This window comes from Apium graveolens, chromosome 6, assembly GCF_009905375.1.
Source record: "Apium graveolens cultivar Ventura chromosome 6, ASM990537v1, whole genome shotgun sequence".
Lineage (NCBI taxonomy): Eukaryota > Viridiplantae > Streptophyta > Magnoliopsida > Apiales > Apiaceae > Apium > Apium graveolens.
Window position 1 is genome coordinate 94,625,274 of NC_133652.1, and position 72,089 is coordinate 94,697,362.

General features: G+C 34.3%; 2 protein-coding genes, 1 long non-coding RNA gene and 1 other non-coding gene across 5 annotated transcripts; 3 read left to right on the forward strand and 1 right to left on the reverse strand.

Annotated features, from left to right (window-relative positions):
* Nucleotides 1-19,291: 19,291 nt before the first annotated feature.
* Nucleotides 19,292-19,398, forward strand: LOC141669895 (small nucleolar RNA R71). Its single transcript, XR_012554141.1, has one exon. It is a non-coding gene; the product is annotated as a small nucleolar RNA R71 (small nucleolar RNA).
* Nucleotides 19,399-29,979: 10,581 nt separating this feature from the next.
* On the forward strand, nucleotides 29,980-32,307 carry LOC141664145 (cytochrome P450 704C1-like). Its single transcript, XM_074470038.1, has 5 exons — nucleotides 29,980-30,591; nucleotides 30,752-31,033; nucleotides 31,128-31,454; nucleotides 31,576-31,776; nucleotides 31,870-32,307. Exons 1-5 carry the CDS (start codon nucleotides 30,070-30,072, stop codon nucleotides 32,053-32,055), a joined length of 1,518 nt encoding a protein of 505 aa, XP_074326139.1. The 5' UTR covers nucleotides 29,980-30,069; the 3' UTR covers nucleotides 32,056-32,307.
* A 91-nt stretch (nucleotides 32,308-32,398) lies between these two features.
* Nucleotides 32,399-35,626, reverse strand: LOC141664146 (uncharacterized). 2 transcript variants are annotated; one of them, XM_074470041.1, is made up of 4 exons: nucleotides 35,377-35,626; nucleotides 34,935-35,142; nucleotides 33,091-33,220; nucleotides 32,399-32,906 (listed from the first exon to the last, which is right to left on the reverse strand). In XM_074470041.1, exons 1-4 carry the CDS (start codon nucleotides 35,543-35,545, stop codon nucleotides 32,775-32,777), a joined length of 639 nt encoding a protein of 212 aa, XP_074326142.1. In that variant the 5' UTR covers nucleotides 35,546-35,626; the 3' UTR covers nucleotides 32,399-32,774. The 2 variants fall into 2 exon arrangements, with proteins under 2 accessions (XP_074326142.1, XP_074326140.1); XM_074470039.1 differs by having other exon boundaries at nucleotides 34,935-35,160; nucleotides 35,377-35,624.
* Nucleotides 35,627-38,986: 3,360 nt separating this feature from the next.
* Nucleotides 38,987-41,867, forward strand: LOC141664313 (uncharacterized). The gene is made up of 4 exons (XR_012551957.1): nucleotides 38,987-39,372; nucleotides 39,683-39,792; nucleotides 39,981-40,066; nucleotides 41,813-41,867. It is a non-coding gene; the product is annotated as an uncharacterized LOC141664313 (long non-coding RNA).
* Nucleotides 41,868-72,089: the final 30,222 nt, after the last annotated feature.

Sequence of the window (72,089 nt, forward strand, 5' to 3'; positions counted from 1 at the left end):
GAAAGATGGAACATTCGTTTTGATGAGACAATCAAAGAGTTTGATTTTATCAAAAACGAAGATGAACCATGCGTCTACAAAAGGGTTAGTGGGAGCGTGGTAACATTTCTTGTATTGTATTGAAATAGAGTTGACACACATAACAACATAGCAGACCCACTCACCAAGCTACTTTATGAAAGTCACTTTGATCGTCATAAAGACAAGATGGGTATTAGATACCGGAGTGATTGGCTTTAGTACAAGTGGGAGATTAAAAGGAATATGTCCTAAGTCCAATCATGTATTAGGATTTAGGAATAACTTTTATATAATCTGTTTTGATTTCATTGATATTAATAAAAGACTTGTTTTGTTTTTATTACGGGCTCTATCTATTTAAGTGTTTAAATAAGATATACCATAGTTTAGAGTAAAGCTTTTTATGGATTATGATGAGATCATAATAGTGAGACCTAAAAAGATGATAACTCTAAACTTAAATAGTTCCTGGTCATAGGATTACTAACTGGTAATTAATAATCCGTAAAGATCGGTACATACTATGCTTGCTTCATTATGAAGGATGTCTGTTCTCATAGACATTTGTGTGGTGACACTATAGCTAGTATGTAGGTGCTTATTATGGAATAAGTTCACTGAACATGACTCGCACAGCTGAACAAATGATGGAGTTCACTCACGTGTCAGCAGTTGTTCACATAGTGATAGTTGTACAAGTATCCTTAAACTTGAGGTCATCATAGTCATCTTGTGTACACTGAACTATGCTTTGGTTTAGTTCTTAGTCTCCAGGGACAATTATTAGGGCTCTACTGGGTATAGGAATTTGTACACGAAGATAGTGTATGATCAATATAGGATCTACCCCTTCCAGTGAAGGAAGCGAATGTTCAAGGCTGATCCACTTATGCTAGTTCAGAAATCTCTGGCCAGAGTGAATGAAATTAGAAAGGAGTTTCTAATTTGCATAGAACTACGCATAGTAAATGGTAAGTAAGTGATTAAATTACATAGGCTTGACACGAGATCCATGCCTTGTATTTAATCGGGACATTGTAGGGTAGAAGGAATTTATTGTACGGTAACTATTCACTGAATAGGTTCTTGGTATTCTAAGCAGTGAATTCATATTATCCGGATAGTCGCGATATGCTGAGAAGTATCCCTCACGATGTAGAATAAATGTGATTAATTAATTAATCATATTTAATAAATTAGAGAATTTATATAAATAATGATAAAATAGTTTTATTATTATTTATTTCTACTACCGGCTTAATATTGAACCTACAGGGTCACACCATAAAAAGAGAATGATTTAATGGTGGAGGAATTAATTAATAATGGCTAATAATTATTTATTTGTGAAATAAATAATTAATTGGCAAATTTAATAATTGATTAAATGAGATTTAATTGATTATAAATTAATTAAGAAAAGTTCTTAATATTATTAATTAAGGATTTAATTTTTGGAAATTAAATCAAGAGAGAGAATTATTTCTAAAGTGTTTAGAAAAAGGATTAATAATTAAAAGGTGTTTTAATTATTAATGAGAATAATAAATGGGATAATAATAATAATATTTATGGAAAAATTTCAGCTGAAAATTTTTCCTATAAATACACTATTATAGACCCTATTATTATTTGAACCATATAAACCGAAAAAGTTTGGAAAACCCAATTCTCTCCACCTCCTTCCTCCTCCTTAACATCGTTTTCTTGGTGGATACCGGTGGAGTGCTTCACACTTGAGGAGCAACTGCTAAGGATCTCTGATCGTTGTCTCCGAATTATTTTAAAGGTTAGATTCGATCCCTCGAATTTTTATTCATGATCTGTATGCTTTTATTTGGATTTTATATGTGTAAAAGTGTTTTGCCATGCCCCCGCTGCGTTTAAAATCCAACACTTAGCCGGTAACGGAATCTTTTTGATAAGTTTCCGATCTCTCTCATTACATATATCCAAAAGTATATCATCATCCCATTTCTTTTTTTTCAATTTGTATCAAACCATCTACTTTGCTTCCTTCCAACTGGGCCGGCATTGTCGTAGTCATAAAACCATTTCACCACATGGAAGTCATGGAACCTTCCATATCTCAGTTTGCTTCCCATCGCCAATTCTCATTCTACAGCCTCGTTTCACAACCTCTTGTGCAGCTAAGATACTGCGCCACATATAGCTCGGGTTCGCCCCCAGTTTTGCTGTAAGAAAGTCACCTTCTGGAAAATATTTAGCCTGCATACATCTTGTGACTAGAGGATTTTCATTGTTTATTAATCGCCATCCTTGTTTCACAAGCATGAAGATATTGAATGTTAGATATATTTGATAATGTCATGGCTAATATGTTTATTGTTTAGCTTTCAGATCTTACTTGAACAGGATAAATCAGTACTTAATTGTTGATCAGTACTTATACTGGAAGTCAGGACTTAAGGATATCAGTACTTATGTTATCAGGAGATAATCATCAGAAGATAGATATCAGGACTTAAGTGTTGAAGGACGATCAGATAAGGACAGTAGCTGATTAAAGGAAAGAAGATCAAGATAAACATAAGAAGAGATATGCATGAAGAAGGAATTCTGTAAAGAATGGAATACTTGGAAGAAAAGATATCTGATTGATATATTTTAGGAAGCAGAATTATATTCCATATCAATTAGCGATTATCTTGTAACTGTGTAGTATATAAACACAGACATAGGGTTTACACTATAAGTGTTATCATTATTAGAGAAGATTATTCATTGTAACCCTAGCAGCTCTCGTGATATTTGTTCATCACTGAGAGGTAACAGTTTCATACTGTAACAGAGTTTATTGTTTCAATAAAGTTTGTTTTCTGTTACTTAAGTTCTTAAAGTTTGATTTGAGTGTACTATACACTGTATTCACCCTGTCTACAGTGTGTGTGTGACCTAACAATTGGTATCAGAGCCTAACTGTTAACATACATACAGTTAAAGATCCAAACACAATCATGTCGGACACAGAAACTCCAACTAAGCCTACCAAAACTGAGGAACCACCAAAGACACAAATTCAGAGTCGGTATGAGACCATCAGAGTTCCCATACTGAGACCATCTGAATATCCCATATTGATAATGTAATGTCAAACAGGGTAATCAACTGCAAGACTGCTAAGGAGATATGGGATGCTCTGGAAACAAGGTGTCAGGGAACTGACACAATTAAGAAGAACAGGAAGACAATACTCACTCAAGAGTATGAACACTTTGACTCAAAGACTAATGAGTCATTGAATGATTTATATGATAGATTTGTCAAACTTTTGAATGATTTGTCATTGGTTGATAAAGAGTATGATCTTGAAGATTCAAACCTTAAGTTCCCGTTAGCTCTTCCTGAATGCTGGGATTTGAAGGCAACGATAATAAGAGACAACTATAATCTTGATGAAACAACTCTTGACGAAATCTATGGAATGCTCAAGACTCATGAGCTGGAGATGGAACAAAGAAGCAAGAGGAAAGGAGGAAAGTCAAGGACAGTTGCTCTTAAGGCTGAAGAAGAATTCCCCAAAGCAGCTTCCTCAAAGAAAGACAAGGGTAAAGCTCTTTTCATAAAGTCTGATACTGAGTCATCAAGTTCTGAGAGTGATGATGACTCAGATTCTGAAAGCTTTCCTGAGACTGATGCTGATGAGGAGATGATGAAGCTGTGTGCTCTTATGGTGAAAAGAATCACAAAGATTGCATACAGGAAGTTCAGGAAGCGAAAGAAGTTTTCCAGGAAAGGCATAAGTTCTGATAAGAAGAATTTCAGAAGATCTGAAGGCAGAGGAGGAAAGTCTGACAGAGGAGATTACACCAATGTTAAATGCTATAACTGTGGTGAGAAAGGCCACATATCTCCTGATTGCAAGAAGGTAAAGGGTGACAAAGGCAAGGCTCTTATCACAAAGCAGAAAAGCTGGACAGACACCGCAGACTCTGAAAGTGAGGAAAACTATGCATTGATGGCAAATGCTGATAAAGAAAGTGTTGAGAGCAGTTCTGAAGCTGCTGAAACAAAGGTACCTCAGACTACTTATGCTTTTCATACTGATGATATTAATGAGTTGAGAAGATATCTTAAAACCATGTTTGTTAGTTATAGAGATCAAACTTTAACATGTGAAAGATTAACTTCTGAAAATCTTGCATTTAAGAAAAGAAATGATTTATTAGAAAAAGAGTTAGTCATGTTCCATCAAACTCAGAAGGATAGAGATGATGCTTTTTATGTTAGGAATGAAGTGCTAAAAATAAATGAATCTCTAAAAACTGAGTTAGAAAAGGAAAGAGAGATTATCAGGACTTGGACTAACTCTGGCAAAACAACTCAAAATTATGGCGAAGATAAGAATGATAAAGGAACTGAAGAAATTAAGTCTGTTGATAAGCAAAAGCCAAAGTTAAAACCTGTTAAGCTTGTAACTGTAAAGTCTGAAAATGAAAAATCAGAAGTTACAAAGAAATTAACTTCTGACAAACTAAAACAGGAAAAGACAGCTGAAGTGAACATAGGCTTAATGAAAAAGAAGCAGCTTAAGCATAAGCTGAAAGATGTTAAGAATGCAAACAAGGTAAAATCACCTAGGAAAAATAGGAATGGAAAGGAATGTGTGAATAAAAGCAATAATTATAAACCTGTTCCTGATGCTTCTAGGAAAACATGTCATAACTGTGGAATTTCTAACCATCTGGCTTCTTTTTGCAGGAAGAATAAGAATATTAACTCCTTACCTTCAAAGTCAGGAGTTAAGAGTCAGTCTGTTATATACAAACCACAAAATCCTTGTTTTCATTGTGGTAGTTTATGGCATTCCATTTATACTTGTAAGGAATATCATAGCTTGTACTATGATTATTATCAAATAAAACCTTCTTTGAAGAAAGTTTCCATTGTTCCTTCTAGTGTAAATTCTGATTCAAAGTCTGATAGTGTAAGTTCTGATAAGAAAAATGTTAACATAAACTCTGATGCTAAATCCGCTGCAAATGTTAACAAACTTAATAAGGCCAAAGGATCCAAGCAAGTCTGGGTCCTTAAAATTAATAATTAGTGGTCTTTGTGATTGCAGGGCAACAGGAAAAATATTCTAGTTCTGGACAGTGGATGTTCAGGACATATGACTGGAAATAAGGCCCTGCTATCAGACTTTGTGGAGAAGCTGGCCCAAGTGTTTCTTACGGAGATGGCAACATTGGAAAAACATTAGGATATGGCAATATCAATCTTGGAAATGTCATAATTAAACAAGTAGCTCTGGTCTCAGGACTTAAACACAACCTACTGAGTATAAGTCAAATCTGTGATAGAGGTTATCATGTTGATTTCTTTGAAGAACACTGTGAAATTGTGAGTAAATCTAAAGGCAAAGTTGTTCTGAAAGGATACAGGCGTGGTAACATTTATGAAGCTAAGCTTTCAACAAGTACTGATGGTTCTGCAATCTGTCTGATGAGTAGAGCATCAATTGAAGAAAGCTGGAATTGGCATAAGAAACTCTTTCATTTAAATTTCAACAATATAAATGAACTGGTCAAGAAAGATCTTGTGAGAGGATTGTCAAACACAGTATTTGCTCCTGATGGTCTTTGTGATTCATGTCAGAAAGCCAAACAAAGAAAATCTTCATTCAAGAGCAAGACTGAATCATCAATTTTTGAGCCTTATCATCTACTACATGTTTATCTATTTGGTCCAGTAAATGTCATGTCTATTGCAAAGAAGAAGTATACGTTGGTCATAGTGGATGAGTTCACCAGATACACATGGGTGTATTTCTTGCATACAAAAAGTGAAACTGCATCAATCTTGATTGATCATGTCAAACATCTGGATAAAATGGTCAAAGATTCAGTGAAAGTTTTAAGGAGTGATAATGGCACTGAGTTCAAGAATTTGATAATGGAAGAGTTCTGCAAAAGCCATGGAATAAAGCAGGAATTTTCTGCTCCTGGAACTCCACAGCAAAATGGAGTTGTTGAAAGGAAGAATAGAACTCTCATTGAAGCTGCACGTACAATGCTTGAAGAAGCAAATCTTCCAACCTATTTCTGGGCCGAAGCTGTGCAGACTGCTTGTTTTACTCAAAATGTAACACTCATTAACAAGCATGGAAAAACACCATATGAGATGGTGAAGAAAAAGAAGCCAAATCTGAAATACCTTCATGTATTTGGATGCAAGTGTTTTGTTCTCAAGACTCATCCTGAACAGCTATCTAAATTTGATCTAAAAGCTGATGAAGAAATCTTTGTTGGATATCCACTTTCCACAAAAGCCTTCAGAGTCTATAATTTGAGAATAAAAGTAGTCATGGAATCTATCAATGTCTCTTTTGATGACAAGAAGATTACTGGTCTTGAAGATTTCATTGACCATGATCAGCTGAGATTTGAAAATGAAGACTCAAATTCTGATACTGAAAATCCTGAAAGTCTAAGTCCTGATACTGTAAACTCTGATGGAATAAACTCTGATGTTATTGAAACTGTGGTGGCTACGCCAAGGGAAGATGCACCGATGCAGGGGGAGCATACTCAAGATCCTACCACAGCTCAAGAAACATCAGAACATACATCTGGCTCTTCAAATTCTGATTCGTCAAGTTCTGATAAACCAAGTTCTGATAGTGCTGAAAATTTAAATACTGAAGACTCCAATTCAGAGAGCATAGTTTCAGGGGGAGCATCAGAAAATAAAAATGAAGATAGCATGGATCATGGGGGAGCATCCAGTTCTAGAGAAAACCTTCCATCTGCAAGGAAGTGGACAAAATCACATACACCTGATTTGATAATTGGAAATCCTGATGCAGGTGTCAGAACTAGAACAGGTACTTCAAATGAATGTCTTTTCAATTCTTTTCTCTCTCAGATTGAGCCAAAGAAAGTGGAAGAAGCTCTTCAAGATGCTGATTGGGTGCAAGCAATGCAGGAAGAGTTGAATGAATTTGAAAGAAACAACGTCTGGACCCTAGTGCCAAGACCAAAGAATAGATCTGTTGTTGGTACAAAGTGGGTATTCAAGGACAAAACTGACAGTGATGGCATAATTACAAGGAATAAGGCAAGGCTGGTTGCAAAAGGATATTCTCAACAGGAGGGAATTGATTATGATGAAACATTTGCACCAGTTGCTAGGTTAGAAGCCATAAGGATATTCTTGGCTTATGCTGCTCACAAAAAGTTTACTGTCTTTCAAATGGATGTGAAAAGTGCTTTTCTCAATGGAGAATTGGAGGAGGAGGTATATGTTGAACAACCTCCAGGTTTTGTAGATACCAAACATCCAGATTATGTCTACAGGCTTGATAAAGCACTTTATGGACTTAAGCAAGCTCCTAGAGCATGGTATGAGACTTTAGCTCAGTTTCTTCTGGAAAGTGGATTCAACAGAGGGACAATAGATAAAATACTGTTCTACTTCAACCATGGAAAGGACTTACTTCTGGTCCAGATTTATGTTGATGATATCATTTTTGGATCTACAAATGACAAAATTTGCAAGAAGTTTGCCAAACTAATGCAGTCAAGATATCAGATGAGTATGATGGGGGAACTTAGCTATTTTCTGGGCCTTCAAGTCAAGCAGAATGAGGAAGGCACTTTTATTTGTCAAACCAAGTACACCAGAAACTTGCTGAAAAAATTTGGAATGCAAGATTGTTCAAGTGCATCCACTCCAATGGCCACTGTAACAAAACTGGATAAGGATACCGGTAAATCAGTAGATATTACTGACTACAGAGGTATGATTGGCTCTCTACTCTATCTAACTGCTTGTAGACCTGATATCATGTATGCTACCTATCTTTGTGCAAGATTTCAAGCAGATCCAAGAGAACCTCACTTAACAGCTGTAAAAAGAATCTTTAAGTATCTTAAAGGAACAACTGCTCTGGGATTATGGTATCCTAGAGAATCAGATTTTAAACTAATAGGTTACTCAGATGCAGATTTTGCAGGTTGTAAAATTGACAGGAAAAGCACAAGTGGAAGCTGTCAATTTCTTGGAGGCAGATTGGTTTCTTGGTACAGCAAGAAACAAAAGTCAATTTCCACATCAACTGCAGAAGCAGAGTATATTGCTGCAGGAAGCTGTTGTGCACAGATTCTTTGGATGAAGAATCAGTTACTGGATTATGGGTTAACATATTTCAAAATCCCTATTTACTGTGATAATCAAAGTGCTATTGCTATGACAGGTAATCCAGTTCAACACTCTATGACAAAGCACATCAGCATCAGGTACCACTTCATCAGGGAACATGTGGATGAAGGTACAGTGGAATTGCATTTTGTTCCCACAGATCAACAACTAGCAGATATCTTCACAAAACCACTGTGTGAAGCTACTTTTACAAGATTGGTAAATGAACTTGGAATGGTTTCAGGTTCTTTCTCTAAAGCTGCTTAGTCTTGTTCTGTGTTATCAGACTTTATGCTCAGTATTTACAGAATTAATCTCATTGTGTATTCTGTGCTTAATTGATAAATGTCTTTAAGTACTGACTGATTGTCTGATATATGTTTCTAAACTCTAATAAGTGATATGTCTGTTTAAGTACCTATTCAATCCTATGAGGATAACTGTGCTAGATACTGACCTAGTAGTCTTCAATAAACAAATGATTCCATGTAAGAAGTAATTATTTCAGTGGAAATCTTATGACACTAGCAAATTCTGATAATTGAGCTTAGTTAAGTTTACTTTGTATATCTTATTACTAAGTCACAAATTAGAATAATGCTACTCATCTGTTAAGTTCTGATACTAGTAAAACTGCTGAATGTACTAAGTGCTGATAAACCTCACTTATCAAAAGAAAAAGCAAAAGCAAAAAGATCAAAGAATAAAATCAGGTACTCCTTTGAGATCTAGAGTAAAAATGTGGAAGGGACGACCCAAGTGCATTGCTGGTATTAAGTAAATATGCATTAGAAAAGCAAAATATTTTCTTGGTGACTTTTCACACTCTATGATTACTGGAGAAATACTCTGATAATAGCATAAATTCTGATAAACAGTCGTGACTCACTTACACTGAGAAGCCACTGTAAAATAGAATTTCAAAAGATGCATAAAATTAGCACAAAACAGTTGAGGTGAACTCAAGCATGAACTCATTCATCAGTAGGTTTCAGGACAATGACAGCTCTTTAGCAAAATTTTAGTTATGCCTTATTTCTAAGATGTATTGAAGTGACTCAGACTTTACTCTTTGTCTGTTATTTAGCTTAATACACACACTAATCACTCCATATGAATGATGAAAATTACTGTTGTGGTCTATGTTATTTTAGATAAACAGTCACTGTGTCCCTTTGCACAAATTCTGAGGACAAGTTCTAGTTACACGTTCTAATGATTAAGTTCTGAAGTCTATAACTCAGAACTTGTATGAGGATTTACTAAGATGGGCATTCCTTTTTCGAGTTAAGAAATTATGTTCTGATGACTGTTAAGTTCTGATATAAGTCTAAGTTCTGATATTACAGTCTAATGTTTTACTTGACTTATCTGTGAATAAAATTTGATAACAGACTCAGTTAATAATTGAATATATTGAAGTGGAAGATTAATAGTCAATATGGTTAGGGTTAATGGTATTTGTACCTGAACAGTCCAATGTTACTTGTTTCTTGTGCGCTTTAAACCATGTTTCCTCTTTCCAATGAATGTTATTCTTTTTTAAAGTCTAGGGAGACGAGGTAGAATTAATTCTACCTGTCAGCATTCAATTTCTTTGCGTCTTCTGGCATTCTCTTGCCTATATAAGCAGCCACTTCACATCAGCCTTTCCATCAAATTCTTCTCACACACTTATCTTCATACTTCTTCTTTCAAAAACACAATGGTCAGATACAACATGTTTTTGAACTACCAAAACTTCAATATGGAGCTAAGCTATGCCGATTGGCAGCAGGAATGGCATGTCACAGCCATTCCTGAGGAGATATGGGACTCTGTCCCACAGGAGGTACTGACACACCTCCTATTCTTCTATATGGACTACCATCGCCATCTGGAGCGATTGGAGGAGGAAAGGCTGGAAGCTCTCCGCCAGCAAGAGCGAATCATCAGACTCGCCATTCTGTTTGTCGAGAGTAGGAAGAAGAAGAAATGATTTAATCTTGTCTTCTTCCTGTTTTTCTTCATCATCAGCTTTGTCAGGCTTCTTAGCTAGGACTAAGGCTGTTGATGTTCGGTTTAGAAGCTTAGGGAAAATCTTGTATAAGTATTGATGTAATTTCCATTTCATAAATGTATTGTCTTGATATATTAATGAAAGTTGTTTTTACTTCAAGGTTTTGTCTCTGAGTTATTTTATCTTGTGTTGATAAATCCTGATTGATATTCTGATGACCATATAAATTTTGTTTTATATTAAGTTCTGATTCGTTTTCAGCACTTACTTATCTAATTTATCTTGGTCATTTTCATGTGATGTATTTTCAGAATATTAATGATGCAGTGAAAAATAATTCCATCAGTGATAACGGTTTAAATTTTGAATTAAAACTGTTTCTCTTGATAAATGGAACGGTTTTTCCTTGAAACTAGGCAAATGGATAAGTAATGATTCATGTTTTCTCGAGCCCAGTAACTGTCCGTTATTACTGCATGTCTGACAGGTGTCCAACGGTAACATTTTTGTTCAGAGTATAAGTACAACAGAGAGAAGATTTCTTTAATCTTTTATTTTCTTCATATTTTATCTCTCTCCTTACTTTTATTCTCTTTCTCTTTATTTCTCACGTTGGTTTTTCATACAGACATTATATCAAACACCAAACAGGCATACTTGAATCTCAATTTTTTTTTCACATGGCACCAAAGGATTTAATCATTGATGGAGCTAAGTTTGTCCCCAACAACTATGCTGCAGTTCTTGATCACACTGAAGCTCCATCTGAATTGCACTTTGTGCAAGATCTTCTTGCACATAGTGAGGTTGGGTATGCATTAACACAGCCTGAATTCTTTTCAAGCCAACAAGTTCTGAGGTTTTGGAGGACTGGACTTTTTGATGATGGTGGTCAACGTGGAACTCCCAGTATTATCTTCCAAGTGGGTGATTCATCCTTTGTAGTCACTCCTGGTACAGTACGCAGGGCTTTACATCTTCCAGAAGATTGTACTTTCTCAATTCCAGAGGACTCAGCCCTTCGGGAGTTAATGGCTGAATTGGGATATGAAAAGAGTCTGACGAAACTTGGACAGTTGAAACGGGCTAATATCAGAAGAGAATGGAGTTTCTTCTTTGATTGCATCACCAAAGCTTTTGGGAACAAATGTTCGAATTTTGATGCTATTCCAATTATGAGTCAGCACATCGGGTATGCAATTATCAATCAAACTCATTTTGATTTTGCAACTGCTTTAATTGGTTTTATTGGGGATAGGATGACAGAGGATCGAGATGTTGTTTATTTTGCTAGATTCTGTCAACTTATTTACACTTATTGTACTGATGAACCTCATTTAGTCAGCACCCAAACCCCACCTTTTAAGGTTGCAAAACGATACTTTAATGACCTGGTAAATGTTGATACTAAGAAAAAAGTGGTTAGACCATTACAGATTCCTCAGTCTGTAAAACAGATCCTAGTAAATGCTGATCCTGATACTTATAGATCTGTTTACTCTGATGTCCAACCAACTCCAAACACTCAAAATCCATCAACCTCAGTTGCTACCTCTCATTCTACTCAACCTACCCTCAGAACATATCTCAAATCCTATCTCTCCACTTCACAGACTGCTCAACCTTCATCTTCAGCACCTACTGTGAAATCTTCATCTTCCAAGCCAAAGAGGACAAAGAATGTTCCTCAAACACCTCAAAAGAGAAGGAGGATTGCATTGAGAGATGAATCTGATTCTGAGGAACCGGTTCCTGCTAGAGAACCTGTTGTAACTGAAACTGAGAAAGAGATTTCTCAGAAGGATTCTGAAATTGGGGGTTCTAGGCTTCTCAAGAGGCTTAGACAAATGACAGTTCCTGAAACTCCCAAGGAATCCAAATCAACAAGGAAGTACAAGAAACAAAGGGCACAAAGGCCAGTTTCAGATGATGAAGAGGAAGCAGCTAAGGAAGGGGATCAGGAATCTCTGATCTCACAAGACAAGGAATTTGCTCCAGTCACTTCTTCTCCATCAACTCCATCTCAGGAAGCTGTATCTGACAAGGCTAACTCACCATCTGTGTCTCTTGTTGATCCAGGCACAAGTGCTGATATTGATGTTCAACACTTGGTTGTGTCTGAAGTATTTCTCTTAGAAGCTCCAATAGCAAATAATCCTTCCACAACACCTGTTACTGATGTTGTTCAAACTCCAGAGTTATCAACAACACCTTCTCTGCATCAAGATGCTGATGATCAGACTTTAGGTGAGCATCAGGATATGGCTGTTGATCAGAACTTAGTATCAGATCAGCAATTAGAGGATGATGAAGCCTCCATTGCTACTCACACTGTTGTCTTATCAGAAGATACTGATTCTTTATGTTCTGATGCTGCAAATGCTGGAGATACTGGTGATGCTGCTCCAACTGTAGATGCTGATGAAGCAGGTCCTTCAGGACATACTCCTCAACAGACTCTTCCTAAGTCTGAACTGGTAAAGAAGTTTGTTACCGGGGAAGCACCAGTACCTTGGAGTGAAACTCCTGCAGGTCAGGAGTGGACTAAGGAATGGAACTCAGTTTCATGTGTTCTAACTGAAAAACATCTTGCTGAGCACTTGACTAAAGCTGATGAAATGTTAAATTCTGATGATTTTAAAACCCAGCTTAGAGTCACTGCATTGAGTACTAAACATCTACAAGGTCTTCATTCAACTACTCATGCAGAGCTACACAAGATTCAGGAGAACTTTATCAAACAGGAACAAGTTTGGAAAATTGATAAGAAAAAGTTCTTTCAACCTACCATTGACAGGATTGCTTATATTGAGAAAACTTAAGAGAAATAACAAGCTCAGATTGATGAAATTCTGACAAATCAAGCTTCTCAGCAATCGCAACTTACTGAAATCCAATCCTCAGTGGAATTACTTATCTCTCTTTTACTACTTGCTGATGCCAAAAAGGGGGAGAAGGTAATTAAGTCCAAATGCAAAACTAACAAGACACTGCAAGGAAAGGATGATGGAAATGATGATCAATGATACTCTGGAATGGGTAGCGGTCATAGTCAAGGTAGAAGGTTTACATCAAGACAAGCTAGTCACAGGACAAGTTCTGATACTGGGAAAAGAATAAGTTCTACTGCTGGTAAAAGGATAAGTTCTGATGAACTTCTAGATCTTGATGAGGAAATGTCAAGACAGTTATTTCTTCAAGAAAATCCAGGAATGGACTTGGAAAGTTTAAAGGAAGAAGAAGCCAGACTTAAATCAGAGAAAGTCACATCTAAATCTGAAGCTTCTGGTAAAAAATCACTTCCAAAACTCAAAGGCATTGTGATCAAAGAAAAGACACATACTGAAGCAACATTGGCTAGATCACAACCACAGATAGATCCAAGATCCAAGGGTAAAGAAAAGGTTGGTGAACCTATCAAAGTTTATGTACCTCCTGAGGAAGAAGAAATTACTGATGAAAAGGATGATCTTGCTCTGACTTCAAGAAAAGTTCTTAAAACAACCTCTAACATGGCTCAAGTTGTTCAGAGTCAAGAAATTGTAAGTTCTGATATTCAGAAGAAGCAAGTAACCTCTGACATAGCTCAAGTTAACTTGATATCAGAAAATAGATCAAAGACACTCCTACCAGGATTCACTAAAGCAAAACAGACTCAATCTTTGAAGACTACTGCAAGTGGTTTTGAAGCAAGAGTATTTACTGGAAAGGAAGCTAGAGATAAAACTGGATTGGGAAGTGCTGATGAAAGAAGAGTACACAACACTACCAATGATCCAACTTCCTTGAGTGAACCAGGTATTGGAGCAACTCCTGATAGATTGAATCAACTGGAATCTGTACAGATGGTTTACCATACCTACTTGAAAGAATACATCATGTTGTATTTCATGACAGATGGTAGGGTTTATCATATAAGACAAAATGCCATTCCATTGAAGTATTTTGAAGAATTAGAGCATGTACTTTTCTTACTTCAAGTGGATGACAGAATAACAGGGACTGCTGCAAACTACTTAAAAGAACAGATTCAGAGACAGAAAAGGCTTTATTCTGTTAAGTCTGACAGCATATATGTTCCAAAGTACAGAGATCACAATGGTGATATTGTTGATATGAAGCCTAATACTGCACAGATCAGAACATATCTTGGTATTAAGGGACTTGAATTCAATCTAGAGTCTGACAAAGCTTATGTCATAAGACTAGATCAGGAGTTGAGAAAAGCAAAGATCAATGATTTCAGAGCTGCAATCTTTCAAACTGGTGAAGATACTGCAGAGCTTAAAGATGTCAAAAGGAGAATGATTGATGAACTCAGATATGTTGAGAAATGTTTGTTGAAGAACTATCTCAGAACAAATCCTGACATCAGAGAGATCAGAAAATGATGAAGTGTTAGGGCGAAAACACGCGCTAATATTCACGCAAGTATACGCGTTCGCAAGTAGTATAAGATATAAATCAGATTCATTCCCACAGAGACTGGTTTAGGTTAAGTTCAATTAATGCACCTATGCAACAATGTAAGGTTATCGATCAATGCTAAGACAAATAACAAATTGGGTTTTTATTAAACTAAGAGATTATATTAAATAACATTAACTAAGAGAATTGAAGTTGAATTAATATATATGATAAACATGGGATTCTATCTTCATTAAATACTTCATTCAATAGCCTTATTGTTCTTAACCTTAGCATGTGATGGTGATGACACTAATCAGATAACACGAAACTGATAAACGCCAACTTTCGTTGCACGAATACCATTCTACCAGACATCCACAAAAGAGATAGAAGCTGAATAGGCACCAATTATATTGAGACCCTATATGTCTATAGAATTTGACAACATTACGGTTTAAGAACAAGTTATCTATCTTGATTACATAGGGCAAGTAAAACGGTTAGAGTTACCTACGAATCATGCATAACAAATACATGAACCTATGCTAGCATGGCAAGTTCTAAACCTCTATATTCACTGTCGCTTCAATAGAGATTAACACGCTATCTTATATGTTAGCTACGCACATAAGATGAATAAGCACAACCAATACTAGGATATCAATCAATCACCACACACCAAGATATCGAAACAATTAATTATTGAAATCCATAAGTAAATCCGCTAGAATCCCATGACAACGATTAGCCCATAATCGAACTCATCGTCACCATGGGTTCCAATGAAAGCATGGTATAAACAAGGTCTTAATAAACTAAATAATAATCAAAGTACGAATAAACGAGATCTAGGTTCAACAAGAACGAAAACGAGCATCCAAAGTTACAACTAATTCAAAGAATCACAAGTTGAAAACAAGATCTTCTTTTTCGGAGTTGTTCTGTGCTTCTAGGTCTTCTCCTTGGTATCCCAATCTTCCCTTCTTGCGCAAAACACAATCTTCTTCTTCTTAAATCCCCCTGTAAAAACGTCTCAAATCTACTTATATAATAGTCCCATAAAACTCAGATTACATAGAAGTTGGAAGCCAAACAGAAGTAGAAGTCTAAAATAATTCAGCAAAATTCCCGACCCTGCGCGGCCGCTCAGTATAGCTGCGCGGGCGCGCAGGTTGCTGCGCGGCCGCTCAGCATAGCTGCGCGGGCGCGCAGGCCTCCACTGGAAAAAATCCAAGTTTGCTCCGTTTCTTCGCCGTAATCTGCCCGTTCCTTTCCTCTCGTAATGGTGAACACATGCCAAGGCTTATTCTTGATGATTCCTCCCCCGAAATGCAACTAATACCCTGAAATACATGAACACTAGAAAAACGCATCAAATACACAAAATACTTGATTTCAAGACACCAATTTAAGCCATTTTAAGACGTTCTAAGTGGTATAAAATGCCACTTATCACACCCCCAAACTTAAATCGATGCTTGCCCTCAAGCGTCACAGACTCAAAAACAAATAAAAATATGAAGAATACAATCTATATGAAAATGCAGCGATCCCCCTTACTACAATTAATCAACCAAATTGCCACATCTCAACGAATGCAGTTAGACAACTAAAGATCAATAAACTCATGCAAACGGACATACAGCCAGAAACGTGGTGTGTGCAAATGCTTAACAGATATGCTTCGGAACTAGACCAATTACTATGACTGGACTATCCTCAAGGAAATCCTACGATTATACAAAGAATAAAAATTCCAGGCACAAAGTGATATACAGCACTACAAGAACTCTGGAGCATACTACGGAATCGTGCTTTTTATTTACAACTCAAATGCTTATTTGACCGTGCAATGAGTGAGGTCCACAAAAGACTTATATAATGATATCCATGTAACGAGCGTTAGGTTAGCGGATCCCAGACTCTAAAAGCCTTAGGTCGCTAGGCACAAAGTCCCCTAAGAACTTAATAACTCGAATACCAAAGAGCCCACTCTTGATCAATTATGCCAATTTTTTTTTTTGTTTTAAACTCTGAGCAAGTGCGTTTCGCTCCATCTTGCTCAACCCTAGACTACTCGCAACATACGCGAGCCGGCTACTAGCCATTTGACGCCTAGCCACAACTAGCAACAACTTCCATATTTTTTTCTCCAAAATTTTTCTTTTTCATGTCTTTATCACTAAGAACCTATAATCGAATTCTAAGCATAATAAGTAGATTGACCTTGAAAACAACCAAATCATAACACAATCTAGCCCTTTCGCATTCTCTAAGACTTAGTGGACTTACAATTGTTTCTAGCATGCATATCAACCTACACAACTTAATATCACTTTAATGCTATCACTACACTCACATCAATATCACAATTCAGTCGATAAATCATTGCAAAAGGGATCATGGTAAATGCATGAGCTACATGACATTCATAAAAAAAAACTATATGGCATAAATTATGCAACTATATGAACTAAACTATCATGAATATGCAACTAAATGACACACACACAATATTCCTTAACTACCACCCCCATACTTAAAATTTTCAATGTCCTCATTGAAGGCAATAATAAGGATTTCAGGCATACCTAATTAGCGGGAGATTCACCCTCGTCGGGTGGAGGATCAGGTGGCCAATCAACCTCGCCACCAGTGTCTCGAACAACAGTACCGAAAGCATGTGTCAAATCTGCAGCAAAATGACGGTGAATATCGTGCATGGCCTCCATACGCCTAGTTACTCGCCTGTACTGCTCATCACCAACACCAGTCCTATCAACTATCTGCTGCACATGAGAAGAACCCTCTATAGGCACTGGAGGATCCGTTCGGCTACCCTCTACATCATCAAAGATATATCCCAACCCCTTGTCAGGGGGTGCACCTAAGAATGAATAACTCAAGTGATTTGGCAGTGGGTTGAGCTCAAGTGTAGGAGCATCTTCAATAGACGACTCGAGACGATCCTGAGAAATTTTCAGCTCTGCTAACCCAAAAGAATCGAATGGCACATCCAACTTCCTCTTCCACAGAGGTGCATTCAAAACCTGAATTTGCTCTACTTTAAAGCACTCCTCTTTAGCTGTGGGTAATTTTATTTCCTTGAACACATTGAAAGTGACCTTTTGATCATGAACCTTCATCGTAAGCTCTCCTTTTTGCACATCGATCATAGTTCGGCCTGTAGCCAAGAATGGTCTTCCCAAGATAATGGGAATCTTCTTATCTTCCTCGAAATCAAGAATTACAAAGTCAGCAGGGAAGAAGAGTTTATCCACCTTGACCAAGACATCCTCCACTATACCTCGTGGATAAGCGATGGAACGGTCAGCTAGTTGCAATGACATGTATGTTGGTTTCGGCTCAGGCAGACCAAGCTTCTTGAAGATAGATAAGGGCATCAGATTGATGCTAGCTCCTAAATCACATAAACACTTGTCGAATGACAAGTTTCCGATGGTGCAAGGAATAGTGAAGCTTCCAGGATCTTTAAACTTCGGAGGCAACTTCTGTTGCAGCACAGCACTGCATTCCTCCGTTAGAGCAACGGTCTCTAAGTCATCGAGCTTCACTTTCCGAGAGACAATACCTTTCATAAACCTCGCATAGCTAGGCATCTGTTCAAGAGCTTCAGCGAAAGGTATGTTGATATGAAGTTTCTTGAACACCTCCAGAAACTTCTCAAACTGCTTATCCAGCTTTTTCTTCTGCAGCCTTTTAGGAAAAGGAGGTGGAGGATAGATCTGCTTCTCCCCTGTATTACCCTCAGGAGGAGTGTGTTCCACAGTAGTCTTCCTTGGTTCCACCTCTACTCCCTTCTGCACATCTTCTTCAGCCACAACTGCATTTTCTGAATCTTGAGATTTTTCAGGCTCTTCGTCTTGCTGAATTTGGGGGCTTGCGACCTTTCCAGACCTTAAGGTGATGGCGTTCACATGTTCTTCAACTTCCCTCTTTCCTGGATTGGCTTCTGTATCACTAGGAAGCGTTCCTGGTGGTCGATTCAATAAGGCATTAGCAATTTGCCCTATTTGGTTCTCCAGATTCTGGATAGAAACAGCCTGGCTTTGGCATATAAGAGCCTGGTTTTTGCACATAAGCCTCAACTCCTCCAATTCAGATTTTTCATTCGAAGATAGACCTGCATCATTAGTTTGTTGTTGAAGTTGGAGTTGTTGCTGAAAACCAAGAGAGTTGAACAGCTTATTTCCAAACGGCTGGAATGGCTGTTGCATCACATTCTGATTGTTGCTCCCGCTGAAGTTAGGATGATTCCAGTTGTCAGGATGATAAGTGTCTGGAACTGGTTGTTGCGATCTCTGAAAGTTGCTCACAAGCTGAGCTGAGTCGCTAGATATAGCGCATTGTTCTGTCGCAAGCGGACCTGCACACAGCTCACAAACACTAATTATCTGCTTAACACCATAGTTAGCCAGAGAATCGATCTTCATAGACAACGCCTTTAGTTGAGCAGTGATAGCCGTAGCTGTATCCACTTCAAGAACTCCTGCTACCTTGCCCTGTGGATATCTCTGGGTTGGATACTGATATTCATTAGCAGCCATCAGTTCAATTAGATCATAAGCTTCCTTATAGCTCTTTGCCCATAATGCTCCGCCTGATGCTGCATCGAGCATGGGTCTGGACTGTGCTCCCAACCCATTGTAAAAACAAGTGATGATCATCCAATCAGGAATTCCATGATGAGGACACTTCCTAAGCATCTCCTTGTAACGCTCCCAAGCTTCACTTAGCGATTCTCCCGTTTGCTGCGCAAATTGAGTAATAGCATTCCTGAGTGCAGCTGTCTTCGCCATAGGGAAGAATTTAGTAAGAAACGTCTGAGCAAGATCTTCCCAAGTAGTAATCGAACCAGCTGGTAGAGAGTGTAACCAGCTCTTAGCCTTGTCCTTCAGAGAGAATGGGAACAGTCTTAGCTTCACAGCATCTTCAGAAACACCGTTGAACTTGAAGGTGTCGCATATTTCAATGAAATCCCTAATGTGTGTATTGGGATCTTCCGTTGGAGAACCCCCAAACTGGACTGAAGTCTGTACCCATTGAATTATGCTAGGCTTGATCTCAAAGGTATTAGCTGTTATAGCTGGCCGGACAATACTAGATTGAATGTCATTGATCTTGGGTTGAGAAAAATCCATCAAGGCTTTCGTTCGTGCTGCTGGATCTCCCATTGTAATGAGTACCTGAAACACAAACAAATAAACTGTGAAAGTAAAAGAATCCGAGTTAGTGAACTTTAACGACCACTGATGACAAGCACATAAACTAAAAATTAACACCGAGTCCCCGGCAGCGGCGCCAAAAACTTGTTAGGGCGAAAACACGCGCTAATATTCACGCAAGTATACGCGTTCGCAAGTAGTATAAGATATAAATCAGATTCGTTCCCACAGAGACTGGTTTAGGTTAAGTTCAATTTATGCACCTATGCAACAATGTAAGGTTATCGATCAATGCTAAGACAAATAACAAATTGGGTTTTTATTAAACTAAGAGATTATATTAAATAACATTAACTAAGAGAATTGAAGTTGAATTAATATATATGATAAACATGGGATTCTATCTTCATTAAATACTTCATTCAATAGCCTTATTATTCTTAACCTTAGCATGTGATGGTGATGACACTAATCAGATAACATGAAACTGATAAACGCCAACTTTCGTTGCACGAATACCATTCTACCAGACATCCACAAAAGAGATAGAAGCTGAATAGGCACCAATTATATTGAGACCCTATATGTCTATAGAATTTGACAACATTACGGTTTAAGAACAAGTTATCTATCTTGATTACATAGGGCAAGTAAAACGGTTAGAGTTACCTACGAATCATGCATAACAAATACATGAACCTATGCTAGCATGGCAAGTTCTAAACCTCTATATTCACTGTCGCTTCAATAGAGATTAACACGCTATCTTATATGTTAGCTACGCACATAAGATGAATAAGCACAACCAATACTAGGATATCAATCAATCACCACACACCAAGATATCGAAACAATTAATTATTGAAATCCATAAGTAAATCCGCTAGAATCCCATGACAACGATTAGCCCATAATCGAACTCATCGTCACCATGGGTTCCAATGAAAGCATGGTATAAACAAGGTCTTAATAAACTAAATAATAATCAAAGTACGAATAAACGAGATCTAGGTTCAACAAGAACGAAAACGAGCATCCAAAGTTACAACTAATTCAAAGAATCACAAGTTGAAAACAAGATCTTCTTTTTCGGAGTTGTTCTGTGCTTCTAGGTCTTCTCCTTGGTATCCCAATCTTCCCTTCTTACGCAAAACACAATCTTCTTCTTCTTAAATCCCCCTGTGAAAACATCTCAAATCTACTTATATAATAGTCCCATAAAACTCAGATTACATAGAAGTTGGAAGCCAAACAGAAGTAGAAGTCTAAAATAATTCAGCAAAATTCCCGACCCTGCGCGGCCGCTCAGCATAGCTGCGCGGGCGCGCAGGTTGCTGCGCGGCCGCTCGGCATAGCTGCGCGGGCGCGCAGGACTCCACTGGAAAAAATCCAAGTTTGCTCCGTTTCTTTGCCGTAATCTGCCCGTTCCTTTCCTCTCGCAATGGTGAACACATGCCAAGGCTTATTCTTGATGATTCCTCCCCCGAAATGCAACTAATACCCTGAAATACATGAACACTAGAAAAACGCATCAAATACACAAAATACTTGATTTCAAGACACCAATTTAAGCCATTTTAAGACGTTCTAAGTGGTATAAAATGCCACTTATCATGAAGCCAAGTCGAAGATCTACAACTGCTTAAATTCTGATATTTATACAGACTGAAGTTGTTATCAGAAGTTGAAATTGGTAAAAGCTTTAAGGACTGTAAGTTGTAGTTATCTAGTCTAATTCTCATGCATTTGTACTTAATGTTTTTGACATCATCAAATATCTGTTAAACTTGTATATTATGTTAATTTACAAGTTGGGGGAGATTGTTAGATATATTTGATAATGTCATGGCTAATATGTTTTATGTTTAGCTTTCAGATCTTACTTGAACAGGATAAATCAGTACTTAACTGTTGATCAGTACTTATACTGGAAGTCAAGACTTAAGGATATCAGTACTTATGTTATCAGGAGATAATCATCAGAAGATAGATATCAGAACTTAAGTGCTGAAGGACGATCAGATAAGGACAGTAGCTGATTAAAGGAAAGAAGATCAGGATAAACATAAGAAGAGATATGCATGAAGAAGGAATTCTGTAAAGAATGGAATACTTGGAAGAAAAGATATCTGATTGATATATTTTAGGAAGCAGAATTATATTTCATATCAATTAGCGATTATCTTGTAACTGTGTAGTATATAAACACAGACATAGGGTTTACACTATAAGTGTTATCATTATTAGAGAAGATTATTCATTGTAACCCTAGCAGCTCTCGTGATATTTGTTCATCACTGAGAGGTAACAGTTCCATACTGTAACAGAGTTTATTGTTTCAATAAAGTTTGTTTTCTGTTACTTAAGTTCTTAAAGTTCGATTTGAGTGTACTATACACTGTATTCACCCCCTCTACAGTGTGTGTGTGTGACCTAACATTGGATTTTTTCAATTCTTTAAAACCCATTCCACCAGCTCCCTTTGGCTTGCACATCTTGTCCAAGGATTTCCACCTGATTCCTCTATTGTCTTGCCCATACCCCCACCATAATCCATTAAGTAGGACTTCAATGCTTTCATAAATTTCATTTGGAATTAACAGCAAGTTCATCCAGAAATTTGGTACACATTGTGCAGCTGTCTTGAGAAGCGTACATTTACCAGCCTTTGAGAGTGTCCTATTACTCCAATTCTGAAGCTTATGCTTTATTTTATCTGGTAAGAACTGAAATACTGCCACCTTTTTTTCCCCACATGCATTGGCATGCCCAGGTATTTACCTGGTTCACATACTTCTTTCACTTGAAGCGTCTGACATATTCCACTTCGTTCCTGAGCCTTTGTGTTTGGACTAAAGCTGATACATGATTTGTTAAAATTAATCGCTTGTCCAGATAGAGTTTCGTACCGTTTCAACACTGCTTTCACAGTTCTTACTTCCACCTCATCTGCCTTGAAGAACATGTAGCAGTCGTCTGCAAATAGTAGGTGCGAAATGCTAGGTGCACCTCTTGCAATTGACACCCCATGGATTAAACCAACCTCTTCATGTCTGCGAATGATAGAACTCAGTCCTTCTGCACAGAGTATGTATATATATGGAGATATAGGGTCTCCCTGTCGTATACCCCGCTGTGGTCGGACGTCACCAAAAATACGCCCATTATTCACAAAAGTATATGTTACAGACTGAATACATGTCATCAAGCGCTGAATCCAGGTATAATGGAATCCAAATTTGTTGAGCATGCCCTCCACATACTTCCATTCAAGCCTGTCGTAGGCCTTGGAAATGTCCAGTTTAAGGCCTACGATTCCATGTTTCCCTTGTGTACGACGTTTGATACAGTGGTTGATCTGTTAACAACCGTCCTTCGATAAAAGCGCTTTGCTTATCAGAAATTAAGGTCTGGAGGCATGGTTTAAGTCTGTTAGCAAGCACCTTCGATACTATTCTGACTAACACATTACATAACGAGATCGGCCTGAACTCCGTCATTTGTTGGGGTTTCTTTATTTTTGGAATCAAGCACACCAACGTTCGATTTATATTTATTGGCATTTCCCCTGTAGTGAAGAATTTTATACAGAGCTCCGTCACATCATTACCAACTATGTTCCAAAACACTTGAAAAACCCCTGGGTTTAAACCGTCTATCCCTGGAGACTTACTTGGGTGCATGGAAAAAACTGCTTTCTTCACCTCCTCATGAGTCACACACTGCATCAGTTCTTCATTTTGTTCAGTTGTTACTTGGTTAACTATCTCCCTTGGTGTTAAGATTTCCTCCACCTCCAGTGTAGATGTGAACAAGTTGTCAAAGTATTCAACAACAATGTCTTGAATCTGTACTTCCTCTTCCTTCCAATTCCCATACTTGTCTTTAAGTCTGCTGATACAATTATTTTCCCGCCTTGTAGATGCATAAGTATGGAAGAAACGAGTGTTTTGATCCCCATTTTGCATCCAGAATTGTTTAGCTCTCTGTGCCCAGTAGATTTCTTGTTTTTCCAGTAGGTTTAAATAAGCCCATCTAACCTCATTATACTGCCTGATGTCGTACATGTCACGTCTTGATCTTAGACTTTTTAACCTCTGTCTGTAATCCTTTAGTTTAACCTTGAAGTCCTTTACCGTACCCCCGTCCCATTCTTCCAAACGAAGACAGCAATACTGCAATTTATCCATAATACTACACCCCATTCTCTCTTCCCAGCACTTTTGAATAATATGCAAGCAGTCTTTCTCTCTCAGCCACATGTCTTCAAATCGAAACCTGTGAGGTTTAGGCACATACATCTTTCTATTTAGCTGCAGATTTAATGGTAAATGGTCAAACGTTGAGACATCGAGTACATTCACCTCTGCTAGAGGAAACATATCCTTCCATTGTCTGTTTGCTAGTCCACGGTCAAGTCTCTCTTGAATCCATTCCTCATTACCTCGCGACCTTTCCCAGGTAAACATATTTCCTTGGAAGCCAAGATCCATGAGCTGACAGTCATTTACAGCATCCGTAAAGCCTTGAAGTAGTCTTCGAGGGTGCATAACACGCCCTTGTTTCTCTTCTGCTGCCATAAGATCATTAAAATCACCTATAATACACCATGGCAAATTTGATCTCCTGTGTAATTCCCGTGGCATACTCCATGATTCTGCTCGCCTATCTCTCTCTGGACACCCATAATATCCCGTATACCTTCATCTGCCTATCTGGTCTATATTAACTTCAAAATCAATGTAGTTTAGGCAGCTATCTTTAATTATAATATCACATTCATGCTTCCACAGAAGAGCCAAACCACCTCCTTTTCCTTGAGCATCAATACTATGACATCCCGCAAAACCGAGTCTTTTACATACCTTTACCACCGAGTTTTTGTTTACTTTAGTTTCGGACAAAAAAACAAAATTGGGCCTTATTCGTGTGATCACATCACACAAGAAACGAATTGCACGTGAGTTGGCCAGCCCACGGCAATTCCACGCTAAAATACTCATTGATTTAGGTGGGCCTGCATCACAGGACCCACCTCTTTCAAGTTTTTTGACCCGTTAGGTTGATCAAGCCCAATTAGTATCTCAAAATTTTCAAGGCCCATGCCAGACTTTTCCTCCACACGTTTCCTTTTAGGATCCAGTATAGTCATACTTTTTTCAAATTTGCCTCCAGCCGCGTCATCCGCTAATTGATTTGCTTTCTTATTGCTATCCCAACTGCTTTCCTGATTTCTTGCTATCACTTTAATACCTCCATCATCCCCATGATTTTTTTTCGGAGATAGTCCCGTCAACCTCCATGAATCGTGCATCCATCGTAGCCATCACTGTACCGCCTTGCATGGTGGTTTCTTTATTCCTAGATGATGCACCTTCATCCCAAGCACTACCCTTCACACCTCCATTCCACAGCCATTTTGCACATTCTTCATATTTTTTGGTGGTGCCCTCAGCCATCCTCCATAAGCACGGATTATTTCATTTTCCGGATTTACATATACAATAGCACAATCCCTCTCTTGGTGTCCAAGTAAGCCACACACAAAACAGAATTGGCTTAGTCGCTCGTACTTAAAATTTATCCAACTCCATTCGCCGCCATCTATTTTAATTTTCATTCTCCGTTTAATGGGTTTGTTGACGTCCACTGTGACTCGAATTATGTTGTGACCATCAAAGTTACACTATCATGCAAATAACTAAAATTAGCATTTTATAACTCATTGTCTGGCTGTCCGACACTGATCATTAAAGACCATACCAACCATTCAACCAATATATTTCCCCAAGTGTCAAAAACCAAGATATTGTCTCTAACAAAAGATTAAATGCAATTCTCTCTCTTCATTTGTATGTTTTGTCATCTTTTTCTGTCTCTCCTTGTCTAATGTACAAAAACTAAATTATGTGAAAATTTTATACAGTGACGAGAAAGAAAAAAAAAATGAAGTTTCTAGTTGTTTGAGAAATTTCAAATCTTCAGTTTTGAGTCGCATGCATTTTAATTATATATTACGTTTGGTTTAATCTGGGAAGATAGGTTAAGAAAAAATGGAATATTGTCGGAAAAAAATGAGATAAATGAATAAAATGGTGGAATTAATCAATATTTAATATATTAACTTAATATAGTGGAGAAAAATAATAAATGTAAGAGAAAGTTAAGATGGTGTTAAAAAGGATGAAAATATTGTTATAATTTAATATCAAAAAGTGGTATGTGATATAAAACAGAATTTATGATCTAATGGCAGATGCAAAATAGCACCAAATATATCCAAATAAATCTTTATTTCAAACTAGTTTTATAACCTGTGCAATGCACGGATTTTCATTAATATTTTTATATTATTTAAAATTATAATAAATTTCTTTTTGGATCATTACCTTATTAGTATATTTATAAATAATAATAAAAATATTTGTTGTTAGCAGGATTCAAACCTGAATCTTAGGTAGTGTATAAATCATGGAGAAAAGTAATAGATGTAAGAGAAAGTTAAGATGGTGTTAAAAAGGATGAAAATATTATTATAATTTAATATCAAAAAGTGGTCTGTGATATAAAACAGAATTTATAATCTAATGGCAGATACAAAATAACACCAAATATATCCAAATAAATTTTTATTTCAAACTAGTTTTATAACCTGTGCAATGCACGGATTTTCATTAATATTTTTATATTATTTAAAATTATAATAAATTTCTTTTTGGATCATTACCTTATTAGTATATTTATAAATAATAATAAAAATATTTGTTGTTAGAAGGATTCAAACCTGAATCTTAGGTAGTGTATAAATCATCATATAAATATTTGAATCTTAGGTAGTGTATAAATCATCATATAAATATTTGTTGATTTGTTGTTGGTGAGGTTCGAACCTGAGAGTTTTAATATTTTATAAATAATAATATAAATATTTATTGTTGGCGGGTTTGAACCGGGGTGCTTGAGTAGTGTATATTCTTTTAGTATTTGTATATAACGGTTTTGATCACTTGATTACAGAGATTGACGGTTATAAAAGGAGATAATCAAACTAACCAAAAAAAGTATACCAAATTATAGCTCATTCCCGTAATTATAGTATAGTAAGTAAATATAATTAGTATACAACTATACTTGTCACCATTACTTTATTAATGCATTTTGCCACTTGCATTTTTCTATTTAAGCACGAAATATAGCATCCGAAGTTGATTTTTTTTATATGTATGTTATATTATAGTAACTAGTTTAAAACCCGTGTGATGCACGGACTGCACATATTTTTTTTAATATTACATAATTTTAAAAAAAATACTTGAATTGAATTCTTAATTTTTAATATTATATAAGTAAACGTATATGTTTATACTTTTTAGAATATTTAAACTTATTTAAAGTGATAACATTGGTAAGGTGGAAATATTATTATATTTAAATTATTATTTTAATGAGGGTTAAAAATATAATGTCTCAATTATGTTGGTATCTTAAAAAATTATTATTTTAGTATGGTGATTACTTAATCGATTAACTATAACTCTATAAAAGATATTTGAAAAAGGCAATTTTATTGATTGAACGATATAATTTTATTGATAATTCTAAGTATTTTTTTAAAAAATTATGTTTTAAATAAAATTTGATATTTTATTTCACATGGATAGGATACGAATTATACCAAGTCTAATATTAATTTGATTTATCTCGGATCAATAATTTACATTATTTTATTTTATCCCGATACTCAATACACCGATCAAATCAAACTAATTATTTTTAGTTTAATTTTATTTTTTAAAATTCCGGATCAATAAGATAATTTTGTTTTACACTGAATAATTAGTATATATGTTTTTTTTTGTTAGTCGAATTGTATTTTTATTTTAGTTATGTGTTAGACTGAATCAATTGTATAATGTATTTTTTTATCCCGGATAAATAAAATAAGTATTATTATTTTATCTTAACCTGAGTTACATTATATATCAATCAAATTTTAAGAATTATATTTAGTTTGTTTAATTTAAATTGGTAGAAGAAGTTGAATTTAAATATAAATTATAGTGATATAGAGTTCAATATAAAATAGAATTGAAATTGGTAAAGTAATAGAGGAAGTTGACTTCAGTATCAATTATAATTAGAATTGAATGACCCAGTAATTAGAATTAGAACAATTAAGTAAGGGTAATTAAGTAATTTCAGCAAGTATCGACCGACCGACTACCAACCTTTTAATGTTTCGTCTATTATAATATAGTATAGATAGCACCCACTTTAACATCATCATTGGACTTGCTCTAACTGAGTGATTACAAAAATTTTACTTTTTTGGTAAAATTTTGAAATGTATAAAATTAAATAAGACATCCCAAAAAGGAAAGTGTATAAAAATGAATGAGACATAGGACATATTGGATGGACTTAATAAATAATAGTTATTTCCGTCTTCTCTTTTTTATAGGTATCTATCTATATTATTATATTAAAGATGAAACAATTAAATTTTGGTTGGTAGTCGGTTTGGTTACCATAATTATAGAAATACTTAAAATAAAACACTCTCATAAATATATAAGTATTCACAGTAGAGTTATATATATATATATACAAATAGAATTAAAAATATTTCTAATTTAGTCAATCCGGGCTAATTAAATTATATTATCGATCCAATATTAAATAAAAAATAAAAGTAAACTACATATAGTTAGTTGGTTGGATTTGCAGACTCGGGCTAAAAATAAATAATAAAAACTATTGATCCCGCTAAAAATATTATTATTATTATTGGATCGGGCTAAAATAATATAAAAATTTGAAAGGAAATTCGTTTGGCCGATATAATGTCCACGATAAAACAAAATAATATATTAATCGTTCGGTTAAAAAAAATATTCGCCCGGGTTAAAATAAAATTAAACAAAAAATTAAATATAATTAGCTGAATTTGGTTGATACAACGGACATGATGTTAAAACAAAGAATTGTTGACTCGTGTTAAAACAAAAAAATATATTATTTAACCAGACTAACACAAAATAAATCTTGGAAAGTTAATTCGTTGGTCAATATAATGTCATGAGACAAAAAAAAATAAATTATGTTATTTATTTATTTGAAATAAAATAATATTCATCCATGGCTAAAATAAAATTAAAAACAAAAAATGTAACTAGGGGTCTGTTTGATATAATGAGTCTAGGGTTAAAACAAAATAATGTATATTATTAATCTATGCTAAAACCAAAACTAAATTCGAACTAAAAATAATTCTTATAATATTGATCGGGTTAAAATAAAATAAAATTTTAACTAATTAGCTGGCATATATAAGTGTATAATTGTTGGTTTAGAAGAGTGGGATAAGTATCTCACCCAAATAACCGAAATATTAAAAGTTTAATAGTAGATTTGTGGGTATAGTGTTTGTGTTTATATAATTACACATTTTTTTCAATGTTAATAATATTCATACTACTTTAATAAAACGAAAATAGAGATTCTTTAGTCAGTGGTGAAACTAAAATAAATCATTATATATTAATTATCCGAACTAAAGAAATTATACAATTGATTCATGTTAAATCAAAATTAAAATAAGAAAATAACTAAATCAGTTAAAATAGAATAATAAGTATTTTTGTTGGAGTTAACATAATTTTTTTACCATTAATACATATTTTTTTACCATTTATTTGGACTTAAACAATTTAAACTAAAATAAATATAAATAGAGTTAATGGATTTGATCGATATAAAGAATTAAAGATAATTCATATATTATTGATCTTAGTTAAAATTTATGTTTTAATTAAAACATAATTATTTTTTGTAAACACACATATAAATATTAATAAAATTATTCTTTTAAATCATTTTTAAAAAAACTAAAATCTCAATATATTTATAATTGTTATCAAATCATATATTTAAAAACTTTAAATAAATACATTTTATATGTTAAAATTTTCATTTCAGATTAAATTTAAAAAATTATATAATATTAAAAATAATCCATGTATGGCCCCCAACCCCATATTAATTATATAATGGGTATTTGTAAACTCCAATATTTGAACTCTTAAACTCTTAAATATCATATACTCCGTATATACAATGGTGTATTACCCTTATTTTTCATAAAATATATCTTAAATACTTCGAAACCATTGACTATGAAGCCAAGCACGACTTAAATTATAGTGGAAGATTGAATTTCCCAAATTTATATTGCAAGAACATTGAGTATCACTGGTAAAAAAAACTCTTATTTTCTTAACATCCACAGAAATGGATTTCCTCTATGTAATCTTCACAATTTTAGCAACTGTACTACTGCTGCTTCTCGGATGCTTCTTAGCTCTACTAGGCAAAATTTTCACCGGAAAATCAATAAGAAATCCGAAATACCCTCCCGTGTCTGGCACAGTTCTTAGCCTACTGATCAACTTTAACAGAATATATGAGTACTTGACAGAAGTTGCTGAAAAACACCAAACTTTCCGGCTTCTTGCACAAGATCAAAGTGAAATATACACAACTGATGCTCGAAATATTGAACACATACTTAAGTCAAGCTTTGATAAGTATTCTAAAGGTCAGTACTTACAGGGAATAGCAAATGATTTGTTTGGACACGGTATCTTTGTTGTTGATGGTGTTAACTGGAAGCAACAGAGGAAGCTTGCTAGTTATGAGTTCTCAACGCGGATGCTGAGAGACTTTAGCTGCGATATATTCAGAAAAAATGCAGTGAAATTGATCACAACTGTTTCTGAGTCATCCATGGTGAACGATGCCATCGATATGCAAGTAAGCACTCTGATACTAATTTTTACAGAAAAATTTAAGGGATATATTTCTATGCAAGTATGAAGTTTGGAATCTGACTTATTTTTGAAAGTAAGTTTCAGGCCTTTTCATCTAAAAATCGAGACCTTTAAACTATGGCTTTTTAACTTTTAATTTGCAGGACTTGCTAATGAAATACTCCTTAGATTCAATATTCAAAGTTGGGTTTGGAGCAGATCTAAATTGCATGGAAGGATCAAACGGAGTTGGATCCACTTTTATCAAGGCGTTTGATGATACTACTTCACTGATATATTGGCGCTATATAGATCCAACTTGGAAGGTGCAGAGGCTTCTTAACATTGGATTTGAAGCTTCCCTTGCGAAAAACATCAAATATGTCCACAGATTTGTGCAAGAAGTAATCAGTAAAAAGAGGGAACAGATGGAAATGCAACAAAATGTAAGGGATTGCTAACCATATACAGATTCTGTGCAGGGACTTGTTATTTTTCCTATCTAAATTATTAATATAGTTATGATCTGATGTTTGTTAGAATCAAAAGGAGGATATACTTTCAAGGTTTCTGATTGAGAGTAAGAAAGATCCAGAGAAAATGAATGATCAATATCTGCGGGATTTAATTCTGAATTTTATACTTGCGGGGAAAGATACTACAGCAAATACTCTTTCATGGTTCTTTTATATGCTCTGCAAGAATCCACAGGTACAAGAAAGGATTGTACAAGAAATCAAAGCGACTATTCAGGGGAACAGCATTGATGAGTTTGTGGAAAATACAACAGATGAAGCACTTGAGAAGATGCATTACCTTCATGCTGCATTGTCTGAGACATTGAGGTTATATCCTGCAGTCCCAGTTGTAAGTTCTCCTTCAGCAGGAAATGAAGTTTTTAATTGTGCTTAGTGGCAGGAATATAGTTCAACACTACAATGCTATAGCTCTTATTTCAACAATGTTACGTGTTTCATTTTTCTGCAAGGATGGAAGGTGTGCAGAAGCTGATGACATTCTTCCAGATGGCTACAGAGTTAAAAAGGGAGACAACGTATACTATATAGCTTATGCAATGGGCAGGATGACCAACATCTGGGGAGATGATGCCAAGGACTTTAAGCCGGATAGATGGCTCAACAATGGGTTTTTCCAACCTGAATCACCATTCAAATTCATCGCGTTTCATGTACAAAGCACCTTTTAGTTTTTTCTAGTATCATTCATTAGTTATTGCGAAATCACAAGACCAAATCTGACATCTTCTTCTGCTGATCTGTAGGCTGGACCAAGAATTTGTCTTGGGAAAGATTTTGCTTATCGGCAAATGAAGATAGTATCAATTGGGCTTCTCCGCTATTTCAGGTTCAAACTAGCTGATGAGAAAAGAGCTGTGACGTACATACCAACATTTACACTACATGTCAATGGTGGTTTACATCTTCTAGCAATTTCAAGGCCAGATTAAATTAATTTCTAGATGCAACTTGCAAGAGATATTGCTTCCTGGAAACATTACATTACAGGTTCAATCAAGTACTATTTATGACAAGGATAAGGTTCTCTTTGATGCATGATGAGGGCTTCAACGTATTTCTTGTAGAAGTTCACATTATTATAAATTACCATTTGCGCACTATACTATACTTCATAAATTCTATAAATAATGTGAGACCTACTTAAAAAACCATGATTGCAATAAAAATAGATAGATTCTTAATTGGTATCTATTAGTGTAGTTGAAGACTTTTAGTTCAGCCTCATATCTACTGATCATTCTTTTATTATCTTTACTAACAGCACACAATCCATAATCTCAATAAGATGTATAAAATGCCAAGTATTCTTTACATTTCTATTATCCTGGGAAAGCCCAATTTCCACCAATAAATGGGAGAACTTTTTAAATTTTGATCAACTACAACTAAAAAGCATTGACATTACACCTGAAAAATCTGTCAAAAGTTTTAAGTAACACAAAGCTTATACTACAAATAGGAAACGTAACAAATTCGAAGCTGTCCCCAAAAGTGTCTTTAATACCCGTGCAACGAAAGGAGGTACAGTGATTTTCTTCATTGCTCATTTTTTATTTATGTCAAGCTTCATTTTATATTGTTGGAAGCACAACAAACTGTCTGTGCAGACACTATTACACAGATGCGATGCCCAAACGATAATACGCAGCTACATTGATGTGACTTCAGGTGTAGGGAGATGTATCCCCGGCCTTGATGACCATCCTCTCCGGTTCCTGTAGCCATCAACTGCCTCCAGGCGAAGCCTCTCCTTAAAAGCATCTTGGGGCGACTTCTTTCCCTTCATGTTGCAAAACATCACATTTAGTTTTGAGCATCATGGAAACAAATATTAGCTGTCAGCTTGGGTGGTAATTTCCATTACCCTGCTGGGCAGTACAAGGTGCACAACTCTTCTAAGTAGATAGGTTTCTTCTGTATAACAAAAATAAGCAATCAGGGTAATATTCAAAACTTTAGTCTACCTTTGGAATGGTGACCAACTTTGGTGGAGCTTTGACCACTTCTCCGAATTTTATTTCTTCACGCCCAGGGAAGTCCAGGTTCTCACTGGCCTTCAGTTTTTTGCGCTTATTTTTCATCTCTTCCAAGCGCCTGAACATCATCCAAATCTGATTAATATATATTATTATTTACAAGCAGGCCCAACTAGACATTTTATTTATGATTTCCACCTCTTTCATTTATTTACTAAGAAAATCATATTTAAGATCTCACAAGAAGACAATGTTGTGAAAGACATCAAACAAATTTTTAGTGCACACTGCATACAGAGAAAGAAGCATGATAATAAGAAGGAAAAAATGAAACTAAAAGTAGAGGTGATTCTGAGTGGCCTCTTTACCCAAATGCTTACAAGGATTTTCTTAATCTAAATTATCGCTTTGATGTGTCATTTTGTGTGTTCATATGCATCATTAAAATATATAATAGAGAGAGTATATATTCTCTCAAAAAATGAAACTGATATTTGATAAGGATGGCTCACTCTAGTCTACAAGAAAGCCACTGGCTGAAGAACCTTACAATCATAAAAGTGAAGAAGGACGAGAAAACTGGTGACACTACCTTAACAGGTAGGCTCACGGTATTCATTTAACATAAAGACAAATTATTGCCATTTACATCAGGTAACATGGCTTACTTCTCCTTTTCTTTTAAAATGAGGAATGAAAAGAGTAAAATATTTTACTTCTTTTGGTTTAGAATGAATAGATGAAAGCAGAAACCCTTTTAACTTGATGCAGAGCATGGATTTAACGATATTACTTTGTATTTATTTTATGTCATTATTTTGGACTAAAGATAATTGTGACTTATTAGATCTTATTTATATTTATTTAAAGATTATTCTGGATAATAATTTACTCAAATCTATCTTTTCCTTGTTTTCCTTCTCGTCCTGCATCACAACTGCCAAGAATCGTAAACCTTGTGTGCACAATAACTAGTAAATAAGAAAAATGGGCATGCTCCTCAAGACCTCATCTCACAACGAGAAACTGCAAAAGGGGGAATCCTTCCACAAGGCCAAAAAAATATATGCATGTTCCGTTCCCATATAAAACTGTGAAATACCAGAAGTGTTTAATTGGTGGTTTAAATCACTAATATGATTTCCTTAAACCAGTGCCCATATGGAACTGTGAAATACCAGAAGTGTTTAATTGGTGGTTTAAATCACTAATATGATTTCCTTAAACTAGACCAAATGCAAATGCGAAGACTTCGAAACCTATGCACTAAACAAAAAATCTGAATATATAGTCAATTTATCAAGCACAGTGTCTCATTAGTAGTAGCTTTAGGATTAGGTATTGAGGATTCAAGAATCTTATATGGTCATATCTCATGTCCGATACCTGGCACCTTAAGTTATGTGTTAAGTCTGTCAAACACATCCCAACTGATGACAAGTTGGAATATGAACACAAGGTAAACAAATGTATTAATGTCTTCTTCCCCGTAACACATACTCTAGTACCTGAACTTTTGGGACCTCCTATAACTGTAATCCCTTTTCTATTGGTATTTGATTTATAATCAACAGTCCCTATGATTGACAAATGACAGTCTCGTGACAAACAAGACATGTAATAAACGGTAAAGTTCCTTTTACACTGGAGTACTGCCACACATATAGCTAAAAATTTAAGTTTTTTTGTCATTCTTATATTCGATTATGTACTAGATTGAAGCTATAACTTTATATATCACGGCTATCCTCTTGCAGTAAAATGATGAATATGCAAAACACATATCCCAAGAGGCACGTAACATAATTAAGTCGGGAGTTTAAGAGAATTACTTTTTCTTGCGCTCTTTTCTCTTGGTACTGATACCAGCTAATGCCTCCATCTCAAAGCGAAGATCTTTGGCACCCTTCCTCTTCCTCTTCTTCTTTTTCTTTTCATTCACACTTTCCAAAATACCAACCTCGTCAATCACATCATTACCAGTGGCTTCCAAGCCTTTAAATACATCTTGATGAGGGTCCTGCTCCTGCACCTCTCCTTCTACAGCAGCCGCAGGCTCTAAATTAATTAACATCACAAAACAAACAATCCAAATTAAAAAAACAACAAAGCATCCCCAAACACCTAAAAATCCAATCTTTATAATCAAGGACTAGAAATATAACAAACCACGATTATTTTTTTAAAAAAAAACACACAAGACCCAAAAGAAGCTTGATATAAATAAACAAAAGAAACCCAGATGAGTTATAAGCAAAAATAAAGGCAACATACTTGGTAGAGGGGGTGGTTGAGAAGGACGGGTGAAATTGAGAATGTGACGAAGTTTAGAAGGAAGAGCATCCAGAGAAGATGAAACAGGTGGAGGAGGAAGACGACGATTCTTCTCGCCATGAGCTGCTTTGTAATTCTTTTCTCTTCTTTTCCTTCCTTTTCCTCCCATCCTCCTCCTCTCCCTCTCTCTGTTTAGTGTTTATGATAAACCCTAATTTGTAACCCTCGGCTATGACAAGAAAAATGGCCCTTAATACCATAATTTATAATTCGGCACTAAATGGTTCAAAACATCAGGGGCAAAATAACCCTTTATATCACTTAAAAATATAATATAAATAATATAAAAAATTTCTCTCTCGCATGAGAGTCGGCCGCCCTAACTTCACCTAACCCTAGCCGCCTTACCTTCTTTTTCCCCTTTCTACCCATCTCTATCTCCATATTCATCTTCATCTTCTTCTTTTATTCACTTTTTCTTTAATAAAATCGAGATTTGTTTTACAAAACTCGAAAAATCCATTACAGTTTTTCACTTTAGTTTTCAGATCTACTAAGGTAAGAGCTTGGATTTTATAATAAAATTCAGTTTTTGAATTCAAAATCTCTGGTCTAACAACATATTACAATTTGGTGTTATTCCGAGATTTTTGAATTTTGGGTTTTTTCGTATTGTTCTGTTTAAGTTATTATTTGTGTGTTTGATTGTCTCGCTTTATGCGATGTGTCTCGCTTTGTGCGATGTCGTGGTTGTGTTGAAAATGAATTGGATGGTGTATTGGGAGATCTGGATATCTCGTATCAACAACACTTTCGGCAGGTCTATAGCTGGTGTCCGGCAGGTAGATAGCTGGGGTGTGTTTGGAACGGTGGTGAAAATCACATGTGCTCACCTCTCACAAAAAATATTTGTTCATAATATGAGGCCTATAAACTCCGTTGTTGCAACTGAGTCCTCTGAACATTGCAATATCAATCCAATTAATGTGAGGTTCAATTGTGAAGCTACTGTTTTCGGGGGAGATGCGTGCTGGATTGTCCGGGAAACCATTACCTTCATTTTTAATTTTCAGAATATTTGTATTCAGTTTGTTAAGCAATCCGGAAATAAAATGGCTAATTATTTAGTTCTATTTGTTTTTCAACTTGGTTGCATGATCAGTCGGGGGTTTGTCCCGATTGAATATGTTTTAAGTCATTAATGAAATCTATTTTAATTTGGCAAAAAAAAAATATAATATAAATTTGCGTTATTCCTTCTTTTTCTAAAACCTATGTTCGATCTATTTTGGGACGAGTAGGTGGTGGGTCTCATATTTTTTTAGGAAACGCATTCTTACTATGCATTTATATATGATAGACGCGTTTACAGGACTAATGCATCTTAAACATGTGTTTTTTATATTTATTATATAAAAAAATATTTTTTTTAAAAAAGAATTAGAGTCAAATTGAGATTTCGAAAAACGCATTTAAAGAATGCGTTTCTAAGTGATAAAAAAGTCCATATTTCGCTTTTTGTGAGATTTTGGGTATTTTTCTTAAATTGTGATATAGAAGAGCTATTGCCCCAATAATAAATTGTCCTGGTTCCCGGGGAATATGGCCCTTTTAATCATAATTTCAAGCTAAAATGTCCAAAATACCACTTGAAATGGTCTTAATATCACCTCTAAACGCAATAATAAGTCACATTTTATTTTTTTCAAAACAATGATTGTGATATTTAGAACTGCTCATGGTTTGTCCAAAGACTAGTATTAGGTTGCCCAAAAATATTTCCTAAATATTTTACCTAATAACGTGGTTAACACATGGCGAGTTTCTCGTTGTTGTTATACTCATGTTTCATCGTTGCCCTATTCAAATTTTATATTTGTAGTCACCGTAAGATGAAGGGGGTTAAGTCAGGAGGTAAGTCGGATATGATTACTTTAGAAAACAGAATACACATGATTAGTATGCGGGTTTCGTAGGTATTTTAAACACACTTTAGCGAAACATGTATTTTAGTCGGCCCCCTTTCAAATACAAGGTAATCTGAGCATTTTTTCTTTTTTTATTAGAATTCGTTTGTTTTTGTTTCGGTATCTCGAGTCGTAAAAATCAGATTTTGACAAATTTACATGGTACACAAAACTCACGAAATAATATATAATTTAATGATAATTTTAAAAGTACTGTACAACTAAATTATCGAGAAACCGAAAATAATAGAAAAGCACAATTTTTCAATTATTTTTAAGATACCTACTTATTTTATATGAATCAATATATCTATATAAAGGAAAATCACGGGTGTGTGACGTGGCAACTCTCCCCTTCATCCAAACATGTTTCTCCCGTTTCACAGCATTCCTCTAATTTGTTTTTTTTATAAAATTATGATTTTTCAGTCCAATCAGTTTCAGTTTCAGACTTTTGCCTTTCCATCTCCTAAAATGACAATTTTCAGACTTTCCACCTCTGAAATTCGATCTCAGTTGTGAACATCTCTTTATTTATGGAGCTATACTAGACTATGGGGAGAAAGCCAAAAATATCTAGCTCCATCAATCAGGTTTGTTTCAGCTCAATTTCAATTAACATTTAGAGAGTATGTACATTTTTTCATGATATATGTACATTCTTTCATGATATATATGATATGTATTTGCTTTGATTTTTCTTTCTCGAAATAATTCTTACTGGTCTCAATTTTCAGAAATTTGCTTTATATTCATGGATGATAAGATCCCTGACCATATCTTTTGGAAAATAATTAAGTCCAATAAATTTTTACATGATATAATGTGATATAGTATGTATCTCTTTCCTGTTGGTTTAAGACATGTCATCGAATTCAAAGTGAAGAGCTGGATTACAATTCCGTATGTGTTGGTTCTGCAGAGGTAATGCATTTTGTGATTTGTGAATAAATTTTTTAATTTATTTTTAAGTAATTTGATGCTTACAATTACTTAGCAAAATAAAACTATCTCAAATTAACATAATGGCCAAACATAACTATCTGGATTGTAGATTTTCCATTTTTCTAATGCTAAATATAATTTTAGAATCTATTGTTTCAAGCTAATGTACTCTAAGCTGTACTGATTTGAATATCAAAATGTATAAATTCTGCCATGCAATAGGGAGACGTTGTTAGTGTTCATCATACTGTCATATCATTGTATTGCGTGTCGCGTGATAAAGCTAAATTTACAATGTATTTACAAACTATTTTAAATTTTATTAAATAGTTATTTGGATCTTATATTAATTTGTATACATGTATTGCTTGATGTAGGACACTATGAATTTTACAAATTGTCTTTACTAATTACATTCGTCAAACAAGACTGATATTGCAATGAGGTATCATTTCAAAAATCATGAATTTGATTTTAGCAAGGGTTTGGTTTTGGCACTTGATAAAACAATCGTTGTTTTCCAACAATTGTTACTCTAGGGTGTTTTGGTTATAACTTATGCCCACTTTTTATTGTTGGGGTGCACCATTACTTTGAATGGTGTTGTGAGCAGGAAAGATTTTTCATTCTTTATCTCTTATAGGAGTATATCTCTATTTCTGCAATAATAGTGTAATCCATCAGACATCAATCATATATTTTGGCTCATGCCAACCTACACTGCATTATTTTTAAATCTCTTAGAAAAATCCGATGTTGGTTCATAAATGACATTGACTTCATTTTTTCATGCAGCTGGTTGCTATATTTGATTGATGCTTTGGATGATTTGCAAGCCCTCAAACTAATAAATTGGATTTGAAGATTGACATTATAGAGTTTGTCATTGTCTTGCCTATATAATTGCATGTTGTTACATCACCGTATTTAATTTTTTGAACTATTTGATGCAGTATAAAGCAGAAAATGGAACTGATGCTCCCCTCTGTGCAAGTTGTGGTTGATGGCAATTAAATGTTAAGTAGTATGTGCGACCTCCAAGGTAGCACTTCTATATGTCTGGCTATATAATAGGCTGTTGGAGGTAATTATGGACTACCTCTTTATTATTGCTTTTAAACTCTAATGTACTTATTTGACTTATTATTGAATATAAACTCTGATGTACGTTGATTCTAAACTCTGATGTACATAATCGACTCATGGAGCTATTAGTAGCAGATTCTCCACTTTAAACACTTATATAACTGACTCTTGGAGCCATTAGTATGATTATTTTATATGTACAATCTATATGCTATATTCAATATTTTGTCTCTTCCTCTATTTGGCTTCTAGAAACATGCATTCGTATTAGGTTTCTATTTATTTAAATAGTAACCGTATTTGTGCAGAATTGGGAAAAAACTTCTGTGCACGAAATGCATTTATCAAGTATTTGTATAGTACCCTGCACCACATGCAAATCTCCATCTTAACCATTTAATGTACTCCATCCTACAAGGTATTTTCACATTCTTCTAAATTTATGTCTACATACATTTTCTTCTTGGCTTGCTCCTACGATCATCGGGTATATTAAGACTGCTATGACTTATTCTCGAATGCTTTAAAGGATTGTGGATGTTAGCCATAGAAGTAGAGATTTGACATATTAAATATGAAATCCCTGAAAATCCCCATTTACTGCAGTTTCCAGATGGTGGAAGGTCTAGCTTGTATTACAACGGGAAGAACTACTGAAAGTTGTGAATTGTTAAAAAAAATTGGGCATCCAGGTACAGATTTTCTTTTTGCAGTTACTGCATGTTTGATTTATTTGTTACAATTTATGGTATATTTTATATATAGTATACTAGATTAAATAAGATTGCCCGTTCTATTATTTGTGTGTTTTACACGAATATTAACCGGTTTAGGAAGATAGATATCATAACTGTGGCATGGAAAATTACAAAGTTTTACATAGCATCGCCAATTTTACTATTAGTTTGCAAAATGGTGTTTAATTTTGCTTGGACTCGAAGCAGGACCTGACAGTGTCAACCATATTTCCTTGCTTATGTTTATATTATGGTTGATGGCAATTAACTCTTAAATATTATGTGCATCTAGAGTGTAAGACTTGTATATTTATACAAAGGATGATCTCGAGCTGTTGACGTAGCAATACTCACAATCTTTAATTTTATATTTCAGACTTCTCCTGATTTTGATTTCTTGGACTTTTTCATAATTTTAATCAAATCTAATTACAAGCTTGAGTCATTGTGATTATGTATGGACAATATAGGTTTTTCAGGGTATAAAATTCCTGATCTGGATTCATAAGCTCTTCTGTAACATCTCTTTGCTAATTTACTTCATTTCATAACAACTGAGTAATGGTATTGAACTGTTTACCTTACCTTAAAGTTTTGATTGAAGTCAAGAAAGGATTATTACGCTCTGTAATGCAGCTGCTACTTCTTCCGAACAAATTTTTTTGGAACAATTACCTATTATGAAGAACAAACATCAAACATGCAAGAGTTCTGTCAAAATTAGAGTTAACGTATGTCAGGTCGCAAATGTGCCAAATGTTAATTTAGTAAAGGGATTCGAGGTTGTTGGGAACATAAAATCTGCTGTTGAAAATGTTTGCCCATGTGTTGTCTCGTGTGCTGAGTCTGCTGACTATCTAGCTCTGACCGCATGAGACTCGGTTAAAATTGTAAGTCTTTAGCATGTCTTATTTTATTGCAAATCTATTTTATTAATATCACTCTATGGTAGGTCTTAGATCATATTGTATGAGTGTTTATGTAATTCGAGCCCTTTGGCTAATCTTTGATGCTACCCTAATCCGACAAAATACAAGTGACAACAAAAAAATTGTAGATATTGGAAAACACAATTCATGAGTTGACTGGTTTTGACCTTATAGCATATAAATCGAAACCAAACTATTTGTATCTTTCTAATATAAAAATTTTGGTTCGAATATTAACTGAACTTTTTATACATGTAAGAATATTCAAAGCTAATTTACTATTGGCAGGCCTATAGATATAACTTTTAGAATTTAATTATTATTATGCTATGTTGATTGAAGACCCTGAATTATTGTTTATTAATCGAAGCGAAAGTTGGGAAGTATTCAACACCCCTAAAGTTGAGAGAATTTTGTTGAAATTTACCTCACTACTCCCAGAAATCTTCATCCCAATTTAACAGTACCTAAATTCATAAATATATGTTGTTAAAGGTAAAACTCAATATTTATTTAGCACTTAATACATTTCAACTCCATTGAAGTTGTCTGTTAGAATAAACTCAAATCAAGATGAATAGCACTGCCATATAACTTGGTCGATCAGAGCATTGATCTATCTGGAGATATACGACATTATATGTTATTTTCACAATAATGTGACACTATATGTTATTTTCTATGTTGGATGCTTTGTAGTATCATGTTTGTTTTGAAGCTTCCTCATTTAAGGCCTGCATAATATTAAAGATCTAAATTTTCTACAAACCAGGACTATTAACTGTGCTAATGTGGGTGTCTTGCCTGGAGGGGCTACGACAGAGAGGTAGAATACTTGTATGCATTTGGATACACTTCATATAGTTCTAAATTTCTATATAAATATATTAGTTTTTCTATATAATTGTTCACTTTGCCTTGGTTGTCTACCAAGATCATTTGAGCTTTTTTGGTTGAGGAGCAAAAGATTGGGAAGAAAGTTTTAAAGATTCAAGAGTTAAAAGAAGTGTCTAGCAAAAAGCTAAGTGGCTGCACAACTTAATCTTAGAGTGTTTGTGTGCTTACGAGATTTTGGCATGCACATTCTACAAGTTGTGTTATTTTGTTATTTTTGTCCGATAAATATATAAAATTTAATGAGTAATTATTTTCTAAAGTTTTAAAATCAATGCCTAACAAGACAGTAGGCTGAATAGATCACTTTGATATGAGTAATTGCATTGCTTAATGTTTAATTGCTCTTGGCAATTGATCTCAATTTGATTGCTTTAACAATGTCGGCTTTCCAAAAAGTTGTAAATTTGTAGATCAAGACAAAAGCACGGTGAGGTTATCTGATGGCTAATATAGTCACTGTTCATATTGATTTTAGATTCATGTATTAGGAAAATGCATCACTCTCAAGATGACGGTTGGGTTTCATGTAACTGATTTATTTAGTACTTAGTTTAATACTTTGATTTTTCTGTTGTGTGACAGATTTTGGGCATTTGTGCAGGTATAGTCATTACTCATTGGTTAGCGGTTGATGATAATTATGCAAAATTGTTTGGCTGAAGCTATATTGGTGTTTACTTTGCTCAACTGGTTTACCTGGACTCTGGAGCTTGTATTTTTCACAATAATAATATCTATACTATGTACTATATTTACTTAGCAGAGGTATTTTTTTGTGGCAGGCTAAGAAAGATCTCCCACAATTATAAACCTCTTAAGATTTTTGTTTTGCAAATTTTGGATGTAAGAGCAACCTCTTCAGTTCTTTTTCTCCGGCTAAATATATCAATGTATATTTACATGCCAACATGTTAAAATCGAAAACACTTATTTATTAGCTTTTTGCCATAAAGATACAAGAATTTTCATTCTTTATTATTAAAATAATAACCTTCTAACCCAAGTATGTGAGTATTTTAGCTTACATATTCAATAGATATTTTGGATTTACACAAGCAGTGGTTGTGGATGTGTATCGACATGCACTGCTAATTTATTTAGTTGTCTTTTTTAAAGCTGTGCTGCTTAAGTTCATATTCAAAGTGGTAGATAAATATGATTTATGTTTTCTTTCAAATTTTTAAAGGTGGAAGTAGAAAAGGATTTCTTTGCAGAGAAATTTATAATATTTTGTCTTACAGCTTCCGAGATACTTATTTTTATTTACATGAAAACTACCCTAAAATTTTCATACCATTACATTTTAGTATTATACATACAACTTCCCTCTGAAAATATTGTCCAATATCTCATTTTATAGAAATACTTGAGAGTGAAAACTCAAGCTTTTCAACTATTTTTTGGCAATTTTTTTTAACCGCGCGAAGCGCGGTTTGTTCACCTAGTTATATAAATAGATGTATTCCTTTATTTTAAATCTCAATTCTTAAGATACCTATTTATTACTTTTAAATATATGTATTCACTCCGCACCCCTTTAACACTCCCATTCCACTCAGTGACGTTATTTATCTTTTTTCGTACTCCACTGCAACCACACTTTTATCTACGTCATTTACTTTACATGGACATTCGATTTATTAGAGCAAAAAAAAAATCGATTTGCAAGTAATCCGGAAAAACAGGTTCTAAAAAAATATGTATGAAGAAGATATGAGGTAGAATTTGGAGGTGTAGTGATGTTTGAGCGAAGGGAAGATAAACTGAAAATTTTCGGCCAGGAAAAACTAGAATACAAGTGAGAGATAAATGAGAAAGACGTGGTAAAGATGTATGCATGACCACTACACATAAATATAAGAAATTAGAATGAAGTCGATTTTTTAAAAAAAATTGGAAAAAAGTAGTTTAAAGTCAAAAGTTTTATGATACTTTTTTTCTACTTGATTTCTTTTAATTTAATTTATAGAAAATAATATTGTCATAAGTATGAAAAACTTATATAAGTTATTGTTTGATAATTTATCAAAAATACCATTTTTCTAATATATTGTTTTGCGATAATACTATATTCCGAATATATTTTTAAAGTACGATATAATCAAAATCAAACATATAAGCAATTAGTTCGATTTTTTTATTAAATTCGGGGGTTACTTTTGCTTGCATTCTAGATTAATTGTATTTGTAAAAATTCATCGAGGTTGAATCTAGTTGAGCCGAGTTTGAGTTGCAAAAAAATCGTATTTTTACAAAAAAAAACATTAAAGAAATCGCATTCTTACATTTTGTTTGAAAAAATGAAAGTATTTTCGTTTTTTTTTAAATTGAGTATTATTCAAAAAAATATGTTTTCATATTTTTAATAAGTTATACTAAATTATATAAAATAACAAAATTACCTCACACAAAATTGGTATTTTTTAAGCCAAACTGGAATCGAGGTAATGCCCATTTATATCACAATTTTTATTAAAAGGCCCAAAAAACGCATTTTAGTAATGCCTTACTTGTATATTTTATGAATAACACTTTCATTTTTATCAGATAACGCATGTTGCGTGTTTAAACGGGTCACCCATTAATGTTGTACGTATTCGAAACATGCATTATGAAGGGTTTTTAGCACATAAACGCAGCGAAAACGTAAATACAAATCTTATTTAAACCGAAACCCTCCGCAGAATCCATGCGAAAAATAATATTTAATTCGTAGTTCAGTATGTTTACCTTAAGAAACTTTATGTTAATGGAAAGATGGAGGTCTTTAATGGCGATCCAAAAACGATGAACGGAGATCCTTAGCAGCTGCTCCTCAAGTGTGAAGCACTCCACCGGTATCCACCAAGAAAACGATGTAATGAAGGAGGAGGAGATGGAGAAAATTAGGGTTTTGTAAATCTTTTTGGTTTAGGCAAAAATAGGGTCTATAATAGTATATTTATAGGCAAAATTTTCAGCTGAAAATTTTCCCATAAAATATTATTATTATTAACCCTTTATTATTCTCACTAATAATTAAAACACCTTTTAATTATTAATCTTTTTTCTAAACTCTTTAGAAATAATTCTCTCACTTGATTTAATTTCCAAAAATTAAATTCTTAATTAATAATATTAAGAACCTTTTCTTAATTAATTTATAATCAATTAAATCTCATTTAATCAATTATTAAATTTTCCAATTAATTATTTATTTCATAAATAAATAATTATCAACCATTATTAATTAATTCCTCCACAATTAAATCATTCTCTTTTATGGTGTGACCCTGTAGGTTCAATATTAAGCCGGTAGTAGAAATAAATAATAATAAAACTATTTTATCATTATTTATATAAATTCTCTAATTCATTAAATATGATTAATTAATTAATCATATTTATTCTACATCGTGAGGGATACTTCTCAGCATATCGCGACTATCCGGATAATATAAATTCACTGCTTAGAATACCAAGAACCTATTCAGTGAGTAGTTACCGTACAATCAATTCCTTCTACCCTGCAATGTCACGATTAAATACAAGACATGGAACTTGTGTCAAGCCTATCTTATTTAATCACTTGCTTTCCCATTCACTATGCTTAATTCTATTTAATGTAAATTAGAAACTCCTTTCTAATTTCATTCACTCTGGCCAGAGATTCCTGAACTAGCATAAGTGGATCAGCATTGAACATTCTCTTCCTTCACTGGAAGGGGTAGATCCTTTATTGATCATACACTATCTTCGTGTACAAATTCCTATACCTAGTAGAGCCCTTATAATTGTCCCTTGAGACTAAAAACTAAACCAAAGCATAGTTCAGTGTACGCAAGATGACTATGATGACCTCAAGTCTAAGGATACTTGTACAACTATCACTATGTGAACAACTGCTGACACGTGAGTGAACTCCATCAGTTGTTCAGCTGTGTGAGTCATGTTCAGTGAACTTATTCTCTAATAAGCACCTAAATACTAGCTATAGTGTCACCACACAAATGTCTATGAGAACAGACATCCTTCATAATGAAGCAAGCATAATATGTACCGATCTTTGCGGATTATTAATTACCAGTTAGTAATCCTACGACCAGGAACTATTTAAGTTTAGAGTTATCATCTTTTAGGTCTCATTATTATGATCTCATCACAATCCATAAAAAGCTTTACTCTAAACTGTGGTACAGTATATCTTATTTAAACATTTAAATAGATAGAACCCGTAATAAAAACAAAACAAGTCTTTTATTAATATCAATGAAATCAAAACATATTTCATAAAAGTTATTCCTAAATCCTCATACATGATTGGACTTAGGACATATCTCTTTCACATTACCCACATGTATGTTCAATTAGCATTTTGGGCGCTTTAAGTGGCAGTGGGTATTTTGGTTTCTTTCTATGAAAATGGGTATTTTCGTGTTTCGCCTTAGTATAATTGGATGGGTCTGATGTTAGGTATGAAATACACACAGAGGAGGGTAAATATGTGTTTCTTAATTTTTCTTTTAGAATATGTAAATTGCTTTCAAGAAAATCAAGTTTTATGTTTAAGGTTTGGAACTCAACAGGCTATATGTTGAAGTGACAATTATTTGACTGTAGAAAACACAGTAAAGTAATTATCAAAACTTACTTGATCTTTGTATTAAAAATTAAATTAGGTGTACACAAATCTGTGTTCTTCAATATTTTAGAACATAACTACTTCATGAGATAATATGAGAAATTCTAAATATATTTTGTTACTTTTGAACTAAGGACCCGTGGCATGTTTTATAGATCAACATGCACAATGTACAGAGATTGCACTAAAATAGACTAACACATTTTCTAAAGTCCTTTTGTCTATTTCTATTTTAAGTACAACAAATCTGCATATGATCTTCCAGATCTGTGACTCCTTTGTCCTGTTCATCTTAACCCTTGATCTTACACTCCACAAACTGTATTTGTAGACTTTCCATTTCGATGATAAAATGGTTTATTGACAAATAATTTTGAATCTTCAGGGTTGATGCTTTCTGTAATTCTTGAAGATGTTATCGAGATCTTCATATTGTATAGAGATGTCCATATCGAGATGTAGAGTGACATGTTGATATCTCCACTTCTCTCCATATGTAAATGACTTATCGATATCTTCACATCTCTACATGTATTCTGACTTGTCGATATCCCCACTTCTCTACATGTGTTTTGACTTGTCGATATCTCCACTTTTCTATATGTCAAATTCACTAATTGACGTCTCTACTTCTCTACAGGTTATATTGAATTCTCTATAAGTAAAGTGACTTCTTTATAGGTGAAGTGACTTCTCTACAAGTGAGGTGACTTCTCTACAGGTCTAATTGACTTCTCGATATATTTTTCGATATAACTTGATCTGTGTCTTCTTGACATTTGACTTAGATTATTTTCCAATATACAGTTTTATTCTTCACCAAACAGTTTATCTTCATTCCGTGATCAAGCATGATCTTCTTCCAAAGATTTATTTCTAATTTGTTGGTTGTTTACTGAAAAATACTCCAGTCTAGTCTATTTAAACATTTTTACAGACTCGAGAAATATCATTACAGATAACATAAGATTACAAGTCAACTAAGTCTTAGGATTGTCAATGTGACTTAGTTTTGTTATGTTAAAGGCATGCTTTGCACAACAATCTCCCCCAATTTGTGAGAAGATTACTTGTCACAAATTCATGCCTAATCACAAGACTAATCACAAGCTAAAATTTGAAAAACAAACAGAAATATAAAGGTACAGACTATTATACATATATGTCACCTAACAGTTACAGTAGGATTTGAGTTTACCGAATTAGCTAAAATCTTCAAAACCTGACTGAGACCTAATCAAGTCCTTAAGCCTTACAAGGCATTCTAGTTCTTCAATGATCTCAATCTCTCTAAGTGCTTCCACAAGCTTTAGCCATTCGTTTAAGGAGTAACTGTCAAGATACTTAACTCTGAACCTTGAGAATCTGTGAGTCTTGATATTGATAAACACACCATCTTCAGAAATTCTGCTAAATCCTCTAGCTTTCAACTCATTTGATCTTTTCTCAAACATCACCATCTCCTTAGCCTTTCTTATAGCACTCTCTTCCCTCTCAGCCTTCTCCCTTGCTCTTCTTTCTTCTCTGTCTCTCACCCTTGTAGACAGTTCTACCTTTCTCAACTTTGTGTGTGAGTCATTATTATTCATCAGACTGACCACCCTTTTAAGTTCCATTACTGAGTAATTTTTAACCACTTCTTTGTTGAGCAGGTTGAATGAGCCATTTTTGAAGTAGATTCTTACCTCTCCCAAATTATCCACAAGGCTTTGTTTATGAATTCTGCTTGATGCTTATTATAATCATCTTCTGAGATTTCTTCTGAGATTGGTTAAAAGTCATCTTGATTAAATTAGTTCCATAATGCTCCCATTTCAACCTTGCTTTTCTTCAGTTTTCTTCCAATGGACTTGAAGTGTATTTTGACCATTGGCTTGAATGTTGGAGGTTTGTCTACTTTCTTCAAGGAAGTTTAATTGGCTAGGACGTGTATTTTTAGTAGAAAGTTGGCTGTGAGTTTATAGAGGTGTTTAGGCTTTGTGGTTTGAGTTTTTGATTGGCTAGGATTTTGGAAAGAGGTTTGTAGAGTTGTAGATGCGTGGCTTAGTGGTGTTTTCTTTACGTATCTCCCATCTTGGCTACTCTTCTTTTTATCTTCATCATTATCCCTCCCTTTCTTCTCATCCTTGTTGCCCTTTGTATCCTTATGACTCCCACTGCTTTTACTAGATTGACTTGGATTTGAGCCAAAATATTTGTTTAAATCGGTCATAATGAGTATAATTGGATGTATATGCTAAATAAGGTTCTAAAATAAAGTGATTGGTCTATAATTTATGAGTGTTCTTTTATTAGTCTAAAATAAGTTGAAATTTCAAATTGGTCAACTGCATACGTGGACGGATCCAGACTCAATATATATATATAGGAGGATATGTGTGAGGTTAGGTGGCATTTTAATATCGTCTCGATCTATTTTCTATGTTTTTTAGAGTTTTAGAATTTTAAATACTAAAAAGTAAAAAAATATATATATCATATTTTAAGAGACTAAACGTAGAATAGGTGTTCCTGGTTATAGAGAAGAGGTATTCGAATTTATAATGGACAAGAATTATATTTTGTAAAGAAGATAGGTAAAGAAAATTTAAGTACATCTATATAAATCGAGCACATGTGGCATCAACATTTATATGGTGCTCATTTGTAAAACTTTAAAATAAGTAAGTTATAACTTCAAATTAATAAGTGACTTGTAAGTGATAATTAGATGATTACTTATAAGTTAAATAAGTGTTTGGATAATTTTACTTATAAGTTAGATTTTATATAACCTAAATGAACTAAACTAAATAATTTTTAAATATAATTATCTTATTTTGTGAATTTTAAATTAGAAACACATTTAAACCTATAAATTTTAAAACTAAAGTTAATCAAAAGCTAAAAATTAAAATAAGTTGAGAAAAAGTACGTTGTTGTAAACATTCAACTTATTAGCTTATAAATTATAAATTTGACTTATAAATTGGGTCGATAAATATTCGTCGATAATTACTTACCGGCTTATAAGTGAATAAGTTACTTAAATTGTATTAGCCAAAGAGGGCCATGATATGTACCCGTTCGATTTTGATGCACAGTATGGTGAGTATGTTGCTTTTGAATGAGCAAATTGTAAAATTTTGGTCAAGATCTTTGATAGAAAAAGGTACATATTATTTTCATATTAGTGTTAATATAATAGATTTTTATTTATAATTTTACATGTTAAGGTCAATATTATTAGTTTTAGTCAGTGCTCTAAAAAGCGGAAATCGGGATTATTCGGTGGAGGGACCTTTCAGTGATTAATTGGATTGATTAATCAGAGCATTAATTGGAAGCAATTTATTTAATAAATAATAATAAATAATTCTATTTAAATGTCACTAACCTTCCATTAGACTTACAAAAATAAAATCACATATCATTAATTCAATATTGATGTTTAAATGGTAAGATTTATAAAAAAACCACCATCACTAATACATAATTGATAGTTAAGTGGTTTATACTAATTAATTACTACTGATTACTCACTAGTCACTACTTGGCAGTCAGAAAATTACTACCTACTAGTCACTACTTGGTAGGACATAAAAATACAAATATGAAAGATGTAATAATTGTTGAATAAATATAGAATACCCTAAGATTGTTAATCGATTAAAACAACGAGTTGAGTGTTGAGATTTGAGAGCAATTCAATTAGGGATTTGCGTAGAGGATTTAGAAATATATAAGAATATACGACTGTTTTTGTATGTAAAAGAACCAATATATTAATATATTAGTATTATTAATATTTATTAAATGTTAAATGTTGATTATTATTTTCAAAAAACTTTAATTTTTCTTAAAATTTTTTTTTAATAATTTCAAACTTTGACCGATTCGACCGATTTTTGACCCGATTCGACTGATTTTTCCCGAACTGCCCGACTTTTGACCGATTTTCTAAAAAACCGTACTTTGACCCGATTAACGATTAATCGAGACGGGACCCATCCGAACTATGATTAATCGGCCGATTAATCGGTTAATCAGCCGATTTTTAGAACACTGGTTTTAGTTAAAAACTAGCTTCACGTAGCTTCATACCCGTGCGATGCACGAGATGATTTATAAATTATTTTTTCCTCATCATTTAGTTCTATATTTATTTAAGTAATATTTTTGGTTTTCTTCACTCCATCGAATGATATGTTATGTATTTTGTTTGTTTCTGTTACCGCTTGTATTTATTGTATACACATTATATTTTATACTTTTGATTAATATTTTTACCGAATGATTAAGTTGTTGATTAAGTTAACTCCTTCATACCAATTATATATAGAGTATTATAAGATATAATAAGTTAATGTTTGCAATCACGAGTAGTCGAACATATGTCTGTATACGGGTGGTGGCCCTTAATGTCACTTTGGGGTGAAAAACGGTATAAAATGTCACTTCTGAAAAAAATGACCCAAAATATCACCTCAAGACACTACATAATGTAGCGTTTAGGCAAAAAGCCCAAAACACTACATCGTTTAGCGTTATGTTTTTTCCTAAATGTACAAAACGTGACATTAAGTAGTGTTTTGGCACCAAACCCTACATTATGTAGCGTTTTGGCCCAAAACGCTACTTCATCTAGCATTTTACACATATAATTTTTAACTAAAAAAAATAATCTTAAAAAAAAGTTAATCCCTAAAATTATTTAAATTATTTCTAAAACTCAAAAGGGGGTTGGTGAACCCTAAAATGTTAAAAATTATTAAATTAAACTACACCTTTAAATTTTAAAATTTTTTAATTTAAAGTTTACAGCCCTAAACCCTAACTTAAATTAGGATTTAGGCTCTAGGGTTTAGGGCCTAACCCTAAATCGGTGTAATATTTATTATTTTTTTTTAATATTTCTAAAACCTAAAAAGGGATTGTTGAACCCTAAATGTTAAAAATTGTTAAGTAATGGTATACTCTTAAATTTTAAAAATATTAAATAAAAAGAAATATCGAAAATATAACATTAAATGATATTTTCGGACCCTTGAATAATACACCAAAAGGAGCTCAAAATAAGAAAAAAATAAAAAGACATAAAACGTTAAATAAATTAACGTTTCCACATTAAAAGGTAAAAAAAGCGCTACATAGCGTTTTGGGTGGTTTTCTAAACGCTACACGATGTAACGTGGTCAAGTGACAATTTGGGTCATAATTTCCAAAAGTGATATTTTGAACCATTTTACACCCCAAAGTGATATTTGGTTCATTTCTCTCTATTTACTTGATATTATTATTTTTTGAAATTACTATTATATCCCTGACGACCAAATCATGCCACGTTAACTTCCTTATGCCAATTATATATTTTAGTTAAAAAATTATGATTTTTATTTATTTGATTATTTATTATCGTGTATCTTATTTGTGACCGATAGTTCAACCAGTTAGTTAATTATTAAATTTCACGATTTCAAGCTTGCTTTCAGAGTGTTTTTCATTAATAAATATTTTTTAATTTACTAAATTTGATGTTTATATTAGATATTCACAAAGTTTAATATATAAACTTTATATTATTAAACTATGTGGAAGAAAACGTGAAAAAGACAATTTCTTTAGTAGAGTTACATGCGAATGTGTGGAGCATGAAAGGATTTTCATGGGTTAAAACGTGTACCCAGGAGAAACAATAGATTATAGTTATTAGTACTATCTACGAAGTTTAAAAGCATGTAGTACAAGTAGTGCTGGCCACTTGTGTGGGCTGTGCGGTTCCGGCCGGGCCGCATACGGGTTGGGCACTGAGAACTTCAACACCGAGCCGGCCTGTTGAGAAACGAATCGGACTCGGGCTGGGTTTGAACCGGGGAATAAGGACTCGTAACCGGCACACGAATAATTACGGGTTACGGGTTGGCGGGCTCTGCACGAACCGTGCGGGTTTACACACGAGCTGTGCGGGCCGAATATGTACGAGCTGGTTGTGCAAAAGTAGCAGGAGTAATATATATATATATAATAAATCCTGAATCCACAAAAATGATGGCTATTTACACCCATTATCCCAAGAGTTCATACTTAATTACTAAAAATGCCATTGAAACAGGTAAAAAATAATACTACTTCTTACTTTTGAACAAAAAGAACCCACATGTTGCATTTTTTTCTATTCAAAATTTCAGCCCTGCTTTCAAAATTCAAACACATTTCATATACAAACTATACATGTATGATACACATTTCCCAATAATTTAAATTTCAAACAAAAGTTGTTCTTTTGGTACTATAGATGTACTATAGCTTTCATCTGCTCATAAATTTGTCCGGAGTATTTCAAATTTTGAATTTGAGATTGAAAACTAATTCTCTCTTTCTATTTCTTTACTCACTATCTCATTCATTCTCTCTCTTCATTTGAGTAATCTATGTTTTTGATGTTTCAGGTAGGCAAATAATGGGTAATTTCTGTCACGGAGATTTGTTCTTCATCTGTAAGTCTACTAAAGAGAACTGGGTGGGTTCCTTTCAATATTTTATATAATTTTATGTTTTAATTTATGCACTCTAAGTGTTTGATTAATTATCCATATATTTAGCTACACGTTGATGCCGATTATATGTTGATAAAATAATTTTTCCTTGCAAGAAATCTATAACCAGATTACTAGTGATTTCTTTGCTATGATATGTTGATATTAGAATTTCAATAGGGCCATGTTTTTAGTTCATTTTCTACCATGTTCTCTTTCATAGTTTTTTAATAGATGGGAAGAAAAAGATAAATCAGAGCCTTTCAACATGTTGTAAAACAACCCAACAGTTGAAGAGACATATGCATTGGTGTAGCAGGTTTTGAAGGTATCAATGTACCTTTGACCAAATATTGTGTTCTAAATTATTTTTTGTTTACATATTAATTGTAACATTTCTAATTTGTTGTATTTTATTTCTATCCCCGTCACCTTGATATAAGTTTACATATTGAACACTTTGCCAAGCATGAAGAGTGCCTTATGAAATTCTATCGTTTTGTAAGAGAAGAGCATAAATGACGAAATGACTATAAGTTAAGTGACATTTATTAATATAGATCTTACCAATGGCTTGAATAATTTTATTCAGTACAAAATAATTTTGGTGATACGAACATAGTCACAGGTCGTGTAATGAATATGTAATGCAGAGTTTATTGCAGTGTATGCTACTCTTACTAGATGGACTGTTGTTTGATCCTAGAGTTAGTTGAAGAAAAGGGTGGGTTGTTTGAATATACAGAAAATGGCTCAAAGAAAATGATCATATGTTTATTATCAGGAAAAGACCCATATCTGGAAGTTCAAAATCTACCGCATAGTGAGTTGCTTCTGAAAACAACCTTCTACAAGATGTTAGAATTTGGATATCTTAGAAGATCAAGGTATGCATTGACATTAATTTGTTTATATTTTTTCTTTCAAAGTGTTTGCAACACATGCAAATATTTTGTTGTAGCGTCATTAATCCCTTTCTACTATCCATTGAACAAATCTTTATTCAAATATTTAGTATCGTCAATTCTACTTAAATAGAATGGACTACATGTTCTAATTCTATTTTGTTAGATATTTATATTCAGGTACATACAAAAGAAATAGATTTGAAAACTCTGCTCTGGTCATGAGAGCAAAAGTTGTTTAGTTATATGCACAAAATAATTTATGGGTTCTGATCATAGATTAACATAAAGAGGAGATAATTTTTATAAATCTCAGAATCACTCTGCCAAACAAAAAAAGAGTGGATAGCAAAAGATGACCATCAACCTCAGATACCAAGGTTGGTACTATATTCTGACATCCTTTTAAAATATTATGGAACACTCTAATTGATAGATCTTCTTATGTAATGCATTTTGATGTATGGCAGATTAAACTTATATGAACTGAGCTATTCCTTGCAATGCATATGATAATGTGTATTGCACGCTTCTTGTCCAAAATGCAAATCATGGAGCAATGGTTGGTCACACATGTTTTACCGTGGAATATATCAATGTCAGACATTCTTAAACACCCTTCCATGTAAGTCAGGCTTTTAAAATCTTAATATTAATTTAAATTAATTCCCAAGAGGCTTTAGATTTCATCTGTTACTGAAAGAGGCTAATTGTTAAGTTGCATATTGCAGAGTATTACTGAGAAACATAACAAGGTTGTGATAATAAATATGATGTGGGCTAGGCTACTTTCCTCGCACACGGATAAATGATAATAATTAGACGATAGTAACGTAGATATGTTGGTTAATAAGGAATGGGCATGTGCTAGCCAACCATTTTAGTATATTCAGCCTTGCAGACAACTTGCTCTGTATCAATTTGCTATGTATCAATTCCTACACATTATTACTATTTTCCTTCAAATTTTATGCAAAAAGGCCACTCACACGGCTAATCTTTGTATACATAAGTGTTGTATATTGTAATATACTGACTCAAAATTCAATAAGAAAATATATGTAAAGTTGAGCACAAGTTAGTAATGTGAGCATTATATAGCAAAACTATGTTAATAAAGGGAAAAAGTTACTTCAATTAAAGTCTCTTGCAAGCTTAAAACACCCTTCTAAAAATAAATTAAAAGAATTAGGTTTGAAGAAAAGAGGTGAGGTCAGAAATTGACTACTCTGACTCTTGGAATGAAACTCAACTATTAAAGGTAAACTGTGCTCAGGGCATCCCATCAATCCAAACTGCAAACATGATGTTATCGAATAAAGTTCTAGTTTTCACATTTTACAAAATTTATTATCATTAATTTTGTATGAATGAAAGAATAGGTCTATGTTCATTCTTGCAGGAAGTCCATGTTAGCTCAGGTGCCCATTTTGTCAAATGCAAATGAACAATAATCTAATAATATAATAACTAAAGCATAACAAAATGAGGAACATAATCATGATACTTAAGTGAATATAATCGAATAACTAAGCATAACAAAATTAAAATTAATTTATAGAACAATGTAAAATTATCATTATGTAGTGCACAATAATGTAAAATCATCACTATAAAATGAACAATAATACCATAAATATATTTTTCATCAATTTAAAATTTGGTTCAAATAATTAAAAAATATTGATGTTTTATTTTTGGCAATTCAAAACAATTTAGTATTCTTTAAAGTTTTAATTTTATAAAATTTATTTTTAATATATATAATATAAAATTGAAAAATAAAGTGAAATATGGATGATGAGCGAGAATATTATGTGTTTTGATCTCTCGAAATTGTGTATATTTAAAAATAATATCTATTTAATGCATGGTATGTTTTATTAATTTTCATTTCCTAAGTCCTAACGAAGGTTAAATTTTTACACATTAGGGTCGTTCCGGTCTTTGATGTTACTAATTTATGTAACTAACATTGAAGTAGTCGGAAATAAATAGGGGGTCAAAAGGTACGTGTATGAAATGACTTGAACTCCTTATTTTGAGAATTTTGAATTTTGATATCCATAAATCCATAACTCCATAACTCATAATCATTAGGAATTTCTCTTAAATTTATTATTAAATAACACTATATACTCGTGCAATTTTCCAAGGTAACTTACATGCATTTTTTCCTAATGTTATATAGTTTAATATGGTGAAAATACATCATTTGCTCTGAACCCTTAATATATACTATTCATCTCTTTTTATTTGTCATAATTTAATTTTTGATGAAATTAACCGAATTTTGACCGATATTTAAGTGTATTATATAATTAAAATTATTTTCAAAAATTATATTATTGAAAATTACAACCAATCTATTTTATCATGTAATTTTCAATTTTTTTAAATTAATTGTGAATAAGTTTTAATAGTTAGTCAAAAGTTGATCAATTTGACTACTGAAAATTAATGATATTGATTTTTATTCTCCTAGGTTGAATCCTAGGTTTATTCTTGTTGCAAATCTTGGGGACAAAATCTAAGTAGCTTGCTAGGTTACAAGCTAACTACATGGGTTAACTTCCTTAGCACACTATTTTGCTAGCTAGCTTGATCATCCTATGGTTAGCTCACTATTTGATGAAGTAACCATGGTTACTTTCTTACCATGGTTTAGTTAGTGCGTTACGTTTATTTAATCGTTTACGCGTTCGCTCGGTCACTTAAACGTTTTCATAATACTTACTCGTAAATGGTTCGCGACGTAATTCCTTTAGTATTTATTCCTTATATTTTTAATTATCATACTTGAATATAAATTCGTAGGGTTTTAATCTCGTAATTATATTGTGATCCCCGTAATCCTCAATGAGTCGTAAATACGGTCATTTTTTCAAAGTTCGTTTTCTTTGAAAACTAATAGCGTTTACATACACTCATTTGGTACGTATAATCGTAATATCAACTCCGAAACTCATTTTCTCATGTACTACATAGTGTATTAGTGTGGGCTCAAAAGTTTTTCCCGTCCGTCAGGGTTACTATTCATTAAACGTTTTACAAGGTCTCAAAAATTCGAGTTATTGCAACACTCATGGGCACAGCAGCGGGAGCCTCACAAAAAGGAACCCAACCATCTCAAGAATCATCTCCAACAGCTTACCATCCTTCCCTGATGGCAGAAAACCCCGCTCCTTAGCAATAGGCTTCGAGAGAAGCCTCGTGTACTCCTCTTCAGCCTCAGGAGTAGAAAACCTTGGTCTCACACCACCCGCAGATGAAGAATCGATGATGCTGCTGCCTACTTGTGTTCTTTGCCTGTTAGGTGCCATTGAGATTGAACAAGAGAAAATAAAAAGTAAGTGTTTGAGATAGATTTGTGTTTGAGAATTTGTGAAGTGGTGGAGAAGTTTGTGTATAAGTGTGTGTATTTATAGGTGGAGAGGTGAGAATTTTATATGGAATAAAAGTGGGAATTGATTATGAGAATCGTGAGAATAATGGTTTTGATTGGGAGAGGGAATTATGGGATGTGGAAGAGTAAAAATCGGGTTGTAATTGATTTTGGAGTAAAAGTCCTGATTTTTCTCTTTATTCTGCTGTAATTAATTTTTTTTCGAACAGGGACCCGACGCGGCCGCGCACTTGGACAGCGCGAGCACACTCACTCTCTGGAAAACCGAAGCGGATGCGCGCTAGATCAGCGCGGGCGCACTTGGTTACTAGAAAAACAGCGCAGCCGCACGCTTGATCAGCGCGGGCGCGCTCAACTACTGAAGTTGGCCTTGAAATTTTTTCTTTTTCTGATTTTTTTGTGTTTTTCTCCTTTCTTCTGGCTTCCTATACCTACTAATGTACAACAAACTTGGGTTGCCTCCCAAGAAGTGCTTCTTTTACGCGCTAGCTCGACCTTGAGCTCAAATGGACAATAGAACGACACTAACCATCTCACGGTTTTCCATATCATCATAGTAATGCTTCAACCTCTGACCATTTACCTTGAATCCTTGGCCCGGATCATTCTAAAAAATTTCCACCGCTCCATGTGGAAACACAGTTTTGATTATGAAAGGCCTTGACCATCTTGACTTTAACTTTCCAGGAAAAAGACAGAGACAAGAGTTGAACAAAAGAACTTGTTGCCTCGGCACAAATGATTAGAGCACTGGACCCGGATAATGCCACCTCTTGACTTTCTCCTTGTACATTTTGTTGTTCTCATAAGCTTGAAGTCGAAACTCATCGAGTTCATTTAATTGAAGCATCCTCTTCTTTCCAGCCGCATCCAAATCAAGATTCAATTTCTTCAAAGCACAATATGCCTTATGCTCGAGCTCCACGGGTAAATGACACCCCTTACCATAAACCAACTGAAATGGCGACATTCCCAATGGAGTCTTAAATGTTGTTCTATACGCCCAAACAACTTCATCTAGCTTTAAAGACCAATCTTTCCTCGATGGACACACAACTTTCTCTAAAATGCGCTTGATCTCTCTGTTAGACACCTCAGCTTGACCATTTGTCTGAGGATGATAAGCTGTGGCAATGCGATAATTCACATTATACCTTCGCATCATAGCAGTGAAGTTGCGATTGCAAAAATGCGACCCCTCATCACTGATTATGACTCTCGGAGTTCCAAACCTTGTGAATATCTACTTGTGAAGAAAATTAAGCACCACTTTCATATCGTTCGTTGGCAACGCCTTAACTTCAACCCATTTTGACACATAATCAACCGCCAACAAGATATACTGATTGTTACAAGATGAGACAAATGGCCCATGAAGTCAATTTCCAAAACATCGAAGACCTCAACCTCTAGAAGCACATTAAGAGTCATATCATCCCTCTTAGACATATTACCCACACGTTGACATCGATCACATTTCAAAACGAACTGGTGAGCATCTTTAAACAAGGTCGGCCAAAAGAAACCTGCTTGAAGAATACGAGCTGCTGTCTTTTCTCCACCATAATGTCCTCCATAAGCCGTTGAGTGGCAATCTCTCAAAATCCCCCTCATTTCGCTGTAAGGAATACATCTCCTGATGATTTGGTCAACTCCTTGTCGAAAAAGAAACGGCTCATCTCACATATACCACTTCACTTCATGTAGAAACTTCTTCCTTTGAGCATAAGATAAATCGGGAGGCATGATATTACTCACAAGATAGTTTACAATATCTGCAAACCACGGTTCTTCTTCTTACACTCCAAACAGCTGCTCATCGGGAAAAGACTCATTTATCAATGTCTTGTCCAATGAAGTAGCATTAGGGTTCTCTAAACGCGAGAGATGATCAGCAACTTGATTTTCAGTCCCCTTTCTGTCCTTGATCTCTAGTTCAAATTATTGAAGCAAAAGAACCCATCTAATCAATCTAGGTTTCTAGTCCTTCTTTGAGACGAGATATCGAATTGCAGCGTGATCAGTGAAAACCGTCACCTTAGTCCCAAGTAGATAAGATCGAAATTTGTAATAACCCCAAAAATTTTGGACTTTTTGTAAACCTTATGAATAGTGATTTTGCTGATTATGCTGAATAAGAAAACTTTTCATGCCACACAATGTAGCAGTTCTTTTATGGATATTCTGAGGTCTTATTAGTACTCTATATGGTATATAAGTGTATATAAAGATCGTCAGAATCCAAATCCGAACACTTTGATTTTTCCCGAAAATCCACCAGATACCGAAAGAATTGAGTATAAGGTAACATGATAAAAAGGATTTAAATTCAAGGATTATAAGAGGGGATCATAAAAGGAATATAATGTATTGAGAAAGGTTAAGGGAACCCAAGTAATAAAATCCCGGGTATGATCCCTCAAACGATAAACGAGAATGAAAGTTAAGCGAACCGTATAACATATCAGCGATCATTAGCCAAGTAATTAGGATTTAATCAAAGAGGTTAATGATGATGATGTCATCACACCAACAAGAAGAAGACAAGTGTGGGAAGATGACATAAGTGGATGACATAAGCATGACCAAATGGGAAGGATTTGTTGGTTGATTATAAGCCACACAATTTTTAACATAGTAACAATTTAATTAAACAAACAAAAGGAAGTAACCAAGCTAAACACCACACAAATCATTTAATCAAACTAGAAACATTTTTACTTCACTTTTTCTTCCCTTGCTCTCGGCCAAAACCAGAGCAGCAACTTAAAACTACCATATCTCCTTCAATACTCACTCAAATGTTGTGTTCTATAGCTCGTTGGAAAGGTATTGAGATGGCCTACAACTCTTGTTCACAAGTGTCGTCCAAATAAGCATGGTAAGACTCTCATTTTTACAGTTCTTTAAATCGGACTTTTAGAAACTTCAAAACCTAACTTTGTGTTCTTGATTTCTTTGGAAATATCAAGCTTGTAGGAGGTTAGATTAAGGCTCCCTAAGGCTTCCTAGCAACTTAACACCTACCAAGGAAGGTATCAACTTCAAACCCTAGCTTTGATTTTATGATTCCATTAAGTTTTATTGAAGCATTGTTAGTATTAAGGCTTGATCTTTGATTATAAGTAGTTTTGGTGGATTTGTATTGGTTTTGAATATTGGGTCTTTGATTGGTTGGATAAATTGGTAAAACTTGGAGTTGGGGACTGAGTTTGTAGTATGATGGTTGAATATTGTTGTATTGGTGGTTGTGAGTGAATTGATGATAATTTAGAGTGTTAATTAAATTAGAAATCGCGTAAACATAAATGTCATAATGCTCGATTTTCCTTAACTGTTATGTTCTTAACTTTAGGACCCGTGAACTCACTGAAAGATTCTAACCTTTTCCATGTTTAGATAGTTCATGTTACGAGCTTCGTTTTGATATGTGGTTCGCTTGAATCCGATGTACGGTTTAGGAGAAACGACTGTTTTAAGTAACGGCGTTTCGCGAATGAACCATTACCCATCGTCTTACTTTGAAACCTTGGTTAAGGCCCTTAAATGACTAATTGGAGTATGAAACAATTATGTAAAGTGGACTAGGCAGTTGGTAGGGTATTCGCGAAAGCTTCGCCTTAAAATTCGTAACGGTTAATTTATTAAAAATGGTGGAGCCGAGGGTACTCGAACGATTTATGTGATTTGTTAAGCGTAGAAATGACCATAAGCAAACGTTAGGGTTCAATTGGTTAAAGTCTAGTTTCTTAAGCGACCGTGGTTTAATTCCGGCTTATGTTGTTGTTCATAGGTTATCGGACCAACTCTAAGCTTAAGTCTATCCGGGAACACTCAGACAAGTTTTCTACCCGTAATACTGTTGTGGTGATGTATATATGTATATGCATTATCTTGTGATAGATGCATGATTGTTATTAGCAAAATCTTGCGATATATTGGAGCATGCTGATATGATTTATATGCATGCCTGTTTCATAATATTGATATCTAAACTGTTGATTCCAATGCTTATAAGTTGCATAATACCTATGCTAGAGATAAGTAGTAGTTGCGTATACCCTTGGTATAGGGGACCCAAATGTGAACATTTTCTAAACCGGGAGTCGATGTTCCCGAGTATAATATATATATATATTTATTTATTTATATATATATAGATCTCGAATAAGTTTTATTCGATAACTTTATTTTATTTAATGAATATTATTTTGAATATTCATTCGAGGACTTATGACTCCGCTTATTTTATTAAATGAATATTATTTTGAATATTCATTCGAGGACTTATGACTCCGCTTCTTTTATTAAATAATATTCTTTTTTTTATTAAAGAATAATGTTTCGATAATCAAACTTATTTTTGATTATTCAAATAAAGATCGTACTTTCGTATAAGTATATCTTTGGTTATTTATTATTCATTTCAAGTATAAGTTTAAAACTTCTACTTCAATTATTTTTATAAGGATTATCCTTGTGGGAATATTATTTAAATAATAATATTCAGATATTTTCTAATATATCGGGACTGATTTATTTTATTAAATCAGCATTACTCCAAACATTCTTAAAAATGTTTTCGAGTCTTCAAAATAATTTTAAAAGTTAGAGCGGATCCCAAAACTCGTGTTCAAATTTAAGATCTTCCTTTCGAAGGGGATTTAAATATTCGCTAAAAAATCTGAGGGATCCGGCTCCGTGATGTATTCTTATATTCGCAACAAGGTTGTTGTTTTGATAAAAGAGTTTTTGATTACTTACCCAACACTCGGGAAGTAAAATTCTTGGAATAAGTTAATCCATTAACAGGCATCGCCTGGGAAATATCGGTGAGTTTTTCTTTCCAACTAGATGCGACTTCTTGGTGGACTCGTATCAACAAGTTCCTACTTGGGTAAAGGGGAGACGAGCTTTACGTTTCAGAGTCATGGATTTCATCTGAACTAGGAGTGGCGTAAGTGGTCGAGTGGCACCGGCCCAGCCTTATTTATTGGCCCAAATGGCCTGGAAGTTCCGCTAAGACGGTCTGTTAGGTCACACACACACTGTAGAGCGGGTGAATACTGTGTAAAGTACAATTAAATCGAACTTTAATAACTCAAGTAACAGAAAACAAACTTTATTAAAATAATAAACTCTGTTACAGTATGGAACTGTTACCTCTCAGTGATGAACAAATATCACGAGAGCTGTTAGGGTTACAGTGAATAATCTTCTTAAATATGATAACACTTATAGTGTAAACCCTATGTATGTGTTTATATACTACACAGTTACAAGATAATCACTAATTGATATGGAATATAATTCTACTTCCTAAAATATATCAATCAGATATCTTTTCTTCCAAGTATTCTATTCTTCATAGAATTCCTTCTTCATGCATATCTCTTCTTATGTTTATCTCGATCTTCTTTCCTTTAATCAGCTGCTGTCCTTATCTGAACGTCCTTCAGTACTTAAGTTCTGATATCCATCTTCTGATGATTATCTCCTGATAATATAAGTACTGATATCCTTAAGTCCTGACTTCCAGTAAGTACTGATTTATCCTGTTTAAGTAAGATCTGAAAACTAAACATAAATCAAATTAGCCATGACATTATCAAAAATATCTAACAATCTCCCCCAACTTGTAAATTAGCATAATATACAAGTTTAACAGATATTTGATGATGTCAAAAACATTAAGTACAAATGCATGAGAATTAGACTAGATAACTACAACTTACAGTCCTTAAAGCTTTACCAATCTTTAACTTCTGATAACAGCTTCAGTCTGTACAAATATCAGAATTTAATCAGTTGTAGATCTTGACTTGGCTTCATCTTCTGATCTCTCTGATGTCAGGAGTTGTTCTGAGATAGTTCTTCAACAAACATTTCTCAGCATATCTTAGTTCATCAATCATCCTCCTTTTAGCATCTTTAAGCTCTGCAGTATCTTCACCAATTTGAAAGATTGCAGCCCTGAGATCATTAATCTTAGATTTTCTTATATCCTGATCCAGTCTGATCAAATATGCCTTATCAGACTCAAGATTGAATTCCACAGCCCTGTAACCCAGAAAGGTAGTTATAATCTTAGCAGTGTTGGGCTTCATTTCAACTATATCACCCTTGTGATCTCTGTACTTTGGAAAATATGTGCTGTCAGACTTAACAGAATAAAGCCTTTTCTGTCTCTGAATCTGATCCTTCAAATAGTTTGCAGCACTTTCTGTTAATTTGTCATTCACTTGAAGTAAGAATAGTACATGCTCCAGTTCTTCAAAATACTTCAATGGAATGGCATTTTGCCTTATATGATAAACCCTACCATCTGTCATGAAGTACAACAAGATGTGTTCTTTCAAGTAGGTATGGTAAACCATTTGTACAGATTCCAGTTGATTCAATCTCTCAGGAGTTGCTCCAATACCTGGTTCACTCAAGGAAGTTGGATCATTGGTAGTGTTTTGTATTCTTCTTTCATCAGCACTTCCCAATCCAGTTTTATCTTTTGCTTCCTTTCCAGTAACTACTCTTGCTTCAAAACCACTTGCAGCAGTCTTCAAAGGTTGAGTCTGTTTTGCTTTAGTGAATCCTGGTAGGAGTGTCTTTGACTTATCTTCTGATATCAAGTTAACTTGAGCTATGTCAGAGGTTACTTGTTTCTTCGAAATATCAGAACTTACTGTCTCTTGACTCTGAACAACTTGAGCCATGTCAGAGGTTATCTTAAAACTTTTCTTCAAGTCATAGCAAGATCATCCTTTTCATCAGTGATTTCTTCATTCTCAGGAGGCACATAAACCTTGATAGGTTCACCAACTTTTTCTTTACCCTTGGATCTTGGATCTATCTGCGGTTGTGATTTAGCCAATTTTGCTTCAGTATTTGTCCTTTCTTTTATCACAATGCCTTTAAGTTTTGGAAGTGTCTTTTTACCAGAAGCTTCAGATTTAGATGTGACTTTCTCTGATTCAAGTCTGGTTTCTTCTTCCATTAAACTCTCCAAGTCCATTCCTGGATTTTCCTGAAGAAATAACTGTCTTGACATTTCTTCATCAAAATCTAAAAGTTCATCAGAACTTATCCTTTTACCAGTAGCAGAACTAATTCTTTTTCCAGTATCAGAACTTGTCCTGTGACTTGTGATTTCAGCTTTTCTTGATGAGAAACCTCTACCTTGACTATGACCTCTACCCATTCTAGAGTTTCCTTGGTCATCCTTTTCATCATCCTTCCCCTTCAGTGTCTTATCAGTTTTGCATTTGGACTTAATTACTTTCTCCCCCTTTTTGGCATCAGCAGGTAAGAGAAGAGAGACAAGCAATTCCACTGAGGCTTGGATTTCATTAAGTTGAGATTACTGAGAAGCTTGATTTTTAAGAATATCATCAATTTGAGCTTGTTGTTTCTCTTGAGTCTTCTTAATATAAGCAACTCTGTCAAAGGTAGGTTGGAAGAATTTTTTCTTGTCAATCTTCTGAACTTGTTCTTGCTTAATGAATTCTTCCTGAATCTTATGTAACTCTGCATGAGTAGTTGAATGAAGACCTTGTAGATGTTTAGTACTCAATGCAGTGACTCTAAGCTGTGTTTTGAAATCATCAGTAATTAACATCTCATCAGCTTTAGTCAAGTGTTCAGCAAGATGCTTTGCAGATGGAGCACAGGTAACTGAGTTCCTTTCCTTAGTCCACTCCTGTCCTGCAGGAGTTTCACTCCAAGGCACTGGTGCTTCTCTTGTAACAAACTTTTGAACAAGTTTAGATTTAAGAACAGTTTATTGAGGAGCATATCCTGAAGGACCTGCTTAATCAGCATCTGCAGTTAGAGCAGCATCACCAGTATCTCCAGCATTTGCAGCATCAGAACTTACAGAATCGGTATCTTCTGATAAAACATCAGTATGAGTAGCACTGGAGGCTTCAGGATCATCCTCTAATTGCTGATCTGGTTCCAAGTTCTGATCAACAGCCATATCCTGATGCTCACCTATATTCTGATCATCAACATCTAGATGCAGAGAAGGTGTAGGAGATAATTCTGGAGTTTGAACAACATCAGTAACAGGTGTAGTTGATGGATTAGTTGCTGTTGGAGCTTCTAAGTAAAGTACTTCAGGCACAACCAAGTTCTGGATATCAATATCAGTACTTGTGCCTGAATTAACAGGAGATACAGTCTTAGGAGACACGGATGGTGTGTTGGCCTTTTCAATAGCAGCTTCCTTAGTTGGAGTTAATGGAGAAGCAGTGGCTTTAGCAGATTCTGGTTCTTGTGAGATCAGAGATTCCTGATCTCCTTCCTTAGCTGCTGCTTCCTCATCATCTGAAACTGGCCTTTTTGCCCTCTGTTTCTTGTATCTCTTTGAAGATATGGATTCCTTGGGAGTTTCATCAACAATCATTCTTCTACGAAAAGGTTGAAGGTTGGGTCAATGCATACCCGATTTTACTGTGTGCAAGAAGATCTTGCACAAAATGCAACTCAGACGGAGCTTCAGCATGATCAAGAATTGCAGCATAGTTATTTGGAACAAATTTAGCTCCATCAATGATTAAATCCTTAGGTGCCATGAAAATAATCGAGATTTAAGAGTGCCTGTTAGGTGTTTGATAAAATGTCTAAATGAAAACCAACGTCAGGAGTAGAAAGAGAGTAAAAGCAAATAGAGAGATAAAGTGTAAAAGTGAATAAAAGATTAGAAAATCCTCTCTCTGTCTTACTTATACTTTTTAAAAAAAATGTAACCGTTGGACACCTGTCAGACATGCAGTAATAATGAATAGTTAATGGGCACGGGAAAACAGTCATTGGAAGTTTAAGTCAGGGTTAATGCGCATAAGTAACAAGTAAAAATTACTGTACGTGTATGTGAACCACTATCCCTAATGATATTGACTGTTAATATTCTACCCAAACATAGTCTGATTTAAAATGAAACTGTTTTTAGATTTTATCCACAAATAAGTCAAGTAAAGAATCAGAATTGAATATCAAAACTTAGACTTATATCAGAACTTAACAGTTATCAGAACATAATTTCTTAACTCAAAAAATGAATGCATATCTTAGTAAGTCCTCGCACAAATTCTGATTTAGATTCAACTTAATCATCAGAACATGCAATCAGAACTTGTCCTCAGAATTTGTGTAATGTGACACAGAAACTGTTCATCTAAAATAACATAGATCACCACAGTAATTTTCATCATTCATATGGAGTGTTTAGTGTGTGCATTAAGCTAAATATCAGACAAAGAGTAAAGTCTGATTCACTTCAGTACATCTTAGAAATAAGGCATAACTAAAACTTTACTAAAAACCTGTCATTATTCTGAAACCTACTATTCAATGAGTTCATGCTTGAGTCCACCTCAACTATTTTGTGCTAATTTTGTGCATCTTTTTAAATTCCATTTTTCAGTGGCTTCTCAGTGTAAGTGAGTCACGACTGCTTATCAGAATTTATGCTATTATCAGAGTATTTCTCCAATAATCATAGAGTGTGAAAAGTCACCAAGAAAATATTTTGCTTTTCTGATGTATATTTACTTAATTTCAGCAATGCACTTGGGTCGTTCCTTCCACATTTATACTCTAGATCTCAAAGGAGTACCTGAATTTTAATCCTTGAATCTTTTCTTTTTCTTTTGATAAGAGAGGTTTATCAGCACTTAGTACATTCAACAGATTTACTAGCGTCAGAACTTAACAGATGAGAAGCATTATTCTAGTTTGTGACTTAGTAATAAGATAGACAAAGTAAACTCAACTAAGCTCAATATAAGAATTTGCTTGTGTCAATAGATTTCCACATAAATAATTACTTCTAACATGGGATCCCTAGTTTATTGAAGACTACTAGGTCAGCATCTAGCACAGGTATCCTCATAGGATTGAGTAGTTACATTAACAGACATATCACTATCAGAGTTTAGAAATATATATCAGACAACAGTCAGTACTTAAACATATTTTTCAATTAAGCACAGAAATCTGGACCAGAAGTAAGTCATTTCCATGGTTGAGGTAGAACAGTGTTTTGTCTATTGTTCCTCTGTTAAATCCACTTTCCAGAAGAAACTGAGCTAAAGTCTCATATCATGCTCTAGGAGCTTGCTTAAGTCCATAAAGTGCTTTATCAAGCCTGTAGACATAATCTGGATATTTGGAATCTACAAAGCCTGGAGGTTGTTCAACATATAATTTCTCCTCCAATTCTCCATTGAGAAAAGCACTTTTCACATCCATTTGAAAGACAGTAAACTTTTTGTGAGCAGCATAAGCCAAAAATATCCTTATGGCTTCTAACCTAGCAACTGGTGCAAATGTTTCATCATAATCAATTCCCTCCTGTTGAGAATATCCTTTTGCAACTAGCTTTGCCTTATTCCTTGTAATTATGCCATACTGTCAGTTTTGTTTCTGAATACCCACTTTGTACCAACAACAGATCTATTCTTTGGTCTTGGTACTAGGGTCCAGACTTTATTTCTTTCAAATTCATTTAACTCTTCCTGCATTGATTGCACCCAATCAGCATCTTGAAGAGCTTCTTCCACTTTCTTTGGCTCAGTCTGAGAAAGAAAAGAATTGTAAAGACATTCATTTGAAATACCTGTTCTAGTTCTGACACCTGCATAAGGATTTCCAATTATCAAATCAGGTGTATGTGATTTAGTCCACTTCCTTGCAGATGGAAGGTTTTCTCTAGAACTGGATGCTTCCCCATGATCCATGCTGTCTTCGTTTTCATTTTCTGATGCTCCCCCTGAAACTATGCTCTCTGAGTTGGATTCTTCAGAATTTAGATTTTCAGAACTATCAGAACTTGGCTTATCAGAACTTGACGAATCAGAACTTGAAGAGCCAGATGTATGTTCTGATGCTTCTTGAGATGTAGTAAGATCTTGAGTATGCTCCCCCTGCATAGGTGCATCTTCCTTTGGCGTAGTCACCACAGTTTCAATAACATCAGAGTTTAATCCATCAGAGTTTGCAGTATCAGGACTTAGATTGTCAGGATTTTCAGTATCAGAATTTGAGTTTTCATTTTCAAATCTCAGCTGATCATGATCAATAAAATCTTCAAGTCCAGTAATCTTCTTGTCATAAAAAGAGACATTGATAGATTCCATGACCACTCTTGTTCTCAAATTATAGACTCTGAAGGCTTTTGTGGAAAGTGGATATCCAACAAAGATTCTTTCATCAGCTTTTAGATCAAATTTGGATAGCTGTTCAGGATGAGTCTTGAGAACAAAACACTTACATCCAAATACAAGAAAATACTTCAGATTTGGCTTCTTTTTCTTCACCATCTCATATGGTGTCTTTCCTTGCTTGTTAATGAGTGTTGCATTTTGAGTAAAACAAGCAGTCTGCACAGCTTCAGCCCAGATATAGGTTGGAAGCTTTGCTTCTTCAAGCATTGTACATGCAGCTTCAATAAGAGTTCTATTGTTCCTTTCAACAACTCCATTTTGCTGTGGAGTTCCAGGAGCAGAGAATTCCTGCTTAATTCCATGGTTTTTGCAGAACTCTTCCATTATCAAATTCTTGAACTTAGTGCCATTATCACTCCTTATTGTCTTCACAAAATCTTTGACCAATTTATCCAGTTGTTTGACATGATCAATCAAGATAGATACAGTTTCACTTTTTGTGTGCAAGAAATACACCCATGTGTATCTGGTGAACTCATCCACTATGACCATAGCATATTTCTTCTTTGCAATAGACATGACATTTACTGGACCAAATAGATCAACATGTAGTAGGTGATAAGGCTCAAGAATTGATGATTCAGTCTTGCTCTTGAATGAAGATTTTCTTTGTTTGGCCATCTGACAAGAATCACAAAGGCCATCAGGAGCAAATACTGACTTTGGCAGTCCTCTCACAAGATCTTTCTTGACCAACTCATTTATATTCTTGAAATTTAAATGTGAGAGTTTCTTGTGCCAATTCCAGCTTTCTTCAATTGATGCTCTACTCATCAGACAGATTGCAGAACCATCAGTATTTATTTAAAGCTTAGCTTCATAAATTTTACCACGCCTGTATCCTTTCAGAACAACTTTGCCTTTAGATTTACTCACAACTTCACAGTGTTCTTCAAAGAAATCAACATGATAACCTCTGTCACAGATTTGACTTATACTCAGCAGATTGTGTTTAAGTCCTGAGACCAGAGCTACTTTTTTAATGATGACATTCCCAAGATTGATATTGCCATATCCCAATGTTTTTCCAATGTTGCCATCTCCATAAGAAACACTTGGGCCAACTTTCTCCACAAAGTCTGATAGTAGGGCTTTATTTCCAGTCATATGTCCTAAACATCCACTGTCCAGAACCAGGATGTTTTTCCTGTTGCCCTGCAATCACAAAGACCACTAATGATTAGTTTTAAGGACCCAGACTTGCTTGGATCCTTTGGCCTTATCAAGTTTGTTAACATTTGCAGCGGATTTAGCATCAGAGTTTATGTTAACATTTTTTTTATCAGAACTTACACTATCAGACTTTGAATCAGAATTTACACTAGAAGGAACAATGGAAACTTTCTTTAAAGAAGGTTTTATTTGATAATAATCATAGTACAAACTATGATATTCCTTACAAGTATAAATGGAATGCCATAAACTACCATAATGAAAATAAGGATTTTATGGCTTATATCTAATAGACTGACTCTTAACTCCTGACTTTGAAGGTAAGGAGTTTATGTTCTTATTCTTCCTGCAAAAAGAGGCCAGATGGTTAGAACTTCCACAATTATGACACGTTTTCCTAGGAGCTTTAGGAATAGGCTTATAATCATTGCTTTTATTCACACCTTCCTTTCCATTCCTATTTTTCCTAGGTGATTTTACCTTGTTTGCGTTCTTAACATCTTTCAGCTTATGCTTAGGCTGCTTCTTAGTCATTAAACCTATGTTTACTTCAACTGTCTTTTCCTGTTTAAGTTTGTCAGAAGTTAATCCCTCTTTAACTTCTGATTTTTCATTTTCAGACTTTACTGCTACAAACTTAACAGGTTTTAACTTTGGCTTTTGCTGAACAACAACAGGCTTAATTTCTACAGTTCCTTTATCACTCTTATCCTTTCCATAACCTAAGCACTCTTTCCAGTTTTCACTACTTAGCAAATTTTGAGTTGTTCTGCCAGAGTTAGTCCAAGTCCTGATAATCTCTCTTTCCTTTTCTAACTCAGTTTTTAGAGATTCATTCATTTTTAGCACTTCATCCCTAACATAAAAATATCTTCTCTATCCTTCTAAGTTTGATGGAACATAACTAACTCTTTTTCTAAGAAATCATTTCTTTTCTTAAAAGCAAGATTTTCAGAAGTTAATCTTTCACATGTTAAAGTTTGATCTCTATAACTAACAAACATGGTTTTAAGATATCTTCTCAACTCATTAATATCATCAGTATGAAAAGCATAAGTAGTCTAGGGTACCTTTGATTCAGGAGCTTCAGAACTGCTTTCAGCACTTGCTTTATCAGCATTTGCCATCAAAGCATAATTCTCCTCACTTTCAGAGTCTGAGGTGTCTGTCCAGCTTTTCTTCTTTGTGACAAGAGCCTTGCCTTTGTCACCCTTCACTTTCTTGAAATCAGGGGATATGTGGCCTTTCTCACCACAGTTATAGCATTTGGCATTGGTATAATCTCCTCTGTTAGACTTTCCTCCTCTGCCCTCAGATCTTCTGAAATTCTTCTTATCAGAACTTGTGCCTTTCCTGGAAAACTTCTTTCCCTTCCTGAACTTCCTGTATGCAATCTTTGTGATCCCTTTCACCATAAGAGCACACAGCTTCATCATCTCCTCATCAGCATCAGTCTCAGGCAAGCTTTCAGAATCTGAGTCATCATCACTTTCAGAACTTGATGACTCAGTATCAGACTTTGTGAAAAGAGCTTTACCCTTGTCTTTCCTTGAGGTAGCTGTCTTGGGGGATTCTTCTTCAGCCTTAAGAGCAACTGTCCTTGACTTTCCTCCTTTCCTCTTGCTTTTTTGTTCCATCTCAAGTTCATGAGTCTTGAGCATTCCATAAATTTCATCAAGAGTTGTTTCATCAAGATTGTAGTTGTCTCTTATTGTTGTTGCCTTCGAATCCCAGCATTCAGGAAGAGCTAACAGGAATTTAAGGTTTGAATCTTCAAGATCATACTCCTTATTAACCAGTGACAAATCATTCAAGAGTTTGACAAATCTATCATATAAATCAGTCAATGACTCATTAGCCTTTGAGTCAAAGTGTTCATACTCTTGAGTGAGTATTGTCTTCCTGTTCTTTTTAATTGTATCAGTTCCCTGACACCTTGTTTCCAGGCATCCCATATCTCCTTTGCAGTCTTGCAGTTAATTACCCTGTTTGACATTACATTATCAATGGCACTATGCAATAAGTGTCGTACCTTAGCATCATTAGCAATTGATGCGATATCTTCAGTAGTATAATCACTCTTCTCCTTTGGTACAGTTTTTGCTGCATCACCTGCAACTGCAACAGCGAGCTTGGTTGGTTTGTGAGGCCCTTCCTTGATTCTATCAAGATATTCTGGATCTGTAGCTTCCAGAAACATGGTCATCCTCACCTTCCATATGGCATATTCAAATGGTCTCGGTATGGGAACTCTGATGGTCTCATACCGACTTTGAATTTGTGTCTTTGGAGGTTCTTCGGTTTTGGTAG

Bases quoted from the DNA above. Each gene is read 5' to 3' on its own strand.
- LOC141664146 (XM_074470039.1), bottom strand. From the start codon at position 35,545: ATGGGAGGAAAAGGAAGGAAAAGAAGAGAAAAGAATTACAAAGCAGCT. The intron at 35,161-35,376 runs GTATGTTGCCTT...TAATTAATTTAG, and splicing joins TCAACCACCCCCTCTACCAA to AGCCTGCGGCTGCTGTAGAA. The intron at 33,221-34,934 runs GTAATTCTCTTA...GATGATGTTCAG, and splicing joins AGAAAAGAGCGCAAGAAAAA to GCGCTTGGAAGAGATGAAAA.
- LOC141664145 (XM_074470038.1), top strand. From the start codon at position 30,070: ATGGATTTCCTCTATGTAATCTTCACAATTTTAGCAACTGTACTACTG. The intron at 30,592-30,751 runs GTAAGCACTCTG...TTTAATTTGCAG, and splicing joins ACGATGCCATCGATATGCAA to GACTTGCTAATGAAATACTC. The intron at 31,777-31,869 runs GTACAAAGCACC...GCTGATCTGTAG, and splicing joins TCAAATTCATCGCGTTTCAT to GCTGGACCAAGAATTTGTCT.